The following is a 68,514-nucleotide window of genomic DNA, read 5'->3' on the forward strand; positions in this document are numbered from 1 at the left end:
AGGCCCATAGCAACAACTGGGTTGTTGTGATTTTGCCTGACGGTGAGCAGGCGTAAGTGTTGGTGATGGAATCCTGTCGGCTTCCAGGAATTCCAACAAAATAAAAACAAATTTTTAAATAAATGTTTGCATTCTGGTTTTTCTTTTTATATTATTCCCACCCCTTAGTTTAAATTATAAGAATAGAAAAAACAGAAATAGAAAAAAATATATTTTTAATTTAATATTATTATTATTGAAAAATTGTATTTTAGTTTTAAGTTTTTTTGAATAAAGAATCCTTTAAAATAAATATTCCCTTTTCATTTGCATTATCCCTTCCCTTAGTTTTAACTTTAAGATAGAAATAGAAAAAAAACAAAAAATACAAAAAATATGTTAGATTTAAGATTATTATTTGGAAAATTGTAGTTTAGACTTTAGACTTTATTATTTTAGACGGTCCTAACCAGAGGTGCAATCAGCCTCTCGGCCATTTTACACCCTGCCTTTAGGCAGCCGTCTAGTCGCTGCTCTCGAGTATCTGTGCCCCACGAGCTAACTCATAGAGCCCCTTGATCCCTTCCCTGTCGACACATATATTTTTGCATGCAGACCCAAAGACATCCCACCTAGCTTCATCGAGCCCGCTGCATCTTGTGCATAGGTGAAGAGGATCCTCCTCTGTCAACCCGCATCTTTTGCATAGGGGGTCAGTCCCTTTGCCTATCCTTGATAAATACAGAGCCAGGGGCCAGTGTCCAGTGATGAGCCCCACTATAGCGCGGAGCTTAGTCCTGTTTAGGCCCAACAAAGTCTCTGCAATCTTCCTAGTGGGTTTTTCTAGGAAGGATTTCGTGTGCCTGGCACCCGTCTCCGAGTCCCATCTCTCCACAATCCTCCTATTCCCACGCTCCTTGACCAGGTCCTTCACAAAACCGATGTGCACGCCTACGTGCTCCACTTCCCCCTGAGAGGCCCTACTGCTACCGTTCTTTGCTAGCTCATCGGATTTGTCATTGCCTCTGATGCCAGCGTGGCACGGAATCCAAGCCAAGGTTGACAGAGAACTTTCTGCGAAAGTGCCATCTGGGTCTGCAGGTGTCAGCACCGCGCGACAGTAGCCCTTCCAGCTCTCTGTCTGCACGGAGGACACTAGCATGCCCATTCCTGGCTCCCTTCCACGTTCCCTGCAGCCGCAATCTTGCAGCCGCTTTAGAGGCCTCCGCCCTTATAATCAGGTGTGGCGGTTGCATGAGGAGCAGGGCCTCCAATGCTGAGCTCGGGGTCATTCGAAGGGCCCCTGTTATACCTGCCTGCCTACTCTGTCCACCGCTTTCCTGTGGCAGGCCTTATTCAAGGCTGACCACCACACTACGGCTGCATATGTAAGCTGTGGGGTCATTATGGCCGTGTAGATCCATTTGACCATCCTCGGTCTTAGACCCCATGTGCTTCCGAACATTCGCCTGCATTCCCAGTATGTCATAGTGACCTTGTTGGTCTGCATGGCGATATGCTTTTTCCAGCTGAGCTTCTTGTCGAGCCAAATACCTAGGTAGTTGACTTCCCCAGAGAATTTCAGCACTCAGTTATAAATGGAGGGAGGTTTGACGGCACCCCTCCTTCTGCTTGTAAAGTGCATCATCTCCGTCTTGTCTGGGTTTACCCTCAGGCCCTTCGATGTGCACCAGTGCTGAACATAGTCCAGCGCCTTCTGCATCTTGCGATGTAGCATGCTCGCGTCCCTGCTAGTTACCAGCAGTGCCACATCATCCGCATATGCCACTGTCCTTACCCCCAGCTCCCCGAGTCCAGTGAGGAGGCCATCGACAACGAGGAGCCACAGCAGAGGGGAGATACCCCCCGCCCAGCGGGCAGCCCCTCCCCGCCGCAGCCCTTTCCGCACTGTCCCCGCGGGTGGAGTGGAAAACTCTAGTTCGGAGCATGGCGGCTATCCATTTGGTGACCGACTCCTCGATCCCAAAAGATGCCGCCGCTTTCTCCATCGTATCAAAGGAAGTGTTATCGAAGGCCCCTTCGATGTCTATAAAGACACCCAGGGTATCCTCCCTCCTTTCTTTTGCGTTTTCTATTATGCCTACCAAGTGGTGCAGCGCAGTCTCAGTTGATCTGCCAGCTTGGTATGTATGTTGTGAGGAGCATATTTGGTTGGACCTCAGTGCCCCCTCCTTAATGTGCCTGTCGGCCAGCCTTTCCAGCGTCTTCAACAAGAAGGAGCTTAGACTGATTGGTCTGTAGGCTTTCGCATTGTCATAGCTGCATTTACCCGGTTTGGGGATAAAGAAAACGCTGACTTCCCGCCACCTGCTGGGCACATAGCCCAATGCTAGGCAGGCCCTAAGTGCGGGTAACAGTCTGCGCAGGAGCAATGGACCCCCTCTTCGCAAGAGGGCCGGATGTATCCCATCCGGACCCGGACTCTTGTACATTTCGAAGGAGTCCACCGCCCATCGCAGCCTGTCCAGCGTTAGTACTCTTGCGGCTAGCTCCCAGTCAGGTTCGCCGCTTCCTGTTCGCGTCCAGTCCTCCTCAGGGCACTCTCCCGGGTGCTCTATAGTAGAGTCCGGAAAGTGCGCGCGAACCAGATGCTCAAGGACCTCTCCCGGTTCTGTGATGGTCTCTCCGCTTATCAGCGTGATTCCCCCCACCCCTTGTGCAGGGCCCCCCGAGAAAACCCGGCGAAGCCTGGAGATGCTTGAAAGCGCCTCCAGTTCCTCACAGTATGCCTCTTGTACTCCCTCTGCACATTTCTCTACAGAGTCCAGTCTTCGGCTGTCTTGGATTTGTGCGCTCGGTTCCCGAGTCTCCTGGACTGGCTTCTCAGCCTGTCCAGTTCACGACTCCACCAAGGCACTTTGTTTCCTTGCCTGCATCGCCCTCCAACCTGTCCTCCCTGCAGGGCCTTACGGCTCCTCCCCTGAGCCTTCCCTCCAGGTTCCTCTCAAAGGAGTCCCAGTCGGTGGCCTTTGGGCTTCTGCGCAGGCGGTCCTGCTGTAGTTTGGCACAGCCCTTAATGCTAAATCTAATGCGTCGATGGTCGGAGAGTACGTCCGCCCGGTTCCCTCTGCAGTCCCTGCATCGCCCGGCCAGCCGCCGGGTGCACATGGTTACGTCAATGATACACTGACAGCGCGAGGTGACAAACGTAGGCCTCGAGCCCCTGTTTAGAATCTCCAGGTCCACGTCTGCCATAAATTCCAGGAGAGCAGTGCCCCTGTCATTACATCTCTCGCTGCCCACACCACGTTCTGCGCGTTTGCGTCGCACCCTATGATGAGTGGCAGCTTTTTGGCTCCGCAGTGATTCACCAAATCACGCAGTTCCTTGGTAGGTGGTGGTGTCGGTGAGTCATGCGGGAATTAAGCCGAGCAGAACGCAATGTCCTCCGCTTCAACCTCCCCCCGAAATCTCACGACGACCGCCACCAACTCTCTGTGGCAGAAGTTAGCCATTCCCCTGGCTCCGCACGCTTTTTTGACAGCAATGCAGGCCCTGGGGCCCAGGTCGCCCGGGCATAGAATAGCTCCACCTCGCCTCCAGATAAGCCTTTAACTGAGCCTCCGTGATGCCAGGGCTGTTGTATAAGGCATATGTCTGTGTGCTCTACCGCAAGGCAGCGAATCAGCAGGGCAGTCGCAGCCTTGCAGTGCTGCAAGTTAATCTGGGAGCAGTGGACTAGCAGTGAGACTAAGCCGTCTCCCCGCATCTTGTCTCCTGCTCCTTCTCACCTCGCCAACCTGGCCATTGGTGGGCCTTTAGGTAGGGTCGTCTGTTGGCCCCCTTACCTGCCGCGGGTGAGATGAGCCCGGCAGGGCCCAGTTGAGGGTCCCTTGAGACCCCCTTCCAGTTCCCGCCGAGCCCCCCCTCGCCAGAGGCGGCCTTCCTCTACGGCCCTTTGGACGTCCGCTCAGCGGAGGTCGTGCAACAGCAATGGGGTCCCTCTGTAAGAGGGAGCCCTCTTCGCTGTCCCGCGCCCCACCCTCGCGGCCGCCTTTCTCGGCAGTTACAGGCGCACCCTCCGGACCATCTGGTCCGGGCCAGATGGTCCGGAGGACCAGACTCAACAACCAGATCAGGCACTACAATCGATGCAATTTTCTCAAGGTATTTAAATAATTTACAATCACGAGTTTTCATTTTATATTTATCATATCACAAACCAATTGTATCTTTTCTTGAACATGAAAGTATGGAAGTGAATGAATAGATTTTTTATAAATGGCGGCGAAAACGTCACCTTTCTTTTTTTTCATTGACCTAACACTCTTAGAAATTCCCGAATAATGAATAGTGTCTTCGGTTATCGGGGAAATTTTTCTATCTCATAAAACTTGCTGGCTAAGGTGTGTATTTTAATGAAAAGTGCCCACCGAGATCCATGAAGTTTCACTTCTATCGCCTAGCTTTCTAGGCTGATAATTTTTTTTAAATGTGTACTTCTTTTATTTTTAAATTATTATTAAATAGGAATTGGCTGGGAAAAAATTTAAAGGGAAACTTTTTTAATTTTTATTATTTATTTATTTATTTTTCCTTACATAAATTACGTGTTTCTTACAGCTAAATTTCATTTTCGTGGGCCGCGGGTTTTTGAAACTTCGTTTTTCAATTCGAAATACGAACGGCTAAAAACCCGCCAGTCACAGTTGACGGTGGCGCCCTCGAGAATCGGTATCTCCTCCCAGAACCCCCCAGAAGCGTACATTCCCAGAATTCCACAGTATCGGTAAAAACGTAGGGGCGCCTCCTGCCACCAGGAGGCTCTGTGCAAATGGAGACACTGTAAGGCCCATTTTTTAAAAAATTAATATCTACTGAACAAATAAACTTAAAATTATCGAATTCGGTTATTAATCATCTACAAACGATTCCCTATCCATTAGTGAAAACTATTCGACTCTACAAATAAATATTAATCGAGTGTCGGGATAACCGCTACTCATTATATTGCTTAATTAATTATTAAGTAAAAAAGATCCACAAACGTTGTTCGTGCATAACAATATTATACAAAACTACTACAATCAATCTAAATGTAAAAAATACTTAATTTTCAAATATATAGTGCGCGCCAACTAGTAGCGGTTAAATCGCGGTTTTTTTAAACCATAGGGCACAGTCGCAAAACCATCAAGCCGGTGTTTTGGGGCTGTCACACGTATGATCTTGCTCTTAGGTTTCGTGATGACGTTATGATACACTGTCCGACGAATACCCTGATAGTCGATCTGGTAGGGATCTGCTTTATTGACAACGAGCGCGCGAATCGAGTCGTAATGAATTTGTTTACGCGATTCATAATTCAGTCTAACCCCTTTTATTTTACTAAATTCGCGATAAGTGTAAAATTTCGGGCCCCCAGAGACAAAAGAAGTAATGAAACTTCCTTCTCCGTAGCCCTCTACCTCGTCGGTCAAATCCCCTAGAAAATTCCCTAGCGGTACTTAATTTGTTCCATCGCTGACGTGAATTACCGAATCTGTATCATAATATACACGTTCTTGTTGTTTTTCTAGAGAGGAATATAACTTTAGACGCGCGTGAGCGGTTGTATAAGCCGCAATAACGACATTAGCCTTAGTGGACATTTCCGCGGCTTCGTTTAAATGTTTTCAGGACATGAAGAGAGTGTCTTTACCGACAGGAACAAGTCCTGTTTCTTCAATTTCAGGATTAAACATTATATTTGCAAGTTCCTCATGTGTTCGAATAATAGCTTTTTTTGTCAAGTTTTCCCTCTCCTCAAATTGACCACAGCGACAGTTTAAACAAAGTTTTGCTACTGCTCTTAATCCGGCATTCTTTTGAATTTTATCCTTGTCAAGTTTTATACCTTCTCGCCCCTCATATTCAGCAATACATATATCCTTTGACTCATCATCTACACACTCAGCAGGTCAATCTGCAGCCCCATGTTTTATTTTCAAAAAAGTGTTAATGTATGAGGGAAATAATCCACCTGTTCGCGTCACAGGATTATAACGCGTAGTTCTCTTATACTCCCAAAATTCGCTGATTTCTAATACTTTATACCCCATTTGTACGGCTTTACGAAGTTCTGGAGCAACCCAAGTTCCCATTGCCCCATGAGGGCAATTGTCTTGTACAAGATCATCGCAGCATGATCGACAGAGAGGGAACAGTAACTTTCCATGGGCTTTTACTGGTAAAACAGGGTGAAATAATTGACGAGGGGGTAAAACGCGACATTTCACAAGACCTTCTATCCGCGAAATATTATTATTAGGGCATATAAGCTGACAATCACGCCCCACATGGACAGTGGGATGTCCAATCGGGAAAATCCCTGTCTTGAAAACGTATGGGTATAACGAATAAACATCAACATAGCGAATTTTTTCATTATCTTTTACGTCACAATGTCTTACGGTATTTCCTGTTCGCCCCCCGAAAAAAGCATCGCATGGATCCAGGGGTATAAACATCTGCTGATCAACGTTTTCTACAAAATTTGCCAACCCACGATCTGTCTTTTATTGACGAATAAAATCGCATTCCCACATTTCAACGACTTCATAACCCGAGTTTCGCAATTCCCGTGTAATCGCGCCTGTTCTCTCATATCGACTGTCTAGTGTATCCTTGTGACTTAACTCTTTATCTCTATTGAATTTGAAACACAGTGGGCATCCGTGCCTATAACATCCGTGGAACTGATATGCATATTTCTTATTATTATTCGCGGTATCCTCCCAAAAACCATCTAGACGCAGGCCTGATGTTGTTCTGTGCTCACGAGTTCGTCCGGCATGTATTATTCGATGATTCTTGCAATGTTCGCGTCACAAGAGCCATTCAATTGCGATTTTTGACTGCGCTTTCCCTAACCGATATCCTCCCTGAGGTATAATGCCTATCTGCTTGTCTTTTAAGAAATTTGTTTGAAAAATACGCATGCATGTAGAAGCAATCGTTACACACTCTGTAAAAGGACAGACATTTCCAGCATTCATAATCAGTTTTCGAAATTCAACACAGGCTCGTCTCAAAATTGTAACATCAAGTCTGCAATAATAAAGAATTTCTTTACGAAAATCAAATCCATAATTTTCTTTGACGCGGTCATTATACCACGATAAGAATTTTTCACGATCTTGTACACCCTTAGTGTCAGCACCGTAATATTTTCTATCAGGTATAGGCCCTAGGTAGTTTTGATTGTCTTTTGTATTGAAAAAATGTGGAAAATAACCTTTCGCTATATTCCCCAATCCAAAAGCTTTAGGCAAACTTGCAAGAGCCATGTGAAAATAATTTAAACTATCTATAAATTTATTATCCCCAAAATCCATCAAGATAATGTTTGTTCCGTTAATTATTGCTTTAATTTGGCTGTTAATGCGTTTCATGACGTCACTCAAAACGAATTGTGAATCATAGCCTTTCGCGTTATGTGCAATACAAACTACTTTTTTGTACGTCTTACCCATCGACGTGATGTAATCAACAAATCCTCGCACAGGATCCTCACCATCGAAAACATTTTCCCGATGTTTACAAACGCCACATGGATTTCCGTGATTATCGTTGGCGTTCACAATGTCATCGTCGTTCATATCTGCACAACGATCACACACAGTTTGTGCAACACAAGGATTAGGAACGTGTACGTTGACGTCAGTAGTTCCTTGCAGAAGCTCATCCTGTCTGGTTTCAAAGTCGTAGAAAACAAACGCCACGCGTTTCAAAGTCAATTTTTTCTTGCTCTTTAAGGTGGGCATATAGCAGAGATGAGAAATATCTTCGTCCTTTTGACATACGTTGCAATAATATTTATGACATACATGATTCTGAGTTTTGCGATGATCAATTTTCGTATTACATTGTGCACACAATTTTATGTAGCCACAGTCGGTGGGGTTATTTCCGCTGAAAGATCCTGGCTTCTTACGTTGATCGAAGCACAATTGACCGTGAAATTCTCGATTATAATCCTCACACACTATTTTATCAACAATCGTAGAGTCGCACGGAGGATTCTTCAAACACCTATCACAAGTCTTATCACAAACATGTCCTTGCGTAGTGTAAGGTTTGTTACAATGCTCGCAATAATACTTCACGCCAAAAAATGAAGGTAAATTTTGGATTGGCTCATAGAGGTTCTCTTCTGGATAATACACAATCGGTAAGGTATATCGGACGGCCATCTTTCTGCTAATCAATTCAGGTGTACCATGGTAGAGTACAGGGCGATCTTTTCCGTTTCTCATGAGGGAATAAACCTTGATAAGGCATCCTTCTTCAGCCAAGTATCGCTGATATTGAGCAACTTCCTGTAGACCACAGCCCTCGTCAGGAGCAATGACTCCTGCCCTTTGAGTTAGTCTTTTGGCCTCCTCACGTTGCATTCTTCCCTTGCATTGCCGGATGGCCTGCCATACCTCGTGGATCTTGCCCTTATCCGCTCTGGTTTTCAATTTTTCTGCATGTGCTTTGGCCACAACAAGTGATCGGGCTAGGCACAAGCCATCTTCATTCGAAATATGAAGGATACATTTTCTACTAAGCCCTCTTTTCATGTCGTTTTCAAGAAAACCTTGACCTACCGGGGCTTCAGCCACGTGAAGTTTGATCCAAAACGTATAGGCACATCCGAAACCGTTTGCGCTCTGCGCGATAGAGCTGACAAGATTCCATAGATCTTGAAACTCATATCCTTTGATCGCACGTGGACTTATCCAGGCATTGTCTCTTTGCATATTTCCAAAATTGAATGTAAGGCACATTCGATTCATACCACGTCCTCCAGCCTCAATAATTTTATTATAGACATCACGAAAAGCTTCTTCAACCCAGTCGGCAGGGTCACGACTTTCAGGTAAAGGGTTGATTGCAAACTCCATCACATGTGTGTCGAGTTTGAAACGTGGAAGTCTCTGACGTGATCGTCGTATTGTCCTTAAGGCCGGCAATAGATTTTCAATCTCTTCTTCGCTGCCATTTTGCTGATCTGAAATCGAGTTTAGTATTTTTCAATAAAAAAATATGCCTAAAATCTTTTCTCTGTATTATAAACGGTATGAAGCCAGATACTTACCATTCTGTTGATCTAGTAAATCTAGATTAAACTCTTCAATAGCTTCCAAAGCCTTAGGGTCACTCACCACATTTTCACCACCACCACATTGAATATCAAAGAGCTCAGAATTGAAATTTTCGAATAAATCTCCATCAAAATTATTTTCAATGGCAAAATCACCGAATAACTCAAGATCAAAATTATTTATCCAATCAAAATCTCCCTGTGGAGGTGCAGTATTTTCTTCGGAAGGATCACTGGGCCCCGCTAAATCGTTTGGGTCCGACATTGTGAATGTCCATTAGACGACTGCAGCTAGTGCGAGAAAATTCGGTCTATATTAGGAAAAGTCAGGGATTTTACTATTGGCGCCACAGGGGGGCTACTGCACTTCTTCACCTTTTTTACCTGCCCTCGCCTACGCGCCTTGTCCTTGCCCTAGCCATAGGCAAGCCCACTTGACCCCAATACAGGTGCATTACGTCACGCCCCCTCTAGCTTTTTCAAATCCCTATTTTCAGATATCGTAAAATTGTATAAAATGATGAGATTTTACGCATAATTAATCAGAAGGCAATATGGACACGCGGTGGAAACATCCCTTTACTGCTATGATTTGTGATCCCACGGGTTGTGGAAAAACATTTTTTGTTAAAAGGTTTTTGAAGGAAATTAAACAAATGTGCGATACACAAATTGAAAAAGTGATCTTTTATTACGCTGAGTGGCAGAACGGATATTCGGATTATGATAATACTTTTGTCGAATTTCGTGAAGGCCTACCAAGATCTGGAGATTTTGATGATAATAAGCCAAAATTGGTTGTCGTGGACGATTTGATGAGGGAATCCTCGAATGGTGCAATAGTTGATTTATTTACAAAAGGAAGCCAACATAAAAATCTCAGTGTAATGTTTCTGTCTCAAAATTTATTCCACCAAGGAAAAGGACAGGGAGATATTTCATTGAATACAAATTACATCGTCGTATTTAAAAATCCCAGAGATCGTGCACAAATTGCCCATTTGGCTCGCCAAATATATCCAGAAGATCCAAAATTTCTGCAAGAAGCTTATTTTGATGCAACTTCGGCAGCTCATGGCTACTTGTTGCTAGATTTGAAACAATCGACTCCTGAAAACTGTAGGTTCGTACAAATGTATTCCCCAGCGATCCACATCATTATGTTTATATTCTGCGGAAGGATCGTAATATAAAAGGAGGAGGTGCATCACGGAGTGTACCAGTCGTTCATGTGTGATGGCAACGAGAAGTCGTTCTGAAAGCGGCTTTGTTCGCAAGTCGCTGGGAGAAAAGAATACAGCCTTATTACACGCTCTCATCTACGCACCACCCAGGCTACGACGAGTAATAATACAACACGCTAATAAAGATTTAATTCGCTGCATTTGCGAGTGTGCTTCAAATTTATTACACGGAAATATTCCTTTGAAAAATTGCGAGAAATCAACTCTGTGCAAACATAAAAAACTACTGAGAAAACTCGCCGATAAAAAACAAAGTTTAAGTAGCAAGAAAAGAATCATTAATCCGAAAGGTGGTTCAATTTTGCCGATGCTATTGGGCCCTCTGATAAGCGCACTTATCTCAGCTATTGTATAAGGATGGAACATGCACGTAAAATGATTCTTGTACCAGAGGACAGTGTGGAACGTCTAAAAAAAAATTCTTCACATGTTGATGCTCACCATGTTTTAACTGAATTGGCTAAAGAAATTCAGCCATCAGCTCAAACTCCAGGCACTGTTACAAGTAGATTAGATACTCAACTATTGGAAATTTTAAATTCGAAAAGTCCTAGAGACGATCATGAAAAATGGAACTTGTATAACAACGTTCTGAGGCGATATTTGTTTTATACCGAACAAAATAAAACGCCGGCGATAGAAACGGAGGCCCCCGTCGAAACTGAAACCACTGAACGATACGACCCAAAAGCTATTGTTGCTACTGTACCTGAAGTATATCAGCGCAAAGCCGCTGGTATACTAGAATACATTGACGCCATTGATACTGCTAACAGACACAAATGGAATTCACAAGGACAAGTGACTTTGGATGGACAGACATTTCCTGGTGTTAATATTGTGGATCTCATACAAGATGTTGTCAGAGCACGGAAAACATATTCAGCTAAAGGATGGGAACATTTTGCCGTTTATCTCCAAAGCCTGAACACGCCTCGGAAGTTTCTGGGTAATCCCAAGTTTCATCAGCCTCCACCAGCATTGCCAGACATTAGGAATCGAAGAGAACCTGAAATTTCAGAGGACGAGAGTTCAGTAGACGAAGGTAGAAGAAGGAAAAGCTATAGATCACGCACTCCTCCTGTACATGGCCCCCGTAAAAACTCGAAAAAACCACGGCTTAGTTCTCCCTACACTGCGAAAACCGACAAAGTTACATCATGGCTTCCGTTTTGAACAATGAAAAACTCTCGAGGACATATTTTAACCTTCCAGAGCCTGAGGCATACACAGGGGCTCGAAATATTTTGTCAAAACATAAGAAAGAAATACCTGAAAGTGAAATAAAAAATTGGCTTAATGCTCAGAACACTTATACTCTTCATAAACCCATTAAGCGTAAATTTCCACGTCTTCATTGTACAGTAACCAACATTGATGATGTGTGGGAGGCAGACCTAGTTGAATTGAGATCATTAAAAACATATAATGATGAGATTTCATATTTGCTTGTAGTTATGGATGTCTTGAGTAAGTTTGCCTGGGTAGAACCATTGAAAGACAAATCAGCATCACAGGTTCTTGAAGCTTTCAAGCATATAATGGATACGAATGGAGGTCGCGTTCCTGTTTCTATACAAACGGACAAGGGAAAAGAATTTATGGCCAGCTGTGTCCAAAAATTTCTGTCTGATAAGAAAATAAAATTTCGTGTTGCACGTAATCCCGACATAAAAGCTGCAGTTGTGGAGCGCTTCAATCGGACATTGAAGGAACGTATGTGGCGCTACTTTACACATAGTCGAACATATAAGTATACAGATGTTTTGAAACAAATTGTCGAGTCTTACAACAACGCGCGACATTCTTCAATAAAGATGGCGCCTGCGGCTGTGACGATGGATAATGCACCATACGTATGGCGTAATATACAAAGTCGATTCAAGACGGAGAAGCCACGTAAAGAATCCTTTAAATATAAAGTCGGCGACTATGTACGCATCAGTCGAACGAAAGGCATCTTTAAGAAAGGATATGAAACTAATTGGAGTAAAGAAATATTCAAAATAACGAAAGCTGTTTTCAAGCAATCATTGCCGATATACGAGTTGATGGATTTCGCTGACGAACCAATTGAGGGATTTTTCTACGAACTAGAATTGGTGCTTGTCAATAAACCAACGGACAAGGACGAGTTCATAGTCGAACGTGTCATACGCTCTAAGGGAAAAGGAAAAAATAAGCAGATCCTTGTTCATTGGGAGGGATATCCTGATAAGTTTGATTCTTGGATACTTGCTGCAGAACTGCATACAATGGGGAAAAAATGAAGAGAAACGAATTTTATATGGTGCTCCCCAGCAACAGCAGCATGAGCTATCATCCTGATAATACAGCCTCGAAATTCACAACCTTGCTTCCAAAACAAGTTGAACTGGAAGGAGAATGGGTAGTGGGGCTGAGTGAAATACAATTTCCTTGCGATTTTTTACATATACGTGATCGAAAAGATGCTTCAATCAATTTCGTTAGTAATGCAATCTCCAATAAGAGTAAGGTAAACGCACTACAAACATTTTTTCTACCTACTGCAGTTTTCAAAGATATAACAGATTTAGTGGGGTTCATGAATACTTTTCCGCCTTTGAGTGCTCATATCCGATTTGAATATTTAACTCAACAAGGTTTTGTGAAAATTGTAAAACACTGCAACACCAGAAACTGCACTAGCACAGTTCATGCAATAGACTTTTCCGATAAAGTAGCCGATATGTTGAGGCTTGAGAGACGTGTACACAACCTCACAAGCGCCAGGCCCTATTGTGAAGGATCTTTACCAGCAAGTTTGGCCAGAGGCTTGCCTGCGAATTTGTTCATCTACAGCGATATTTGTGTACCCTCCGTAACAGGTGACGTGCAGTCATCTCTGTTACGAGTGGTACCATTCAGCGTTTCTACGTATACCTATGGGTCCATACACTGTACTACGTTTTCCACTCCTCATTATATTCCATTGATGAGGTATTCATTTCGCACAATTGAAATAGATATAAGATGCAATCAGGGTGATATGATTCCATTCGAGTATGGTCCTTTGAACGTGACACTTCATTTCCAGAGCATTGATTAACTAAAAAATGAGCCCCTACATTGCATATTACGCAAACCAAGCTGGTGGAGGAACAGTGGATCGATATAGTGATTTTGGAAGGGTATTCGTTGGAAGTCCTTATCAACGAGGCCATGGAATTGGTGCTGTCCTTGGAGGTCTTTTTCGGCGCATTCTGCCCTATCTGGGAAGCGCAGCCAGAGCTCTCGGTAAAGAAGCTCTCAATGCGGGTATTAACGTTGTTGGGGATGTAGTGACAAATGGCAAGCCTTTAAAGGTGGCGCTGGAAGACCGATTAGCCGAGTCTGGATTGAAATTGAAAAGAAGGGCCCAGGACAAAATTGGGACCATGATGCGTGGTTCAGGATATAAAAGGAAGCGTAAACGCCTCGCCTCTCATAAGCTCACTGGCCGCGGATCTGCCAAGACATCCAAAACTCGGAAGAATAAAATGAAGAGACCCGTTGCAAACAAAAAAAGCAAGAATGTGAAAAAAGTAACGAGACATTAATCAAAGCGGAAGACTCGTGATTTGTACGATATTTTCAACTAATTATCATGTCGTTTCTACATTCGCACTCTTCTGAGTGTGTGAAGTCGGAGCTGGACCTATTTACGATACCACCTACCCAAACAAGTATTGAAAATTCTCAATTTGTTTATTACAATCCTGTATCTACGCTGTCGGACGATGCCCCAATTGAATTCATCGTACCAGGCCATGGAGAAGAATATATTGATTTGGCACACACCATGATCAAAGTTCGCGCCAGAATCCTGAAACCCGATGGCTCTGCTGTACTCGAGGACTCTGTTGGTCCTGTGAATAATTTTTTACATTCAATGTTTAACCAAGTGGATGTATATTTCAACCAAAAAGTTGTTACGCCTCCAAATAATCTGTACGCCTATAGAGCATACATTGAAACATTGCTAAACTATGGAACAGATGCCAAGTCCTCCCATCTTGGAATGTCTCTTTGGGCTACGGATAGTTATGGTGCAATGGATTGTACTGCTGTAGCGGCGGGTGATGCGAGAAACAACAATGGGTTAGCCGCACGTCAGGCCTTTACTAAAGGTGGAAACGCCTTTGATCTACTGGGACATTTACATTGTGACGTGTTCAATCAAGATAAGTTTTTGATGAATGGCGTAGAGCTACGCGTTCGTCTTATCCGTGCAAAGGACGACTTTTGCCTTATGGACGATAGTGCCCTGAATTATAAACTGCGTATAGTAGAAGCCTCCTTGATTGTTCGTCGTGTCAAACTCAGCCCTGGAATTTTGATAGCTCATGCTAAAACGCTTGCAAAGACAACTGCGAAATATCCTTTGACACGGGTTGAGGTAAAATCTTTTGTTCTCCATATTGGGATTATGGGAGAGACAATAGACAATGCGATTTTGGGACAGCTGCCTAAAAGAATCATACTGGGATTTGTTGAAAATGCCAGTTTCAACGGCTCGAGGAAGAAGAATCCCTTCAACTTTGAAAATTTTGGGATAAACGTTTTATGTCCGAATGTCGATGGACGTCAAGTACCTACAAAACCTCTGCAGCCAAGTTTCACCTCTGGCGTCTGCCTAGATGTGGAAGCATTCAACACCCTATTTGCTGATACTGGAACACATTTCAGTGACCATGGAAATAGCATATCTCGTGCGGGCTATTCCGATGGATTTTGCTTGTTCGCGTTCGATCTGACCCCTGATTTATCTGCAAGTTCCGCTTGCCATTGGAATCTGGTGAAAAGTGGAAGTATTCGCAGTGAAGTTCGCTTCAATAGAGCAACAGAGCAGAATGGAAATTGTTTGTTGTACGCCGAATATGACAATTTGCTAGAAATTGATTCCACAAGGCAGGTTATTGTCGACTACAGCGGATGAAAATGGAAGACTACTTAATGGATGCGCAGCATAAGATTACATTAGTTGCATTCAACCTGCTGAACGAGACCAACGCTCATTTCCCGGATTACCGTCGTTCTATGAATACACTTGAGGTCCTGGAGTTATTACCGCATACAGATGCATGCATTGGAGGTGTCTACCCTGCCGACCGTGTCCCCTGGACATGGCCCCGGCCCTGTGCTATCATCATCAACACCGACAACCACAATCAGGCAGGAAGTCACTGGGTTGCCGTTTACCTCCGTTCAAATAGGCGAGGAAGGTATTTCGACAGCTTCGGAATGCCACCCTTCGATACAAGAATCTCTCAGCGCCTTAAGCGAAATTGCAATATTTATGAATGGAGCCAGAAGAGACTCGAAGATATATCGTCTGATGTTTGTGGGCAGTACTGCATTGTTGTGCTTCACTGGTTGTTCAATGATCGGTCTTTACAGTCCTTTCATAAACTATTTACTTCAGACACAAAACGTAACGATCGCATTGTTATGAAAATGTTAAACAAAATTATTCAAAAACGCAATTGTAATCGTAGAAATTTAAGTAAGCCTTTTCAGAACTTGTCTGGTAAAGGTAGTTTGCATTGTAACCAACGGTCTTTAAAAAATATATTCCGTTTGCATTAATTTAATAATAATAATAATAATAATAATTTTGATTACTACTATTTTTTAAATACCTAATATTATGTACCACCCCTCATACAAGTATAATTTCTGAATAAATGATTTATATACTCAATAAATTATGTATTATATATTTATTTCATTTCCACATATATACCTACATTTACCACGCCCCCCCCTTGAACCACGTGACCCTTACCGCCCCCCCCCTTAAATCACGTGACCCTTACCACCCACTTTCCACCCATTCGAACCACGTGACCCTTACCACCCACCACCCACTTCCTGTCGAACAATGACATTTTTTGGGGACCCTAACCCCAGGGGGCCCGAGAGCGGCGACGTCCTTCTCAAAGGACAATGGGGAAAACGTGTTCGGACACGTCTTGAAAAAGGGGGGAAGGGGGGCGATTCCTGGAATAAATTCGCCATTCGTGCCCACTTACTACTACCCTCACTTCACCATTTGATCATCCCATTCAATAAGGTCATTCATCCCCGACGGTCTAGCGCCAGGACCACATAAAATCTCTGACACGACAGAAGCAGGTGCGTCCCAATTCTCCCTCTCTTCCACTCTGAAAAAGTCCCCAAAACACACCAATCCGAGCCTGTAGCGTCCACAGCAATCTCTACTCTTTCTATTCTATCCAATCCTAAGTGGTCAAGGTTGTCCTTTCGAGTCCATCAGCCAATGAGAAAGATCCACCAAATTTCCCTCGCACATCGTAGCTGCCAATTTCCTAATTTTTTAGTCAGTACATAGTAGTGGATAGTTGTCATCCGGTTAGTGCCTTATCTTTCTTCTTTTTGGCATTTCATGTACAACCCACTCCATTTCATCAATATACACATTTTAAAATACATCGTTTTCTTTTCTTCTTCTTGAAACATTGTGTTTAATTCACCTATTTAAATCCTCATCATCCAGACAAGAGGGATCGCGGTGTTTGGAAGTATCTCGTGCGATACAGATATGTCACCAAAATTAACGTATGAATATAATCATCGAAAACATCGGACTATTGGTGTGAGACCTGCTGATAAAACAACGAAAAATTCCAAAAAATTACAGCTCATCTACGCAGACGTTCAAGTGAACCATAAAGGAGCACAGTTCCCAATGGGGGATACAGTCTACATCCGTAAAACGAACCACGTACTTGAGAAAGGCTGCACACCAAATTGGTCTACCAAAATTTTTACGATTCGAGAACTTAATAAGACTAATCCAGTTACATATAAATTGAAAGAATATAAAAATGAGATCACTAATGGCATTTTTTATGAGGAAGAATTACTGAAGAACAAACATCCCGATGTATATTTCATCAGAAAGTATTGAAAAAACAGAGAAATGGAGGCTGTATTCAGTGGCTGGGCTTTGATAAGACATATAATAGTTGGATCACTGCTGGCGAATAGGAGAGAATAATTTTTTTGAGAAAAAAGTGGTAGGAGGTTTCAGTTACATCAACCTCATCAGTATAGTTGATACATTCTGTCGACCACCATGATGGCGGGAATCATTGTGCTCCCAATCCTTGTGACGTGTTTTGTGCCATGCTAAGGATTTCCTCAGTCCAGTGATTTCCAGTTGAAGTGCGTTGCATTACGAATGCATCGGCGATATTCCCTTCACTACAGTCCATTAGGGGTCAACTAGTTATTTTAATTTGGAAAAATTCTATATCAACGGCCCTTGATTAGTCACAAACTTGCGGACAATATGACTAAAAAGCGTAAATGTTATGCTAAACCTGAACAATATTTGCTGTCTATCCATAATGACAAATTAGTAACAAAAATTAGAAATGTGCAAAAATATTTTAATGAGCTTAATTTTTGATATGAGTGAATCTATTTTGATATGAGTCAATCTATGAGACCAGCAAACGGCCCAACATATTAAAGGAGCTAAACAAGTTGAGCTCCGATAAGATGTTGGGGCGTTTTCTGCTCCCCTTTTGCAGCGAGAGGTCATGACAGATCCCCTGACATTGAGTTGCGGTGACGTAATTCTTCCTCTGAGTTTGCTCCACCATAAATGTCATTAACCCGAATGGAAATTATCTCAGACGCGCCTGAGGTTAGATCAGAACTTGATCTGATGGTGATGAGGTTCAACTGATCAGACGAGGCTTGATGAAGAACTGATCAGTTTTTGATTTGTTCCATTTGATCGCAATTACTCTGATCAGGTTCTGATATGGTGAGCTTGATCTGAACCTGAGGTCCGATCAGCCGTAATCGCTCTGATTAAGTTCGAATCAGATGGGCCTGATTTTACACGGAGGTCCGTCCTCCTGCAATAATTCGGATTAGCTTGTGGTCAGGTCAGGCTGGTCTCACATTTAGTTGTCCACCTGCACCCCCTTTGACCAAGTTCCGATCGGGGCGGGTTAATATTGGACTAAGGTGTGCCTGCGTACATTTTGTAACATCCGTTGAAAATACACATTTTAAACATTTGTCCCGTTATCAACATTTAGAAATCATGTTTCCCACGTTAGATTATTTGTCTTAAGATTTGTAATAGTCAGCTGCATACGAGTGTACTATCTACACGAAATCACTTTTTGGATTTACCTCGTTATCAAAACCTAGGAATCATGCTCTCCAGGTTGCATTGTTTACTTTGGGACACATAAGGACCTACTGCATATGAGCAAACTAACTAATCATTTTTCCGTTGAAATATCAGAGGAAATTCGTTGGCAGACTGTGGACTCGACTAGGGTCCTTATCGAGATACGCGGGAGCGTATCGGCCAAGTATATATTTCGAAACCTCGAATAAATAGGCCGAGTGCTCCCAAGTATCTATACACGACACAACTACCCCTTCCACTACCTCCAAAACTAATTTCCGTAACTGAGTGAAAACGCGGCAATTTGCAGCAAAAATACACTTAGTTACATTACCTAAACCGCCTATGCTATATTCATTTATGTCAAGTTTTTCCGAATTAAACGCCCAATTAGAAAGATCCGCGCATAGCAACAGATTTTTTTACATATTTTCCACGGTGCGATTATCTCAGAATGAAACGGTCAGATTTTTGTTCAAAAGTTGACAGCATTTGTTTCCTATGGGCGCTGTGTGGTAGGTTCGCAATCAGCGACGCGCGCGAGAAATGAGAGGTTGGCAAGAGTGTCGTGGACCTAGAGATCGTCGAAAATGAACTCTTCAATAATTCAAATTTATCAGTCCACAACTTAATTGTTACCCTCAAATTATGCAAATTATCAATAACTTTAATTTTTTTCTTCTGGTAATTCAGTACAAGAAGTAACGATTTTAGTTTCCATCGTACGTGAGCATGAAAACAAGAACGAAAGGAAGAGAGAGTGAGAGATGCGACCAATCGAATTCTTTCCAGGTTTATTTTTGTACGATAACAGTTATTAGGATTAAATAAGACTTGCTTATATTTGTATTTAAATGTGCTTGAGCAATTTATTTAGCTTGACGATATAATCAATTTTTTTCACGTTAAGACGAGCTAGGACACGAATTTATTATTATTCTTCCACAATTTTTCAACTTGATTTTTCTAATTTTAAATTAATTGGCGAACATAACATATAGACATTTACTAAAATCATCCAGTGATCAGCAGAAGCTAGCACACTGGATGAATCCTGAAACGCGACCAGTTGAAGCAACCGTTTGATTTTAGATTAGAGAGAATCAGATCTGGTAACATATAGACATTTACTAAAATCATCCAGTGATCACCAGAAGCTATCACACTGGATGAATCCTGAAACGCGCCCAGTTGAAACAACCGTTTGATTTTAGATTAGAGAGAATCAGATCTGGTTTGGTTAATGGAACTATTGGAGTTGTAGCAGCGGTTACTAAATCCGTTAATAAGGCAGTAGAATATATAAATTCTGTAACCGTTCGCCTAGAATCGGGGAAAGAATTCGAAATTGAACGTATCGACGTAAAATTCGAAATCATGAGTGGAGCTTACATATCGAGACGACAGTTTCCCATCTGTTTGAGCTATGGAATTACAATACATAAGAGTCAAGCCTTGAGTTTACACAATGCTGTTATGGATGTGGGACAAACCATATTTTCTTCTGGCCAAACGTACGTCGCTCTTTCAAGAGTAACTACATTGGGAGGCGTCCATTTGATCAATTTCGATCCATCTCCGGCAAAAGCTTCCATTACGGCCATTGAAGAATACAACAGACTCAGGGCAAAATACAGACCTGATATGAAACAAATACCTCTGCCCGATAAATATTGGCCGAAGGTATGGGACACTCAGTGGGCTTTTGAAATTGGTTCAAATGATGAGACGAATGTAGAAAATAAACAAGTCGATATAAGTTCGTCTATCTGTGGGCTATGCAATTCTGCCGCTGGTTCCAGTTATGCTAATGAAGTAATTCAATGCATATTTCGGTCCCTCGTAATACGCCAAGTACTGTTGCTCACACCTGAAGATGAGCACACAGTAATAAATGAATTATTGAAAAAATACATAGAAGGCTCTGAAGTTTTGAATGCAAGTGCACTCATACAATTCGTCGATGATAAATTTTCTCTTGATAACGAGCAGGATCCCGTAAAGTTTCTGGAGCGGTTATGTGAGAAAGTGCGTGATTTACAACAAAATTTAAAACATGAATTTACTCATCTTGATCGATGTAAAGTATGTAATTATATGAAAACTTCAAAAGAGAATAATATTGTTTTGAGTTTATTATTTAATAACATCAAAGAACCAGTGTCCTTAGATGATTTGATCAAAGGATCACTGTCATGTTGGTACGACGTTTCACAACATTGTGATAATTTTGGACATGTCACTGATGCTTCACGAAAAACATGCTTAAGTAGTAGCTGCGGGGTACTTATTGTAAAATTGAACATTTTTTCGTTCAATAAAAAGGATGTTAAACAAAAAATCAGCAGTTGGAAACTTAAAGCAGTTCCAACAACTGTAGTTAATATCTGTTGTGATTCATATTCCGTCCATAGTGCCGTGTTACATGGCAAAATCGGAAAAAATGACCACTATATTAGTATGCTTAGGGATAAGAAAACCGAATCGATAAAAACAGACGATACAAACATTGCCAAAATGCGATGGCCGAGAAATTCTAAGGATGTATATCTTTTATTTTTAAAACGGAGCAAATCTAAGTAATAGTAAGACTCTCATTTGATAGTAGCTTGGGAAGTGGAGGTATAAAATCTCTTGCCCATTTTGAAAAAATGCTTGAAATCCGCCAAAAAACAAAAACAAAACATGTTTTTGTAAAAAAATACGCCAAGCATATATTTCGATGTTGTTCATTTGAACAACAAAATTGGAAAAAAACTTAAAACAACAATTACTTAAAAAGTGAAGCCACAATTATGAAAATTTGAAAAAACTACACAAATAACAAAAGACGCCAAGCTCATTGATTGAATTTACCAGTGGAGAAAGCTGGTGATAATAGGAGTCCATAAACCGTTGTGAGTTCTCTATGAATATTTTGACTAAGACGAGTCCCATAATATCCTACAAAGGACATCGCAGTCAAATCAAATACTCGACTCGAATCGAAAGGGGTAACAAGTCCTTTGTGAATCAAAAAATTATTCAGCCATATGGTCAGGATCAATGTACTTGGCGCGGTTTTTTCGAAACTCACCACTTTCTCTTTAGAAGTAGCGACAACAGAGTACTTTCCTCTATTACACGAACTGTCGTTTAGTCTGGGAATTCTAGGGGAATCAACAAAGCGAAAAATTGAACCGAAAGTTCCATCTGGTTATCGTGAAAAGGTCTATGCGTTTGATAATCTTGACGAGCAGACCATCGGACTAGGGAATTTTCTACAATTCAACTATGTTCGAGACACTAACTAGCATCGGTCGACGGTTGATGCACAGGGATGAGAATCTTGACGAGCAGACCATCGGACTAGTGAATTTTCTACCATTCAACTATGTTCGAGACACAAACTATCGTAGTTCCTCAGTTGATGCATAGGGATGAAAGATTCTTACGACAAACTTCTCAGTCAGCAGTGCTATACGGGTCAGCACTGCTCAGGTCAAGTCTCACGGGCGGTTTTTAACGAAAAAAGGAAAGATCGCATATCCAAATGGGCTAGGTCATCAGGAAAAACCGCGCCAAGTACGTTGATCCTGACCATATGGCGGAATAATTTTTTGATTCACAAAGGACTTTTTACCCCTTTCGATTTGAGTCGAGTATTTGATTTGACTGCGATGTCCTTTGTAGGATATTTTGGGACTCGTCTTAGTCAAAATATTCCTAGAGAACTCAAAACGGTTTATGAACTCCTATTATCATCAGCTTTCTCCACTGGTAAATTCAATCAATGAGCTTGGCGTCTTTTGTTATTTATGTAGTTTTTTCAAATTTTCATAATTGTGGCTTCACTTTTTAAGTAATTGTTGTTTCAAGTTTTTTTTCAATTTTGTTTTTCAAATGAACAACATCGAAATATATGCTTGGCGCATTTTTTTACGAAAACATGTTTTGTTTTTGTTTTTTGGCGGATCACGTTATATATACATCCATCCACACTCGATATTTTCTTTTGGTTCCTTGATAATAAGTTTCGCCTAAAATAAGTGGGAAGATTCAGTTTCTTTTTTTCCCAAACTCTTGATAGAATTTACCTTGTAACAGGAAGCGATAACAACCTTCTTGATAAAATTCCTTTATTTTAGTTTCTTTTTCAATGTTCTATTTAGTATTTACAATTGTGGAAGGAGAAAATGGGACCTCCCGAAACAATTCTCATTGGTACTATGGGGTAGGAAAAGTCCGCCCACATTTTCAATGTCTGATGTGGAGGGATTGGAGTTAACCCTGAAGCATCGAGATTAGAGTAGGAAATAATACAAAACGGGTTCCAAGGTTGGTAACGATTGGGCCCGTAATTTTCTTCATATCTAAGGACACACCCTCAGAGCGAGATTATAAAACCACATCCCCGTGTTTTCCCTCCGCAGTTAAGTAAGAGCAATTAAGCATAGTTGTACCTAATCGAGGTCAGTTTCGTATTCCGTGGCAAGTCCACATTTTATCCTTTAACTCCTCAAGAAATAATCGGTACTTGAGTAATAAACAATTATCAGTGTGGTAAATTCTTGTGTGTGTGTGTGAAAATTCTTTTGTACACTGTCTTCAAGTGACAGTTCTATACCTCAACATCCAGCGTTAAATCCGAACAACTGTAACGGATTTCAACCAAATCTGTAAGTGGAAAATCTCTGTTTTCTTAAATATAGACTCTCTAGAGTCATTTTATTAACGAGATTTTGTTTTGCGTTTTTATTATATTTTCCACATTTCTCCTACGGTTCTTACCAAGAACCTCCATAAAAATTTCCTTTCTTTAACCTCTTTTTGGGATTTAAATTCTTGTTTTAAATATATTCATTTGTTCCCTCTCTACTAACTTGAAGTGACTCTTCAAGCACTTACAAGTTATTAGGAGGAAGAGTTAGGTCATTGATTCGAGTCATTGTTTCCCTGTTATTTTTGACGTAACAATTTATTGGGATCAGATTCTGGTCAGGTAAATCTGGCATCAAATTGAATTGTTCACCTGCAAGCATTCTGATCAAGTTCTGATGGCGTTGGTCTGATCGTTCACTGAGGTCCGTCTGTTTGAAATAATGCTGATCAGATTCTGATGAGGTCATTCTGACCTCAAATTTTAGCGCCTAGTCAATAAGAGTAGAAACTCGACTTATCCCCACTCCAATGTTTCCATCATTGTTATATCTGACGAAGACGAGATGTGATTGATGGAACAATTGTGGAAGGAGTCAGTCGGCTATACTAAAGTCAGCATAAGTTTTAACATCGGGTATAACCCGAAGTCTCCCCTCCATTTTCCGGACATGCGCAATGAAGCTACTCTTCCGCCAAGGGACTACTTTCATATTGTGTGCGCGTTTTTTGAATTCAAAAAATCCCACGGGAAATTATAAATATTTTTTCATTCTGAACTGTAAAATTTTTATTCTTCAATGGAGAGAACTGTATTAGTAAATAGCATGATTATACGTTTTTAGACTTGAGGTTATATTAAAATATAAAAGTTTCAATAAAATTAAAATTAAGATAATTATTGCATTTCGTTATTTCTGCCTTGTTTCATTAATATGTAAGGATATAATATAATATATGTATATATAAACAAATATTCAATTTAATTCGTCATAAAGATCCATTCGACATCGCCACAAAAACAATATAAATTAAGGTCCGCGTGGACTATCTAACGAACGTCAACTTTTGGAAAAATTTTATCTTTTTAACTTAAAATACATTAACGGTTGGGACTAATTTTGCGTTGTGGGAACCACTTGAATGGACATGAAAGTAATGAAAAAAAAAGAGAAAACATTATGGAAGGGCGCTAAACAGCGATATTATTTTAAACGGATCTACCAAGTTTACTAAACAATTATTAAAAATATGTAGCTTACTACTGCATCCAGTTAGCACTCAATCTCCTGGAGAGCATTTCAACCCTGAATCTTCATTATTTTAAAAGGAACACGGCGGGAAACATGCCGACAAGGGTGAAAATCATGGAGATTTCACTCTCCAATCGCCGACTCGCCACTTACAAATTCATAACTTCTCCCCTAATTAATATTAAGGGATGAAACCAAAGGTATTCGTTGCGGAATTACATTCCCCGTCGATTGATACCCATTTCATCCCCTAATCATCAATTTTTCAATTGTTTTCTAAATATATTTTATTTCTGGAAGTAACTAGTTCCCGCGTAGGAAACTAATGCACATGTGGGTAACGCGGTAATATCCTGAAATTACGCATGCGCGAGGAAGGGAGGGGAGACTTCGGGTTATACCCGATGTTAAAACTTATGCTGACTTTAGTATACACTGTCTCCTTAAAATATCCTCAACGTCCAGCCTTTAGTCATCATTGATATTGTGTCATTTTAATTACAATAAATTGATCTGTGAAAATGAGCCAAGGTCTCCAAAACGGCGTTCGCATTCGGGAACTTACGAGATTACGAGTGGAAAGATATCGACGCCGGAAAGAAGAGGAAAAAAACAATGGATATCAATCTCACAATACTGAAGTACACGAAGAAGAATCAGTAAATATAAAGTGTTAGTGAAGTTGATACCTATTCACTATCTGGACAATTAGCCGATAGGAATTATAATTTAAATATTTCTGAGGAATTCTATGAATTAGAAGAATCGAATAAGCAATAGAATAGGAATAGGAATAGGAATAGGAATAGGTTGGGATGACCCCAACTTCCATGCGTGCGATGTTAACCGTAATAATACTGATTCTGATGCAACGACGTTGAGTGAAGAAGAAGAAAGCTCTTGTGCTAATGACCATGATGAAGAACTAACCGATACCGAGTTAGTGATTGAAGAAAACAAGATGGATATTATTGAAGAGCTTAGACAATGGGCACTGCAGTCACAACTATTCCACATCCACGTTGATAGTCTTTTAAAAATTTTGCGGGAAAAGTTACCAAATTTGCCAAAAAGTTCTAAAATGTTTTTACGAACATGCTCATTAAAATAGACTACTATAAAAATTGATGATAATGATGAAAATGAGTACGTGTATTTTGGAAGCAGCGAACATTTAAAAAGAATAGTGAACGTGCAGCTTCATCCTAACAACGACATCGCATTACTGATTCATATTGATGGATCATCTCCATATAAATCTAGTAATAAACAATTCTGGCCTATATTGGGAAAAGTCTTCTATAGCCCTGATTTATATAACGTTTTTCCCATCGCGTTGTACTTTGGTATCGGACAGCCTAACAATATTCATACTTTTGTAGCGCCATATGTAAGAGAAATCAATATCTTGCAAATGAATGGTATTGTAATCGACGACCACCAGCTCAAAGTTGACATTAAAGCATTGATTTGTGACAGGCCAGGTCGCTCTGTAATCAAATGTGTGAAAAATCATTGTGCGAAACGTGCATGTGAACGGTGTGCTGTTGATAGAATGAGGGTGGAACATCAAACAGTATATCTGACAATAGAAGCTCCAGCAAGAACCGATGAAAGCTTTCGGAATCAACAAGATCGTCTCCACCACGATGACTTTGCACCTATCACTGCAATCCAGCCACCAGTTGACATCGTCAAAGATTTTGTCCTCGATGCAATGCATCTCCGTTGCCTAGGAGTTATGAAAAAATTTTTAGTTGACATTTGGCTCAAAGGAGGAATGACACCCAGGTTCAGTTATACTTAGAAAGATATCTTGTCCTCCTATTTGATAATGAGGAAAAGTCAAATAGCGCACGATTTTCAACGATCGACTGTGCCATTGACAGAAGTTGGGAAGTGAACGCCCACGCAATTTCGTTTTTTTGCGTTATATGCTGGACATCTACTTTTAAAGAAATGTGTGAGTGAACAATTAAACAACCATTTTTGATTATTTCATGTGGCCTGTCGAATTTTAAATTGCGAGAAATTGGCGGTTCTCCTTAACTCAAAGGCCAAGATTATTTTGAAAATTTTTGTACAGCTTGTAAGGAATCCTGAGGATAATTCCCCCAGATATCCCGGATACAAATTAATTATCGAGAGTGGGTGAGTACGCAGAGAGAGGGAGAGAGCGAGAGAAGCTCGATTCTAGGTTACGGTAAAGAAATAGGGAAAATAGGGTAATAGGGGGAACAACTCCTCAGGTCATGCGGGTAAAAATCCGAGAAATAAATAGAAGGGGAGAATAGGAATTTAGTAGGATCGGGGACGTTAGGAATGCAGGGACCAAGGGGAATTCACGGTTATGAGCCCAAGTTACCGAAGTACGTGGAATTCCCTGAGCATCACTCTTCCCGCTTCCATTTTTTAGGATTGTAACGAAATTTTTCCTCGGGGTTGGGAAAAATCCGTTAACTGCCCTTTCCCCTGGATTCGCAAGCAACATTTGTTGGGCGCCAGCCGTCCTTTTTACCGGGGAACGACAAACCGGGGTCTCAATAAACTAATTCCCAAAAACAAAACATACAGAAACGAAAACGTATAGGTTTGATTAACGAATCCAAGGCAAGACCTTGAATACCCGCGCTGTTCAGGGGGTAGGTTGAGGAGAGAGGGCGTAGTCCGGATGGAGGTGGTTCGTCGGGCTGTAATCCACAAAAGAAAATAACAACCATAAGAATTATGAATAAATATATATTTATTTATTGCCTTTAGTATTATTCAATTAATTCTAATACATTATTTTGATAAATAATGACGAAAAAAAACTTGTTGCACTCCGGGAGTGCAGGCAGAAGTGAAAACTTGAACTTTTGGCGCGTTGGGCACTTTTTTGGGTGAGCATTTTTAGATGCGCTCGCGACATGAGAAATTGTACATAAAAAAATCAAGTTTATCAAAGCAATGTGGGCACTTTTTGAATGGACATGAAGTATAATAATATAGAAACTATATTCGAAGGAAGTGGTTTTATTTAAATGAGTAAATATTAGTAAATAGTGAATACAAAATTTATCAATTCTCATCCATAATTTCAACAACTCTTACATCATCATTATCAGCATTTTCATTAAATTCTAAAACTGAAACAATAGGTCTATGGCAACTAAAGTGTGAAATGAACAATTTTGATTTAAATCTATCTATATTTCTTTTGAATACTGCATCACTAGTGGTTTAGTATTTTTTTGTGCTAAGATTGCGATCATTGGACATCGTTAAATCACATTCTTCATATAAAACCGCATCCATTTTCAATACAAATCTATAATCAAAAATAAAAATGTAGATTTTTTTAAAGCTATAATCGTAGCATATATATTTTTTCCGACCATCCGAATTTCCGATCGTCGATTCACGTACCTAGTGAAATTCTCTACTAAATTGAGTATATTTTTGATTTTTTGGGTTTTCCTACTTTTCCGGCGTTCCCATAATTTTTAGCGATTTTCCGGCCATCGAATCACGTCCCTAGTAAAATTCTCTAATAAAACGAGTATATTTTCGATTTTTCAGGTTTTCCTACTTTTCCGGCTTTCCCATAATTTTTCATTCTTAGCTGAAATGAGCATACTGATAATTTTCCTAATTCCCCAAAATTTCGAGATTTTCTGTAATTTTGTAGAAATTTATCAACTTCAAACTTTAAATGCAGCGCCTTTTTAAACGCTAGCGCCAAACTTGTATTCTTTTAATGTAACTGTTGCTAAAACAGGAAGTTGTTTGCCTAGCGGAAGAAAGAAACAGCTCATATATACCTATGCGCAGGGTTGGACATGTAAAATACGTCACGTAAAATACATAGTATTTTACACGTATTATACCATGTATTTTACGTCACCTTTTTCAAACGTATAAAACGTAATATACGCTTAGGACAACAACGTAAAATACGTATTATACGTCACGCCGTGTCGCATGGAATTTACATGTTTTTGCACTGATGAGAGTTAAAATATTCGATGAAAAATCAATTTCATATTTTTCGCGACATGCTAGGTATTTCATTTCCCCGTTCCGCACACTGTCAAGCGCCAACCCTGAACCTAGTAACCCGGCGAGACATCATAACCCCCAATTGCTCAGTATCGACATTTAAATGTATCGATAGATTATGTATCTATGTATGAAATATTGATATTATTGAAACTGAAACAAAGCTTTTCACATTTGCTTCAATGCTTTCGTTTTTAACACAAATTTCATGAAAAATTGGTTAACCATCCGGCAATTAATGAGGGTAACAAAGAGAATTCAAATTTCATGAAGGTCACAAGGGTAAGAAGTGCTATCGTAAAGTAATATTGTTGTGATCCTTTTAATACTCGCCTCTAGTAACATGTAATAACTCCCTAGTGAATCTCATGAAACTTAGCCATTTACTTAGCACCCTCATGACATTCGACCTCCACAAACATTTAGATATTTTTTACATTTTATACTTTTTTAACGTATTTTACGTAAAATACGTGCATTTAAAATCCGGTCGAATGTAATAAACCGTAAAATACATTTTATACATTTTTTACATAATTTACGTGTATTATACGTATAAAGTAAAAAACCCTAGATAGTATACTAATAGCAGTGATGCCAGACGGGGGCAAAATCCCACGCGTGGGGGTTTCATGCGCAACTCCCTCGCGCAACTACTGCTGCGGAGTGGGGCAGTGGGAGACGTGTGGGTCCCGCATCTGGCATCACTGTAAAATCTCATCTGTCGTGAGTTCACGAGAAAATGCTCACCCACAAAAGTGTCCAACGCGCCATAAGAAGTTTTCACTTCATAAACAGAATAAGTCTCGGAGGACTGAATAAAAACACTCACTTGAAAATTAGTTAAACGAACGACGGAGGAACACACACTGAGGAACAAAACGACGCGCAAAATGGTTTTGTTCATTGCCTGAGGGTGTGTCCTCAGAGGCATGGAAGGAGAAATTAGGGGATCAATGGTTGATGACCTATGGCCCGAATTTTCCCTTCCCTACTCTATAGTCTCAATGTTTCAGGGTTAACTCCAACCCCTCTACATTGAGGTGTCGAGGGTGTGGGCGGACTTTCCCTCCCTCGACCGCAAATGAGAATTGTTTCGGGAGGTCCCATTTTCTCCCTCCACAATTCTCTTTAAGATACATAATAATTAGATAATTTAATATTAACAATTTAAATTTAATAATTCAAAATTAAAACTATTTAAGATTAAAGAAAAAATGTTGGATAATTTTTCGCTTCGATTTGTAATAAGATTAGTAATTCAGGTTCTATAAAATTTTCTTTCGAATTATTTTTCAATTCGAAATAAGTTAGGATTGTCCTAACAACGAGTTTTTTATATTGTCATGATTGTAAAAAAATTTGCAATTATTCGACATCAAAATTATTAAGTTACAACAATATTTTTTTAAACATTTAAAATTGTCAAGAGAGATTTATGACTTCTCGTTACGAAGAGAACTCATAGAACCTCCATAGAATTTGTAATGGGACGGAAACTCGAATTCAGTTTTACAAGGGTCTGGGCCTTGACAGCAAACAGACCCCACGCTAAAATAAATAATAAACAGAAAGGGCTTAAGTTCCCTTAATGCATTTGTCCCATTTGACGCAGTAAGTTTATATTTTTAAAGTAAAAGAAATGAGGGGAATAAACTGGGCATGCACTCAAGATGCCTTCAGCATAACAGACCCAAGTTTATTACTTTTACGATGGATTTTTCCAAGAAAAATCCGTCTGGAAAATTTCCACTACAATTTATTATTGGGGCTGGCCTTTGGGTCTTCCCAATAGATCAACCCTGTGTATGGAATTTCTATTCTTAATTACGTGAAAAAAATTAAAACAAATTATTTCGACGGATGTAACAGGACAATCTCTGCAGATCACGAAATCAATATCAAGTATCCGTGCAATTCAAATTCCCCGAATGAATTCTGTGTATCGCGAAAAAGAAGAAGAGATATTATTTGCAGTATGGATGGCATTCTTCATGAAATCACCATCCTAGATAGAAGTACTAAAGAAGGAGAAATTTGTGCCATGGCATTACTTCATTCCTAATTTAATAAATCCAATTCGATCATATTTTTTGAATAATGGATATTTTTTATAGTAGCATAGATATATATTATGTATAGTATGTACAGTGTGTATGTGTTTATGTATTATATACCTTCATTTATAGCCTGTCTTTTTCAGATTAGCCCTATATGACATTGTTCCGCAGTTGAATGTAATTCTATTTAGAAAATCCCCGTCCATAAGCCAATAGTTAATTACAAATGTGTGATGTTTTTCGAATAGAATATTGTTGGAAATCCCACGAAATTCCGGGCCCTCCCTTCCGCCGCGGCCGTACTTCGACCGCTCGACCCCCTGGATCACAACAAATCTCTGTTACCAGGGGGATAATTGGAATATTTCCCAATATGGCGCGCCACGTCCCGAACACATCAACCCCCGAAATGCGTACTGAATCAAAAGGGACTGGTCACGTGGCAACAATTAGGCCAATTGTCGCCCGTGACCCCACTTACTCTTACTCTCACTCTTCGTGTGAATTCTCTCGAGTGAACATTTCCGTCACGTTATCTTCACTAATTATCTGGAATAAATCTCATCAAGTGTATCTCAAATTCATATAGTGACCGCTCACATGATTGTCTAATTTTAACAACTCTGTTTTATAATAAACTGACTGTGGTAATCTCATAAAACTCCCGTGAATTTTGTGCTGTGATTTGTGCCGGCCCCCCTCATTCTCATCACCTTCTCTCACACCTCAACACCTTCTCACGCACCTCACTCTTCATGTTCCAGGCATCATCTCAAACAAATATAGATTTTAAATAATAATAGCAGAGCATAAGAAATAAATAACTTTCAATATCTAATTGAATGCCGCAATCTTTATTCCAATTTAGCTTATGTACAATTTTTAGAAAAGAACTCGTCAAAAGACTAGTGGGTTAAAATCCCATGTGTTTTCCTCGAGAGATTGTTCGAGCACGCCCCTGCCCTCAGCTCGTCCAGGGTGAGAGGTCTGACCCAAGGACAAGGCCCTTTGTCCTTTGGGTTGTCCATGTGTTGGATTGTTTAGGCCATAAACGGCCTAAGGGTTTCCGGGTTCCCCGGTGACGTTTACAATGAGAATGTTTCTATGTGCACGAAGAAAGATGACGCATAGCTGAAATACTTGGATCTCCCCCCTTCCCGCCCCTCCGTGCAGCATAGTGTGAGCCATCATTGTTCGTGGTTCAAGCATCGTGGATGCCGGTTTAAGGGTCATTTCTTGTTGTGACAGTTTGTTAGCGAATTTTTGGCGTAAATCAATTACGGAAAAGCCTAATTTAGTGATCTTGATGCTCACATCGAAAAAGAAAACTGTAAGTTGATTTGCCAATTATGTTCATTCCCTAAATGAAACCATCATAATAAAGAATATTTGCCTGTCGTGGGAGGTAAAGTCGTATTTTGCAGGCTGTACCGTAAATAATAGACCCTTTCATGAAATATTGTGTCGTTATCTTTTTGTGAAATCAGTATTTTTTAATGATAAATCTAAAGCGAAAATACATACCACCGTATCATTATAATTTGGTAAAAGAAACCGAGTTAATTTGTCCGAGACCTCAAGAGTTTTCATTGCCTCCACGCATGAATTGAAATTATTAAATCAAGTTTGTTTTCAATTTTTCCTTATTTTTATCATTTTATTATTGATAAGGTAGATGGCGAATTTTTATGAAAAGAACTATTCGTTCTGTTTTGCCCACTTTAATGAGGACGATCTGGATGGAGTTTTTGACATTTGCTTGGGCCAGTGGCTTTCATTCGTTAATAAAGAAAAAATATATTATTTCCAATTTTATTCTGGTTGTACCCACAATGAGCGAAAGCTCGCGATCGCATTATTGAAACATCGTGACCCGGCTCCTACAACGTAAAAAAATATCCTGTGACAATTAGAGGAGGAGCAACTATGAATAACTTCAGACATGAATCTATATTGTATCTCCCTTCAATCCAACCCTTAATTTCTTGAATTATTTTTTACGGTTTCTATGAAGAAGCTGCGTCTGAAGGAATTGAGACACCATCCCTATGGATTTACCTCGGAAGATGACGTGTACAGAGACACTCAGATTGAAGCGTTGAAGAAAAGATTGACTACAAAGATACTCGTTTCAAATGATGAAGTTGCTGATTTATTTGAAGAGGCCTGCCAGAGTACTGGATCACTGAGTGACAGAAAAGATGAGAGAAGTAAGATCTTCGAATTGAATGAAAATTTAATTAATTATGGTTCAACATTAGGAAGTGCTAGTTTAATGACATTGTTTTGTTTGAAGGTTCACCAGAAATTGAGAAACGAAAACGTCGAGCTCCAAGACGAATTATGTGCAATTCCCGTCGCTCCAGATCTCTCTCGCCTTTTGGTCACAAAAACCGATCGCACAAAAATGCAATGGATATGAAAAAATATAAAAATCACATATGAACCAAAAAAGCTGTACAAGAAGAAAAAATCTTGTGACAACTATGCCAGTAGTTGTATTAAAAATTACAAACGCAAAAACGTGAAAGAAGAAAACGTCTCACGCTACGAAAAGCAACTGCTTGTGAAAACAATTTTAAGCTTGCCTGAAAAGAGAAGACCAATTTATTTAAAACAGGGAAATAAGTTGTTGAAACTGCAAGGGACTTAATTGAATCAATTAATCTAGATTTAGCTAAAGAAAGGAACTTCCTTTCATAAATTCCTTATCATCGTCATTCACATCATTCCAAATTGTCACAGCGAATTGTTTTTCCCCTATATCCGATATTTTCCTCCTACTAATTTTTGACTCATAAATTTCTTGTTGCAAGTAAAGATGTACTCGTCAAAACATTTTTTTCGCCGCGAAGACATTTTATTTATCAATTTTCTCTACTCGCAGACTCGACCAAAGACATTCTAGGCATCAGAGATTCTTCGTCCCTGAAAGTGGTGTCTAAACATGCAAATCCTCCTCAAGTCGTAGATAGTGAATCGGAGTCTCACTCTCCAAGTCGGAAAGGTCATTTTAGTCGAGGAATAAGTGGACAACGTTCATTAAACATGGAAAAACATACTAGAGCCTACTGAGAAAATTCAAAAAAATTTTCGAAGCTCTTCCATGGTGAGCACTACACCAGCGATCCAAAAATTGGGCAGTGAAGATATTCTTTACAATTATGTGAGGAAAGAATTTAGAGATATAAAGTTGGTTATTGGACAAATACAGTCACAAGTGCTTAAACTGCTACAAACTGTCGACATCATTAAAGAGAGGTTGTATCGAGAACCACAAAGTATACTTGCTACAGCAGGTAATACGCCAGTAGATCTTGAGGACCATCACTGCACGACGTTAGTCGGATTTCAAAAATTTGAGAACAAGTTGACGAGGGTCTAGATTTCCGGACATGTATCGTAAATCTAATATGAAAGCTGCAACTATTTTTATCATTTTTTTACATCTGTTTACTAAAGCAAATAATCGTCTTTGTGCATCATAATTTTTTTTATAGTGTAATGGCATAAGCCGTGAAATTGAAAGATCAAACGAGCCCGCCTCCGGATTTCAATTACATTGCAAGTTTCGTTCTCAATGATAATTATTGTAGGGTTTTAAAGGCTGTGATAATTCGAGATAATACATTTTTAGAGAATGACATTATTTATTTTTCAAACCTAAAAATTTTTTACCCAAAATTGCACAAGCAAATTGGTCATTGCGGGGCTGGATGGGTCTATTATAAAACTTGGAAAACATCTCCGACCCGGTGGACCATCCAGCCGTACGCCTAATGACAGTTATGTCAACGCCTCTTTGATGAGCAGCAGACACTGCAGCGTGTTTGGTGCTATAAGCAGAGAATGCTTTAGTGTCAACCCCTGCTTTGCCTAAAAGAGATTTGACCCAATGACCTAAAGTTTGTGCACATACTTCTGTGAATGGCTTTTTAGTTGTCATAAATAACTTTTTCATTTCTGGATCTCGTAATTCTTTTGTAATATTGATATAATCTAAAATAGCAGATGCCACACACAGTCCCGGTTTCTCCCTGAAGAAAGGTAGGATCAAGTCAGGCTGAAAAGATCTTGGACATGACGTTTTGAGAGGGTCTGTAATTTTAATACTTATGCTAGTATCAGAAATTGAAATATTGTCAATATTTATGACACTTAGGGTTTGAAATCTCTGCGCTGTTGTTAGAGCAAGCAATGTTATCACCTTTTCAGCGGCATCTTTCAGTTTTAGGTCCTTCAGAGGATATAATTTATTCAAATACTCCAGGACCGGTGTGACATCCCAAGTTGTAGTGTATCTTGGCGGGGTCGGTTTTTGTTTGAAGACACCTTTCATAAAACGTGAAATTAAACCATCCCTATTACTATCAGAAATCGAAATCAGATAAATTGCCGATCGCGCCGTGTTCAGAGTACTATAACTAGCTCTCATGCGGAGTTTAAATGTCAAAAATGCAATAATTTTTAAAGAATTTGTGTCATGAATGTCCAGATTATTTTTGTATACATAGTCCCACCAGTGCTTGAGACTGCAATTATATTGCTTGAGAGTTGAGTTAGTGACGGAGTTGACCATAACATCTAGGGAGTCTTCCAGTACTCCTTTTCTTAAGAACGCTGACCGGACAATTTCCCTGCCACCAAGGGAAGGCGGGATGCCAATGGGCGTATCTCGTTCCTATAAGGAGATTTTAATAAGCAGTTATCAGGTGAGAAAGTTATAGATAATTCAGTGAGAAGAGATTGGAAAAGAGGATACCATGGCTGCGTTGGCCATAATGGTATTACTAGTACACCTGTGGCTTTGTCATTTAGAATTTTTCTCAATGTGCGGAGAATCATTGACAATGGAGGGAATGCATAAAAGAACTCACTGTTCCAGTCGACAGTGAAGGCGTCAACTGAATGGGCTTCATGATCCGGAAAACGAGAGAAAAATTTTTTACATTTTTTATTAATTCTGGAAGCTAATAAATCTACTGAAAAACAACCAAAACGTTTTTCAATTATCTCAAAATAAGATTGAGAAATTTCCCATTCAGTTTCGACCTTTACAATGCTTGAAGCTTTATCAGCATCACCATTACTCGCTGAACTAATGTGTTGCATACCAATCGTTCATTAATAATATTACCACAACAAAATAATTATATTTATTGATGTCAACGTTGAATGAGAAAAATGGACACTTCGCGATGAAAATATGGGAAATTGTTGGTTGAAACGTTATTTTTAAATCACCACCTCGAGGGAATTCCCCAAGAAAAACATCTGCTGAACACTCAAAACCTTTAAAATCATCTCAGAACCAGTCCCACCAATTATGTCATAAACAGGGTAAAATTCATCTTCAAAAATCCTTCAGGTACTTCTATAAATCACGATAAATCGTTCTCTATCAAAAAAAAGGGTTTCTACCACAATTTCCCTCGTTCCGCTTATTTTACAGCTTGATCCTTTGCAACCGGTCAGCAATCTCCTCACAAGCCTCGGGACCGCAACGGGACCTGGGAATTCCCCTTATTAAAAACCCAAAGGTCGAAGAGCAAAAATTCTTCTCCTTGCATGCAGACCCTCCTACAGAAACCTCCCACCAATCAGAACTACAATTTTCATCCCTTCTTAAAATTTAGGAAACTAGTTACCCCTCTCGGGAAGTAATTGAGGAGGGAGTGTAGGGCAAAAGAAAACAGTACCAAGTAGGCAAACAATCGAACCACATCGCGAGTGTCCAAGTTCTTCCCAAGACTTCATTTTGAGATTAGCTTCGATGATCAGAGTTGGTCCCAGTAGAAAAACCTAGTTCTCTTTATAAACCCATAATAACAGTGCAAATGTGAAAAATTTAAACTTGTGATTAAATGAAAGGTGAAATCAAACCATAAGTGCATTTTTATTCTTTGTTCAAACCCCCGTGACAACTGTCAGTAAGATAAAATCAAAAATAAACAAATAAATACCAAAAACCTCAAACAAAAGGAATTCAGAAAAATAAAAGTTTAGTCATTAATTCTTTCGAGTGAAACTAATTTATTAACTCGAAAGTGTCACAATCATTTTCTCGATTGCTGGCACATAATGTATGAGGCCTTTATCCACAGATTTGTTAATTCGCACCACTCCCAAATACTTCTAGCTAAATTACTTGAATGTGGGAATTGTATACCGCCCGCTCTATTTATATACGAAATTGCGGTTGTATTGTCCAGTCGGAGCAAAATTTCACACTTAGACAAATCGAATGCAAAACATTTTAATGCGTAAAAGGCGGCCAGCAATTCCAGGTAATTTATATGCTTATTCTTTTCTTCCTCATCCCAAAAACCGTGAGCAGATACATTATTGCAATAACACCCCTAACCTGACAATGAAGCATCTGAGAAAATTTCTATGCTGAAATGATTTTTTCTAATTGGATTGCGGCCAATGTGGGCGTTCTGTTCCCACCAATTAACATCGTTAAGCATACAATCCCTTATGCATAAACTTGCATCATAATCCCCACCATTAAATTTCAGGGCTAGAGATTTCTGTCGCTCTAGGATCTTGCAGTGGATGAAACCATAACCTACATCGGGGCAAGGTGGGGTTATCACTCCTAAAAATTTGGCAAAATCACCAATTTTGTAACTTTTTCCTACTTGGAAAGAAGAAGCTAAAAGAGATATTTGTTCCATCTTTTTGTCAATTAAATTTAGTGAATAATCTACTGAGTCAATCACGAAACCTAAGTATTTGCATTTTTGTTTTCCAATCACAGAACTTTTTTCCCAATTTATCAAGAAACCTAAATCTTCCAGAAATTTCGATGCTTTAGATATTTGCAGTTCGCATGTGTCTTTTGCACTGTTCATAACTAATAAAAAACCTTTCGATCTCAATACATTGACTACAGGTTTCATTATTTTGGTGAAAATGTAGGGACTAGTGCAAAGACCGAATGGGAGGTACGTGAACTCAAATGTGTTCCTTAAAATTCAAACCTGAGAAATTTTGTGTGGTGTTTATACATGGGTACTACGAAGTAAGCCTCTTGAAGATCCACCGTTCCCATAAAATCGTTGATTGATAAGAGCTTCATAGCGGCCCTGATATCTTCAAGTTTAAAATGCGGAGCAACAATGAATTTGTTCAAGTTTTTTAAATTGAAAATAAAACGATACGATCCGTCAGGATGTGGGACAAGAAAGTAAGAAGAGATGAATTGATCCTCACACGGAGTACATTCTTCAATGGCCCCTTTTGATAATAATTTATCAATTTCTATTCGAAACTGCTCCATTTCTTCATTAGAAAAGACATGTGCCTTTGGAGAATTCAACTGATAGGGTTTATGAATAAATGGAATTCGATATCCATCCAGATAACTCAAAATATATTTATCCGAGGTGATTTTTCGCCAGTTGTCTATAAAGAAACTCAGGCGTCCAGCTGGTTTCCGTACCTGCGTTACTTCTTTGATGAAGATTGGGTTGTCGTCCGAGGGCTCATCTTGGCTGAGCTGGAGGATGCACCTTGATTCGACCTCTTCTTGAATAGGAACTTCCGAGATTTCTGATGGTACCCCGTCTGACGAGAGTTCGTAGACGGGTACCTCGAGTTTCCCTGGACCTGTGATCTCATGATAGTTTTAGGCTGGGGTTTCTCCTTAATATGTTCGCAAGCTTTGGCGATTTCTTTGACATCCTTCACTTCATCTTTTAAATCATTCCCATAGCGCCATTCGTCAGAAATCATCGCCTCAACCGCCGGTTTTATTGATTTATTGAGTTGAGGGGTGATGAATGACTTCCGAGCTACAGACTGCTGAAAGAATACGTCTGTTAATAGCTGTCCCGCCTGGCTCAAGTAATCGAGAAAGATGTCTTCATCTAGTCCATCATCTGGAGGGTGGATGAGCATGGAAATTGCGCCGCCTAGTGCAATCAACGTTGAACCGATACAATTTTGTGTCTCTGAAAAATGTTGGTCACGCTTTTTTGCCACATCAGAAAGAAGAGGGAGTATCTCCAAATTCACCTTGGGAGCCTCTGTGAACAGATCCCCTTTTCGGTTGTATGACTCCAGCATTTCAGTCTTGTTTTTCTCCGAGAGCCCCTGCTTCACCCATTTGGACCAGATATTTTTCAATTCGGCGTGAAATTTTACTTTTTTGAATTTTGACTCATTCAAGTCTACTCCCAAAACTTTAAGGATGTTATGTCTTATCCGTTGTTATCCTTGTCCGTTGCGTCTAGGGAAAAATCTGTCTCTGGACCCTTGAGGTCATCTCTCATGTTCGTTTCAGAGTTGGTGTTCGCAGTTACTTCCGGGATATTCTCTTTATCCTCTTTGTTGTCTGTAATTTTTAGACAAAAAACGACATGGAGAGGCGAGCAGAGAAAAAGAACCACTATGGGAAGGTATTGGAGCACTTGTAGTGCATGTCAGTCTCGTATGGACACTGACTCCCAAATTTCGTATGGACTAAATGGGCAATACCTTTTACTGAGGAAAAACTCGTATGGAGTTTACTTACCAGCAATCTTAGTATTTAAAACCTCAATATTGGGTAGCTGAGCCCCATTATTTGGTGGCAAAGCTTGAGGTTGGGGGTTTTGGGCTCGGACCAAGCCCTCAACCGCCTTTGTGAGGTTATTCAGTTGTAGCTGCATTTGGTCGACTTTGCGTCTTTTATGTCGACGATCTGATGACCGTGACCTGGACCTCGACCTTTTCTTTTTATGCTCTGGCATATTCCAGTAGCATAAAACGTTGTTTTTTATGTTTAGTTTAATGCACCGATGTGAAGAGTAAACAATGAACGTGGCGATACGTCGCCACAACAAAACAATATGAAGGTGGTGGAGGATGAAATATACAGATAAAATGGCGGATGGCGCCAAAATATAAAATTTTTAGCGTTGAACGTTGTGATATTAAGCATGACAAGCATGACTACAATAATTATCATTGAGGACGAGATTTGCAATATAATTGATTTAAAAGCAAAGCTGTAAATTAGTATTGGCAAAATCCTGAGAGCTCTCATTCACAAAGATATTTTGCAAAAATATACTCCTCTTAAGAGGAGCGGAGCTAAGGACTCATTGTCGGATGGGAATTATGGAAATCTATTAAAGGTAATTTTTATCTTATTGGAAAATGCGCATTTTCGAAAATGTTTTGTTCAATGTACCATGGCTTTAGTTCATAAATTTATTCTTTCATGTCTAGAACAACTAAGAGCAGAGACCACAATCAAACGTTTGCCGGAATTGAAAGAGGGAGAACTGAACGACGCATTAAGCACGGCAGTCAACAATCATCAATCTTCAAAGAAGAGACCAAAGGACGTTAGAGATGAAATTGCAATTCCATTGTAATCGAGTAAATTTCATATGCATATACTTTGTTATGTAAAATTTAAAAACAATTATACCATTCTTTTTGACACGTATACGTCTGAATTTATTGAACTTAGTCTGTTTACCACCTAATCAAATACCGATCTACGAACCCTATAGGGTCTCAATTTAATTATAATTTTCCGAGGTCGAAAAATGCAGTGTCAATAAACACATGAGATCTACCAAAAATCGTGTTGTAACCATCATCATCGGAAGTACGACATTACCATGTTTCATCCGATTATGTGCCCGCGAGCCCATTAATCAAGCAGTCGGTAACGTAGGTAGAGCTCTCGGTATCGAGCAGACAGTGCCTACATCGATGCAGCCTAAGCGCCGCCGTGCGCGATCGAAGTTGATCGGATCAGCTCGGAATATTGCGAATCACGCTCGAGCGAACCTCGGATGGCGATCGCTGTTCGCTGCGTATAGGTGATGTGCACGACTTGGAACGAGCTCGGTGCTCCGAGCCTCACAGCGTCATTGTCTAACGACGTTATGGAGGGGATAGCAGTTGCCGGTGATTAGTTCATTATAATACGAAGGGAAATGACCGGTAAAATTCACGCGATGCAACGAATAAATATGACGAGAATAAATATTTTCCAGGACTTAATAAAACGGGCATTTTTTAATTAATCATTAACAATAGGAATTTCTCAGGTGAGCACAATTTTTTCTTCGAGAAATTGGATTTCGAAATTTATTTTCAGGTGAATTTTTATATTAAAAATATGGGACTAAAAGGACGACTCGGACGAATGCATTGTAGAGTGCATGCGTCATTGTAATGAGAATTTCCAAACATTATATATCGATACTATGCATGCAATAAATAAAAAATGATGCAAAAAAATGGTATTTATTTATTATGAAATTACTTTTGATTGCTTAAATATGTTCCTGCCAAGTTTAAAATAATCTGAAGGTAACTCCATTCGGAAATCACCAAATGTATCAATGAAGCATGTCAGTGCAACCCAAAACACGAAAGCACCCTGTGCCCTGGAAAATCTTCCAAAAATTTTAAAGAATTCCATACAAAGGCCATTCATTAATACCTTACATTATTATGGTTGCAATGTTAAAGGAGTTAAAAAACAGGTTGCTTAGCAGTAGCGTACAGGCGAGTCAAAGCGATAAACTGCAAAATTGAACAACTCTGAGACTTTTCACATTTTCAAAAAGTAATGCTTGATTTTCTTCTTTGAAGTGTAACGAACATTTACTATAAAGAAGAGGCGATATCGGAACAAAGATTCTCGTCCCGACACTCGTCGGGACAGGACGTATTTTGGTTACGCTCCGTTTCAATAATTAAAAATTGTCAGAATAGAGTGTCACAATTTACTTTTGCCCGGTGCGGGACACTACGTATTAGCTAAATTATACGGATAATCCTGTGTAAATTTAAAGTTAGAGTGTAGTTAGATTGCATTTTAGTTTTTGCGAAATGAATAGCAGAAACGACCTACGTACGCTCCCCAACTACGTACGCTCAATCTCTCTCTCAAGAGGTGCCCTTAGAAAATGACCAAGCCATCGTTATCGAGTCAATACAAGGAATTAGGATTGCAGATTATGTAATCTCTGTTGGAAGGAAAATAGGCCCTAGCAACATGAACTCTGCTCACCGAATGCCTGGAAACCGTATTTTCGTATTTCTCAAGAACAAAAAATTCGTCCAAGAACTAACTTCTCCTGAAACCGAGCTGTATGTGGGAGAACATAAACTCAAGATAAAGTCACTCATCACACAGAGCAGTAAAGTAATTCTAACTAGAGTTAGTCCTATTATTCCTCAATCGGTGATTGAGGAAGAATTCAAGACGTTAAAGATCACTACAACCTCCAGCATCACCAGGATGAAAATGGGTATCAGTGAGCCAGGGTATAGCCACATTAAAGATTTTCGCCGACAGGTATACATTAGAACAGAAGACGCGGGAACGCTTTCGGAGATCGGGTGCCTTCAGTTCAAGGGAAACACGTACAACACACCAGCCTTCATCGATAATCCTGCATGCTATAAATGCAAAAACATGGGGCATATAGCTAAAAACTGCCCCCAGGCAATCTCGCAGTCTCAGACCATCATGGAAATAGATGTACCTCTCACACAAGAAATCGAGAACAACCTGGAAATAAGTGAAATATCTAATGAAAAAGGAAAGGAAGATAATGAAGTCGAAAATTCCTGTGACGAGAGACAATTGCTCGGGGGACAAGTATCACCATCGAATCAATACCACATCCATAACAAAGATCCCCGATAATCCAGGTACAGTGGTTAATCCGATGGTCAAGCGACCTCGGCTGGAGAACACTAATTTAGACAATCCAGTATTAGAATCCAAATATCGTACCAGCAGTGACGGTTTTATTACCCCCAAAACAAACATAAGGAGGAATGCACTGACTGAGGATTACATTCGTCAACAATCTCCTCGTTTAAAGGCCCATATGATTGTCTCTCCAGGTTTGCATCCGTTTGATTATGATGGATTTGTCAAGTTTTTTATCGAAGCCCGCAAACACGACGATCTGGAAGCCTTAAAACGACGATCCTACCTTAAAACGTACGCCATCGACACAAAATCCTTAATAAAAAGTTTCCATCAAGCATACAGGGTGGTCCGATTAAGTGTGTCGATTCTGACCAGGTATGTTTTGGGGGTGATTCTGAGCAGAAAAGTCCTTTTCCACTTTTCGCTCAGACGCACCCCTGCAGAGATATGGGGGTGAAAAGAACGGCCAATGGGGCGCGAGCATTGTGCGGCTCTCCGTCCGTGTGCCGCGGGTAAGCAGTGTGCGTGCTTCCCCTTCTCCTCGGGCGGACGTTCCATTCCGCTAGTGAGTGAGAGTGAGAGAGTGAGCGGGGGGGAAAGATATTTCAAGACAATCCTTTCGCGGGAGGGGGGGGGGCTGGGGTGATTAAAAACCGATTATTATTTATATTAGTATTATTTATTAAAATACAAGATTCTGAAAACCACGGGCATCCCCCTTGGCATTCCGCAGCAAATTGTTTAAATATTAATTATCTCATGATGCAGGAGGCCTACAGTATTTTGTTAAGAGATCTTGTTTGAAACGCGAATGTTTAGCGCCAAATTACAAATGAAGGCCCCCGGTCAGGCCAAAAGGTCAGCAGCGACACCTCGGGTCACTAGACCCACGAGCTGACCCCGGAAGCCCAAAAACTCGCCCCAGTCTACCGTGGACAGCCATCGAGTGCAGTAACGCGTAAATCTTTAAGTACATCTCCCAATTCTACCCCAGTACATCACCTAAGTGAATCCCCAAGTGCATCTCCTTCAGAGATAAAAGGTCTATTTCTACCTTACTAAGTTACTCAACAAATCAAAATAAGTGTGAATCGAATATTCAAGAACAACTCAGTACATTATTAATTAATTGTTAAATATATGTGTAAACCCTCGACTTTGGTGGCACGTGGCCCCAATTAAACTTTTATACAAAAGTGAATAACGAACTTAATTTCACCCGGATTTATCCTGTCAGATCCTTCACCTGATTCGTCATCCACATCCACCCTACAGATTAGAACCTCCCCAAACATTGGTCCTTCGAGCCGGATAGTGCGTGTTAAAAATCAAGTGAAGTGCCGCGTGTGAAAAATTGGACGCCTCATGCTTCTGGAAATTTCGAGGTTCTCATAAGTGCCAGCAAGGACTTCAACAGGCAGGAAAATCAACGAGGGATTAGCAGCGAGACACTTTGTTTACATCAAACAAAGCCCAAGGTCAGTGGAAACCCAACGGTGAAATTCCTCAAGTGATCGGGAAGATTCGATAGTGTTCGAGCGCCTTCGGAGAGAGCCAAAACTTGGGCCGAATAGTGAGCAACAGGTGGCGATCGCAGCGTCACGGTCGATAACCGGCCGACAGCAGACATCCAACAGTCGGTAACTGATCGATACTCGTCAACTCGTCGATAACCGAGCACCTCACCATGAGCGATCTCAACGAGCCCAGTGACAGCTCAACCCTCACGCCAAAGGATATCCCACAGGAGTCGTGCTCCTGGGCTGATGCAGCGGAGGAAATTAAATTAACAGTGGTTGATGAGTCCCTCAACATCGAGCCAACCCCGACAAGGCCAATCAAGGTGAGGCATTCAGAAATAGGAGCCTCCGAACAGGACATCAGCGCACCTCAACGCAGCAAGCTTCGGTTGCTAAAATACAAGTCTCAGGTCATCAGAGAGGTGTATCGGGAACTGTCTCGTATATACGAGACACAGATCCCATACACCATAGAAGAATTAGAAAGCCAACGGGATATTGTTGAGCCGGAGTGGGCCGAGCTCAACAAAATTAATGATCTATTAATAGATTCTCTGCCCGAATACCACGACAATCACCAGGGCAAGGATTATGACGAGGTGTCCCGTTACAAACGAGGTTGTTTAACCTTAATGGGACAGATAAGAGGCCAGATCGTCAATGCTAGGGATGCAGCCAGAGCACAGGATTCGACGTACGCTCACCAACTGGGGACCCTCAAGATCAAACCCTTTGATGGCAAAAGAAAGGAGTGGAGAGAGTTTAGTGAGTCGTTACTGACGATGGTAGGGAATGACGACACTATTCCCCCAGTAAAGAAGCTCATGTGGCTGAAGACGTTCCTGAAAGAGCTACCAGCCGAGCTCTTAGCTACATTCAACACGCAGCCAGCGAGTTATGAAAAGGCGTGGCAGAAACTCGTCAGGAGGTACGAGGACCCCAGGTTAGTGGCTCAAACACTATTCAATAAAGTATTAGACTTGCAGCAGATCCACAAGCCCACTGCCGAAATCCTCGGATCAAGAGCCTCAGCAGTGGTCGAGACCCTCGACCAACTGAAGGAAGTACCAGGGCTCGATTCAGAGAACATCACCGAGCAACTCTTCGCCCACATATTGAGAAGATCACTGGATGTGGATACTCCCAAACAGTGGGAGGTCAAGTTGGGAACGTCTAAGGATTTTCCCAGTCTACAGGAGTTCGTAGACTTTCTTGAGGCTTATGGAAGAGCTCTCAACGCAGGAGCCAGTCTCAAGGAGTATCATGAGAGCGGTCCAGCAAATAGGAAGCTCGTCACGAAATTAAAAGATGGATACACAGCCACTCAACAGCAGGACGCCCATTCTACAGAAAGGCTTCTCCCCAAGACGAACTGCGCGTATTGCAAGGGAAGGCATTTCATAGCAGCTTGTCCCTTATTTAAGACACTCATCCCAGTAAAGACGAACGAGTTCGTCGTGAATAAGGAGCTATGCTTCAGGTGTTTGGGTCCCCATCGAAAACCGAAATGTAAATCAACCAAGACGTGTCACGAGTGCAATCGAGACCACCATACGCTAATCCACAACGGGAGCTCGTGGACAACGGCGCCATCGATGGGAGCAGGTTTCCGAGCAACGGAGAAAAATGATGAGCATCCAAAACCAGGCACCTCAACCAGTGAGTCAATGATTTAATATATTAAACAAAATCATTCACTCCCTCATTGGTCCTCTACATTCACAGGATTAAGTACATCATCAGCATCAACGGAGATCATCGACCAGAGGATCAATGAGGAGTCAACAGAAATCCACGCAGTACATCAGCCAGAAGAAGACCAACAAGCGGTATTACTCGCCACCGCAAGACTAAGAGCACATTCACCTAGAGGATTCACGATGAAAGCGAGAGCGCTAATTGATCAAGGATCGGAGCTATCCTTTATTACTGATCAATTAGCAACATCAACTGCAACTCAAGAGAAGGCCATCATCAACAGAACTAATAGGAATTGGCGGACTCAACTCAGGCATCACTCAGGGCGTAGTGAACGTCATTCTTCAGTCAACTCAGGGGCAGAGGCACATCACAATCAGCGCCCACGTACTGAGGAAATTGACAACTACACTGCCATCATTCTCTTGTACATTAGCAGACATCGGCTCACTAGAGAACCTTCACCTAGCCGATCCTCAATATCTCAAACCTGGACCGATCGACATCATCATAGGAGCAGACTATTATGGGCGGATTATCGAGAATCAGATCATCAAGTCTAGACGAACAGCAGTAGTTGGCCAACGCACAGCATTTGGTTGGATACTATCAGGGCCAGTCAAATGCACAAGTTGTTCAACAAGGATTTCTTTATCGGCCGTAAAGGAATCCACCAATGAACAACTACTAGAGCTTCTCCAGAAATTTTGGGTCCAGGAAGAATTGCCAATTCAACATCAACATGCAGAGCTGTCAATAGAGGAACTCGAGTGCGAGAAGCACTTTCAAGAAACCCACCGCAGAGACGAATCCGGACGCTACATAGTGAGACTTCCATTGAGGACGTCATCAGCAGCGCTCGGCAATTCAAAAAACAAGGCCTCACGCCAGTTAAGATCAGTCATCAGCAGGCTCAACAAGGATCAAGCATATTCCCAACTCTACAAGGAATTCATCAAGGAATATGAAGACTTAGGACACATGAGGAGGGCGTTAGAAATTCCAGAACCATCAACAGCCTACTATCTGCCGCATCACGGAGTTTTAAGAGAGGACGCCATCACAACAAAGCTGAGAGTTGTATTCAACGGCTCCAGCGCCAGCTCATCAGGTATGTCTCTTAACGACATTTTATACCCTGGTGTTAAATTACAGATCAACGCAATGAACGTCTTAACCTGGATGAGAAGACATAAGCTCGTCTTTGGGACGGACATCGTCAAGATGTTCAGACAGATTAAGGTACATCAGGACGACTGGGATCTTCAAAGGATATTGTGGATGGACGACGATCAACAGGAAATCACCTTCCAGTTAACCACAGTGACCTACGGTCTCAATTGTTCGCCCTGGTTATCACTCAGAGTGCTCCAACAATTAGCAGACGATGAAGGACATCGTTTCCGAGCAGCAGTCGAAGCGATCACAAGAGGTCGTTACGTCGACGACATATACAGAGGGTCCGACTCAGAAGAAGGCCTCAAGGAAATAGCAGTGCAGCTTCAAGGACTATGCAAAGCAGGCGGTTTTAATCTACAAAAGTGGAGCAGTAACTGCCCAGAAGCTCTTCATCAACTAGGCCTAACAACAGAGAGCAGCCTGATTCGATTTGAGGAATCAGTGACAAAGGTACTTGGTTTGTGTTGGCACCAGTCAACCGACACATTCAGGTACAAATCGAGGAAATTCAACGCAGCTACCATCACCAAAAGAACAGTGTCATCGGAGATAGCTCAGATCTTCGATCCATTGGGATTCATCGCCCCGGTGGTAGTACAAGGGAAAGTTCTCCTGCAGGGGCTATGGAAGCTCAAAGCCAACTGGGATGATCCTCTTCCAGAGGAGTATAAGGAACGTTGGAGGACATTCCGAGGAGATCTCACCAACCTAGACAGAGTTACTGTACCCAGGTGGATACAGTTATCATCGAAGACTACCAACATCCAAATCCACGGATTCGCAGATGCATCAACGGTAGCCATGAGTGCAGTGGTCTACCTTAGAACGAGATCAAGCAACGAGAATCCATCAACAACTTTAGTGTGTGCGAAAACCAAGGTCGCACCAATCAAAAGGATGACCATACCTCGGCTAGAGCTCACAGCAGCTCTACTCTTAACCCAGCTAGTGGACTCAACATACGAGATGCTTCAACTAGACCGGAATCAGACGGAAACTTATCTCTGGTCAGACTCATCAGTCACACTAGCCTGGATCAGAAGCCCAGCCTCAAGATGGAAGGATTTCGTCCATAACAGCGTCATCAAAATACAGGAAACGCTACCAAAGGCCATATGGAGACACGTCAGTGGCAAAGAAAACCCAGCTGACTGTGCCTCAAGAGGAATCTCACCAAATGAGTTAGTAGATCATCCACTCTGGTGGTCAGCACCAAGCTGGATTAATCAGGATCCAGAAAACTGGCCTCAATCAACCATAGACGTATCAAAAATGGATACTCCAGAGGTGGCCAAGGAAGCAAAACCAGTACCAGCACATCCAGCAAGGATGAAAATCAGCAAGGTAGCAGAACTCCTCAACAGATACAGCAAAATGGCCAAACTGTTACCAGTAACAGCGACTATCAACAGAGCGATAGACAGATTCAGCCGGCGCCCAACGCCCCCGGGACCTGTCCTGACAACTAGAGAACTAAATGGAGCAAGAACATTCTGGGTTAAGGTAACACAAGCACAATATTTTGAATCAGCTATTAGACTTTTGCAGAGAGATCATCAGTTACCAAGAAGTCATCAGCTAGCTAAGCTAACACCAACGCTAGATGACCAAGTCATCATGAGACTAGGAGGTCGTCTGAAGAACGCTCAACTCAGTTCAGACGAAATACATCCAATAATCCTACCCAGACAGTCAAGGTTCACCACATTGGTCATTGCCGAAGCTCACCAGAGAACCCAACATGGAGGTACCCAACTGACTCTAGCCTATACGAGACAAAGATATTGGATCGTAGGAGGCAGAGGCACTGTCAGAGCATACATCTTACGCTGCGCCATCTGCACCCGTCATCGAGGAAGACAAGCTCAATAGCAGATGGGTCAACTGCCATCAACAAGGATTTCACCAGCCAGGCCATTTCTCCACACAGGAGTGGATTATGCAGGTCCATTCCCCATCCTGAAGTGGAGGCCAACAAATGCACAACCAGGAACAGTGCATATAGCAGTATTTGTGTGCTTCACCACGTCAGCAGTTCACCTAGAGCTCGTCAACAGGCAGACAACAGAGGCTTTCATCGGCGCCTACAAAAGATTCACAGGAAGACGTGGCATTCCAGCAGTCATGTATAGTGACAATGCCACCACCTTCACAGGAGCAGCAGAGGTCCTAGAGCAACTTTATCACCAGGAGTCAAGAGAAAACCAACAAGTTCATGCTGTCCTCGCAACCCATGGAACTCAGTGGAAGTTCATCCCGCCAAGAGCACCACACTTTGGTGGTAAATGGGAGGCAGCCGTGAAATCCGTGAAGTATCACCTGAAGAGGATACTAGGACCATCTACACTCACATACGAAGAGCTCAACAGCGTGATCATCCAGATAGAAGCCTGTCTCAACTCCAGACCAATCTGCCCCATGTCAGATGATCCAGAAGACCTCTAAGTGCTCACTCCAGGACACTTCCTGGTAGGAGAGCCCCTTCAACTAGTACCAGAACCATCTCTTCTCCAGAAACCTAGCAGCAAGCTACAGAGATGGAACCTCGTCACCCAGATCACCCAACAATTCTGGTCCAGATGGTCTAAGGAGTGCTTGCAGAGATACCAAGCAATCTACAAATGGAAGAATCAACAGGACAACATCAAGGTCGGCGACATGGTCCTGATCATGGATGAATATCCACCCGCAACGTGGCCAATCGCCAGAGTCATCGCAACACGACCAGGAGCAGATGGACTCACCAGGGTCGTCACAGTGAGAACAGCAAGACCCCAAGTGTCAAGACACGTTGACGGATCACCAGACCCTCAAAATATAAGGGTAACCTACGCAGAGTTTGACAGACCAATTGCCAAACTCTGTCTACTACCATCAGATCCACCACCAGCAGAAGAACCTCCAGAGGATCAACAAGGGGACCTCCAGGAATCACAGGACTGAGAGCTAAATATCATTTTGATTAATTATTCAATTACTTGACAAATGATACGTCTCTCACCCTGTCCTTCCCCTTACAGACAACAACCAATCATCAACAAGAGGAAGTCACAGCTCGAGGGAATTTACGCCTCCCTCAGGCAACCAGCAGTCCAACAGCAGATACAACACCCAGCACTACAACTAGAGGACATCCAACACCTTCCAGAGGATCAGCTGACCTCGAAGAATTCAACATTCCTGACGTTGAATTGCCCCCGGGATGTTTGAAACGCGAATGTTTAGCGCCAAATTACAAATGAAGGCCCCCGAGCTGACCCCGGAAGCCCAAAAACTCGCCCCAGTCTACCGTGGACAGCCATCGAGTGCAGTAACGCGTAAATCTTTAAGTACATCTCCCAATTCTACCCCAGTACATCACCTAAGTGAATCCCCAAGTGCATCTCCTTCAGAGATAAAAGGTCTATTTCTACCTTACTAAGTTACTCAACAAATCAAAATAAGTGTGAATCGAATATTCAAGAACAACTCAGTACATTATTAATTAATTGTTAAATATATGTGTAAACCCTCGACTTTGGTGGCACGTGGCCCCAATTAAACTTTTATACAAAAGTGAATAACGAACTTAATTTCACCCGGATTAATCCTGTCAGATCCTTCACCTGATTCGTCACCCACATCCACCCTACAGATTAGAACCTCCCCAAACAGATCTTTTTTATTGCAAATTAAATTTACAACAAGAAAGGTCTCTTGACAAAATCTTGTAAAAGAGCCTCTTATCAGGATAATTAATAATAAACAATGCATCTCTACATTCCCAGGGGATGGGTCGCGATTTTCGCGGAATCCGGCGCAATAAACGCGTTTTCTTGATTATCAACTAACTCTTGATTATCAACTAAACAAGGGGGATGCCCGTGGTTTTCAGAATCTTGTATTTTAATAAATAATACTAATATAAATAATAATCGGTTTTTAATCACCCCAGCCCCCCCCCCCTCCCGCGAAAGGATTGTCTTGAAATATCTTTCCCCCCCTCTCTCTCACACTCTCACTCACTAGCGGAATGGAACGTCCGCCCGAGGAGAAGGGGAAGCACGCACACTGCTTACCCGCGGCACACGGACGGAGAGCCGCACAATGCTCGCGCCCCATTGGCCGTTCTTTTCACCCCCATATCTCTGCAGGGGTGCGTCCGAGCGAAAAGTGGAAAAGGACTTTTCTGCTCAGAATCACCCCCAAAACATGCCTGGTCAGAATCGACACACTTAATCGGACCACCCTGTATATATTTCTGGACAGTAAAGTCATAAAAGGACGGCTAACAACATTAATTAAACGCATTAAAAATCCCAGTGCTGACTGCAATTCCTCATCCAGCAACTATCACTCATCTCAAACATGAACATATCTAATTATCACAATCAGACTCATCCCACTCAATTGCGAAGGTGTCAACTGAGAATTGTTTACTGGAACTGTCGCAGTCTTCGACTTCGTTTACCGGAATTTCAAGCAGTCGCCAACAATCTGAACATCATCGTCTGTGCAGAAACATGGCTAGACCCATCCTATACTTCTCCAATTAACTTGCCTGGCCACAAAGTAATACGTTTTGACAGAGAATATGGGCTCGGTGGAGGACTGTTGGTAGCTATTAGATCGACCATTGCGTACAAGCAAATTGATAATATTAATATTTCAAGTCATTTAGTAGAAGTTGCAGGCTTTGAAATAACTAGTACCACCCCTAAATTCAATCTATTTGCGTTCTACAGGTCTCCCGGCAACTCGTGAAGTCAAAATATATGGGATCAGATAGTGAATCTCACCAATACCAGTGAGTGTTGTTTGTTAATGGGCGATTTCAATGCGCTACATCCTGCGTGGAATTGTAACAAATGCACACTGGATGGGGAGCGACTCTTTGAGAGTATCATGAGAAATGATACAGTAATTCCAAATGCAGACACAATTACACGCAGGGATGAGCACAGTCAATCGAATGTAGATCTTATATTGTCAAATAGCTCATTTTGTGAAAAGATTAGAGTGACCGTGGGTGACGATAGCTGGGGATCTGATAATTTTCCAGTTTTTACTCAGATCTCCATTGAAAAATATATTTATCGTAAGCACTCTTTCAAACTCACATCAGTCATAATTAAGTGGACCGAGCTTTGTGAGGAGCGGGACAGTTCTTATGAAAGGTTCCTGGAATTTGATTATGACTCTCTCAGTCCTTCACAAAAGTACAAATTCTTCATCGACAATCTAACCACTTTAGTTAAAAAACATACCCCTGTTAAAAAGCAAGTGTCTAACCGTGTACATAGAAATCCAGTATTTTGGTGGGATGAAGAATGTGATAGAGCTATAAGACTACGTAAAGCTGCGTATAAAAAATGGCTTTACACAATGAACTGTCAGGATTATTTTGCTTATAAAAGACAAGTGGCAGCTGCAAGAAAATTGTTCAAACTAAAGAAAAGAATGAAATTCAGGACTTTTTGTGAAACAATCGACATCAATAATAATCTCTCCTATGTCTGGCGTACATGTAAAGTTTTGAAAAACAAGTGGATAAACTCGACTATCACGTCGGAAAATTTACAATTTGGCAGCAACATTGAGAACACCCTCAGTTCAATCAGCCCCTCATGGGCCCCGATAGATCCAAGTTATTGTCCTTCGTGCCAGGACAATGATATATTGAGCGCTCCTTTTGATTTCGTTGAGTTCAATGTCGCGTTAAACACACGAAAAAATGAGTCGTCGCCGGGAAAAGACGGCATAGATTATGTTTTACTAAAGAGGATACCCGTCAAACTCAAATTAATTCTTCTTGATTTTTTTAATGAGATGTATTGTTCAATTCCACTGTCGCCCAGTGGGAATGACATAACCTCTTTTCATGAGGGATGTTGCGACGGAAATCGGAACATCCCTCTTTTTCTTTAACTAGGCGGGGATTTGGTCCTCTCCGATTTGGCCGGGTACACCCAATTGTCTTCGGCGCGTGCGCGGCGACTATTTGGAATTCAAATGATTCGTTGCGCATGCGCTTTGGGGTTTCGGGTGTCTTCGGTTTTGGGAGATGGGTTAGATCTCCGTCCGGAAGGAAGCACTCGCTCTCTCTTCAAGTGAAAGTGCTTGGTGAAAGTCACGTTTTATCTTGTCGGGTTCCTTTTTCATACAAAATGGTTATCAAACGATAAAATTGCGATCGATAAATAATAATAAAAAATATAGAAAAATAATCGTAGATAATACGGTCGTCTTCGCGCTTCAATTTATATTTTTATATAAATATAACTATATTCATTAGAATAATAACCTTTAATAACCTCCTGGGTAATCCCCTGGATAACGCCACGTGAGAGAAAAATTCACGTATCAATAGTGATATCACTAACGTTAGTTTTCAAATTAAAAAATATTTGATCTAACAAATCAATCGTAATTAATTTTAAGAACAATTTAAAATTAATCGTGTGTGTAAATCAGTTGTGTGGGCTGCAGCCAAATTAGTATATTGATAAGTGTGTTGACAACTTTCGGTTGACATATAAGTCTAAAATATATCTTGGGTTTTTTATGCCAAAAGGCTTTTTCCCAAAACAAAAATTGTGTGTATTTATTATAATCAATCATTCCCATATCAAACATTTAACTAACAAAAAATTATTGCAACTGCCCTACCATCTAGGGTATGACAGTTTAAAGTCCAATTCTTTTCATGTATGACAGCGCTGAGTACCCATTGGACTGGTATGAGCAATTCATACATTTCATTTCTAAGGGTGACGGAGAAGGTGTTCGTCCCATTACCTTATCGTCGTGTGTAGGAAAGCTGGTTGAAACTATTGTGAAAAATCGTCTTCAATGGTGGGTAGAATATCATAATTTCTTGCCTGATTCACAGAGCGGTTTTCGAAAAGGCCGATCGTGTTATGACAATTTGACAAATCTCTCACTATACACGGAACGAAATCTATTGACAAAGCGTGAGACGATGACGGTATTTCTTGATATTAAATCAGCCTTCGACAATGTTGACGTAAGAATATTATTAGACAAACTAGCGGGCATGGGGTGCCCAGTTAATCTCGTGAGATTCGTCAAATCAATCTCATATGAAAGAAATAATACCTCCTTATTCAATAATCAGACTAGAAAAGTTTACAAAGGAGTTCCTCAAGGAGGGGTACTCTCGCCCCTATTATATATCATTTATGTTAATGACATTGCTAAAAATATTCCCTCGGAAGTGGTAGTCTCCCAATTTGCTGATGACATTAGTATCTATACCAGCTTTTCCTCGCTCGCTCAAGGTACTAATATAATGAAGAGTTCGATTGAAATTCTAAAAAATAATTTGAACTCTATCGGTCTGACATTATCTCCACTAAAGACATCGATGATTCACTTTAATAAAAAAAGACAACCAATCACTAGTACAGCTATCACAATTGAAGGTCACAAAATCCAGTGCAGTCCATCTGCCCGATTTCTTGGTTTGATTTTCGATCCTAAATTATCATTTAAACACCACTTAATTAAAGTACAAAGTTTAGCTCTCAAGGCATTAAGCATTATAAAGTTTATGAGGGGTACGTGGTGGGGGGCTGATCCTGAGACTCTCATCATGATTTATAAATCATTCGTGCGTCCGATAATTAAAAATGGATTGTTTATATACTATCCTGGCCGAAAAGTGAATAACTCAAAATTAGAATGTATACAGTACGCTGCCATTAGATATTGCATGGGATATAGGATATCAACTCCTGTTAATATTTTACTGGCTGAAAGCAAACTCCCCACAATTAGGAATCAAGCTGCGTTGCTCTGTAAAACTAATATAATGAAAGTGCTCTCTAAGGCCAATCTCCAAGTCTCAACAACCATTGGGGAATCAATCGCCCAAATTGATTCCTCTACATCACGACTTGCTATTCTAAAAGCAAGTTTGAAACAAACTGAACATTTGTTAAAATATCTAGATATTAAGAGCTGCTTTAATATTTATAGTTGTCAGTACCGTACTGCTCTCAGCTCTTTAGCTATTGATGTAGGACTTGGAGAAACTATTAGAACTCATGCAGCTCTACATAATAATCCAAACCCCATCATAGATAATCATTTTCCAGGGACCATAGCAATATACACAGATGGCAGTAGGACGATGGGGGGTACCTCTGTTGGTGCAGCTTTTCATTGCCCTCTGCTGAATGTTCAAAAATCTTTTTCAATCAACCCTAGAGCTTCAATATTTACAGCGGAATGCCTAGCAATTAGTGAGGCTGTGAACTTTGTGCATATGCATTCAGACAAAAATTTCGTGTTGATGAGCGACTCTTTAAGTGCTCTACAATCTCTTTCTCAACCATCCACAAGCATTAGATTAAACAAGTTTATAATTGACGTCAAAATAGAATACGAACAAAACGTACAGCATTATGATCAGGCTCTAAAATTGGTCTGGGTTCCCTCACATTTGGGGGTGGAGGGTAATGAAGCAGCTGATCGGGTGGCGAGGCATGCGACCACTCGTGACAGTGATGAAGCTTATCAACTCCCTTTCACTGATTTCCGTGAGGAGTTCAAGCAAGAATCATTCGACAAAACTTGCGACCTGGCTCTCGAACTTGGTCAGACCAACGGAATGATGTATTCTAAACATTACTACAAAAGAAAAAGAACACCCTGGTTTAAGGGGAAAAAGTTGAGTCGTAAGACCATATCATGGGTAAATAGAGCCAGGGCCAACCATCGTAGTCTAACAGAATCCGCCAAAAAACAAAAACAAAACATGTTTTTGTAAAAAAATGCGCCAAGCATATATTTCGATGTTGTTCATTTGAAAAACAAAATTGAAAAAAAACTTAAAACAACAATTACTTAAAAAGTGAAGCCACAATTATGGAAATTTGAAAAAACTACAGAAATAACAAAAGACGCCAAGCTCATTGATTGAATTTACCAGTGGAGAAAGCTGGTGATAATAGGAGTCCTTTAACCCTTTTTGAGTTCTCTATGAATATTTTGACTAAGACGAGTACCATAATATCCTACAAAGGACATCGCAGTCAATTCAAATACTCGACTCAAATCGACAGGGGTAAAAAGTCCTTTGTGAATCAAAAAATTATTCAGCCATATGGTCAGGATCAACGTACTTGGCGCGGTTTTTCCTGATGACCTAGCCTATTTGGATATGCGATCTTTCCTTTTTTCGTTAAAAACCGCCCGTGAGTCTTGACCTGAGCAGTGCTGACCCGTATAGCACTGCTGACTGAGAAGTTCGTCGTAAGAATCTTTCATCCCTATGCATCAACTGAGGAACTACGATAGTTTGTGTCTCGAACATAGTTGAATGGTAGAAAATTCACTAGTCCGATGGTCTGCTCGTCAAGATTCTCATCCCTATGCATCAACCGTCGACCTACGCTAGTTAGTGTCTCGAACATAGTTGAATTGTAAAAAATTCCCTAGTCCGATGGTCTGCTCGTCAAGATTATCAAACTCATAGACCTTTTCACGATAACCAGATGGAACTTTCGGTTCAATTTTTCGCTTTGTTGATTCCCCTAGAATTCCCAGACTAAACGACAGTTCGTGTAATAGAGGAAAGTACTCCGTTGTCGCTAGTTCTAAAGAGAAAGTGGTGAGTTTCGAAAAAACCGCGCCAAGTACGTTGATCCTGACCATATGGCTGAATAATTTTTTGATTCACAAAGGACTTTTTACCCCTGTCGATTTGAGTCGAGTATTTGAATTGACTGCGATGTCCTTTGTAGGATATTATGGTACTCGTCTTAGTCAAAATATTCATAGAGAACTCAAAAAGGGTTAAAGGACTCCTATTATCACCAGCTTTCTCCACTGGTAAATTCAATCAATGAGCTTGGCGTCTTTTGTTATTTCTGTAGTTTTTTCAAAGTTCCATAATTGTGGCTTCACTTTTTAAGTAATTGTTGTTTTAAGTTTTTTTTCAATTTTGTTTTTCAAATGAACAACATCGAAATATATGCTTGGCGCATTTTTTTACAAAAACATGTTTTGTTTTTGTTTTTTGGCGGATTTCAAGCATTTTTTCAAAATGGGCAAGAGATTTCATACCTCCACTACCCAAGCTACTATCGAATGAGAGTCTTACTATTACTTAGATTTGCTCCGTTCTAAAAATAAAAGATAGACATCCTTAGAATTTCTCGACCATCGCATTTTGGCAATGTTTGTATCGTCTGTTTTTATCCATTCGGTTTTCTTATCCCTAAGCAGTCTAATATAGTGGTGTTTTTTCCCGATTTTGCCATGTAACACGGCACTATGGATGGAATATGAATCACCACAGATTTCAACTATAGTTGTTGGAACTGCTTTAAGTTTCCAACTGCTGATTTTTTGTTTAACATCCTTTTTATTGAACGAAAAAATGTTCAATTTTACAATAAGTACCCCGCAGCTACTACTTAAGCATGTTTTTCGTGAAGCATCAGTGACATGTCCACAATTATCACAATGTTGTGAAACGTCGTACCAACATGACAGTGATCTTTTGATCAAATCATCTAAGGACACTGGTTCTTTGATGTTATTAAATGATAAACTCAAAACAATATTATTCTCTTTTGAAGTTTTCATATAATTACATACTTTACATCGATCAAGATGAGTAAATTCATGTTTTAAATTTTGTTGTAAATCACGCACTTGGTCACATAAACGCTCCAGAAAGATTACGGGATCCTGCTCGTTATCAAGAGAAAATTTATCATCGACGAATTGTATGAGTGCACTTGCATTCAAAACTTCAGAGCCTTCTATGTATTTTTTCAATAATTCATTTATTACTGAGTGCTCATCTTCGGGGGTGAGCAACAGTACTTGGCGTATTACGAGGGACCCAAATATGCATTGAATTACTGCATTAGCATAACTGGCACCACCGGCAGAATTGCATAGCCCACAGATAGACGAACTTATATCGACTTGTTTATTTTCTACATTCGTCTCATCATTTGAACCAATTTCAAAAGCCCACTGGGTGTCCCATACCTTCGGTCAATATTTATCGGGCAGAGGTATTTGTTTCATATCAGGTCTGTATTTTGCCCCAAGTCTATTGTATTCTTCAATGGCCGTAATGGAAGCTTTTGCCGAAGATGAATCGAAATTGATCAAATGGCCGCCTCCCAATGTAGTTACTCGTGTAAGAGCGACGTACGTTTGGCCAGAAGAAAATATGGTTTGTCCCACATCCATAACAGCAAGGTGTAAACTCAAGCCTTGACTCTTATGAATTGTAAATCCATAGCTCAAACAGATGAGAAACTGTCGTCTCGATATGTAAGCTCCACTCATGATTTCGAATTTTACGTCGATACGTTCAATTTCGTATTCTTTCCCCGATTCTAGGCGAACGGTTATAGAATTTATATATTCTGCTGCCTTATTAACGGATTTAGTAACTGCTGTTACAACTCCACTAGTTCCATTAACCAAACCAGATCTGATTCTCTCTAATCTAAAATTAAACAGTTGTCTCAACTGGTCGCGTTTCAGGATTCATCCAGTGTGATAGCTCCTGCTGATCACTGGATGATTCTGATAAATGTCTATATGTTACCAGATCTGATTCTCTCTAATCAAAAATTAAACAGTTGTCTCAACTGGTCGCGTTTCAGGATTCATCCAGTGTGATAGCTCCTGCTGATCACTGAATGATTCTGATAAATGTCTATATGTTACCAGATCTGATTCTCTCTAATCTAAAATTAAACAGTTGTCTCAACTGGTCGCGTTTCAGGATTCATCCAGTGTGATAGCTTCTGCTGATCACTGGATGATTCTGATAAATGTCTATATGTTACCAGACCTAATTCTTTCTAATCTAAAATTAAACAGTTGTCTCATCTGGTCGCGTTTCAGGATTCAGCCAGTGTGATAGCTCCTGCTGATCACTGGATGATTCTGATAAATGTCCATATGTTACCAGATCTGATTCTCTCTAATCTAGAATTAAACAGTTGTCTCAACTGGTCGCGTTTCAGGATTCATCCAGTGTGATAGCTCCTGCTGATCACTGGATGATTCTGATAAATGTCTATATGTTACCAGACCTAATTCTTTCTAATCTAAAATTAAACAGTTGTCTCAACTGGTCGCGTTTCAGGATTCATCCAGTGTGATAGCTTCTGCTGATCACTGGATGAATTTAGTAAATGCCTATATGTTATGTTCGCCAATTAATTTAAAATTAGAAAAATCAAGTTGAAAAATTGTGGAAGAATAATAATAAATTCGTGTCCTAGCTCGTCTTAACGTGAAAAAAATTGATTATATCATCAAGCTAAAGAAATTGCTCAAGCACATTTAAATACCAATATAAGCAAGTCTTATTTAATCCTAATAACTGTTATCGTACAAAAATAAACCTGGACAGAATTCGATTGGTCGCATCTCTCACTCTCTCTTCCTTTCATTCTTGTTTTCATGCTCACGTTATATGGAAACTAAAATCGTTACTTCTTGTACTGAATTACCAGAAGAAAAAAATACAAGTTATTGATAATTTGCATAATTTGAGGGTAACTATTAAGTCGTCGACTGATAAATTTGAATTATTTTGAAGAGTTCATTTTCGACGATCTCTAGGTCCACGACACTTTTGCCAACCTCTCATTTCTCGCGCTCGTCGCTGATTGCGAACCGACCACACAGCGCCCGTAGGAAACAAATGCTGTCAACTGTTGAACAAAAATCTGACCGTTTCATTCTGAGATAATCGGACCGTGGAAAATATGTAAAAACATCCGTTGCTATGCGCGGATCTTTTTAATCAGGCGTTTAATTCGGAAAAACTTGACATAAATGAATATAGCATAGGCGGTTTAGGTAATGTAACTAAGTGTATTTTTGCTGCAAATTGCCGCGTTTTCACTCAGTTACGGAAATTAGTTTTGGAGGTAGTGGAAGGGGTAGTTGTGTCGTGTATAGATAATTGGGAGCACTCGGCTTATTTATTCGAGATTTCGAAATATATACTTGGCCGATACGCTCCCGCGTATCTCGATCACTGGCGCGGGTTGGGATCATCAGCTCGCCAAGCTGTAAATGTGGACACGAGGAGGAGAATATCGAACACGTCCTCTGGGAGTGTTCATTGTATAATGGTGCTAGACAAATAATGATTAAAAAATTATGCGGCCCAAAGTTTTTTCCACCGTACTATTCTGGGGAATTTTTGGCCAGACTAGAAAAAAAATCGATTATGATCATTAGTGAATTTCTAGGAAAATGTTCGATAAGAATTTAAGCAATAAGACCTTCTTTTATCCTACCATTTGTATACAAATTAAACCGACCAGGTTTAAAAATGTTTAATGATAAAAAAATTTATCAGCCTAGAAAGCTAGGCGATAGAAGTGAAACTTCATGGATCTCGATGGGCACTTGAAATGAAAATACACACCCTAGCCAGCAAGTTTTATGAGATAGAATTATTTCCCTGATAACCGAAGCCACTATTCATTATTGGGGAATTTCTAAGGGTGTTAGGTTAATGAAAAAAAAGTTAGTTGACGTTTTCGCCGCCATTTATAAAAAATCTATTCATTCACTTCCATACTTTCATGTTCAAGAAAAGATACAATTGGTTTGTGATCTGACAAATATAAAATGAAAACTCGGGATTGTAAATTATTTAAATATCTTGAGAAAATTGCATCGATTGTAGTGCCTGATCTGGTTGTTGAGTCTTTGGGATTATTATTCATTTTTACATTAAATTTACTTTCTAAAAATTGTACAAGTGGTTGAGCTTCTTTCAAGGCAAAATTTACATTAAAATCATCACTTAAAATCATGGGCATAGTGTTCAAATCTTCTTCTAATTCTGCTGCGCCAGAGGGAATATATGCCAATAATGCACAATGTATAAATTTTATGATATCGTTAATTCTTTGGTTCGATACTCCAGCCAAGCCTTAATTGTTCTCTTGTTGATGAGACCACTCAAATGACTGGACTTGTGAATTTTCTTTTTCTTAATGTGTACATTGATGCAATGATCGTCATCAAGATGTCGTGGACGATGTTTCACCATTATATCCACTTCAACTGGAACATTGATGATCTGTCCATATATTCCATATTGTCCATGTCCATGCCGGGATCGCCGTATTTGCATGAATGGAATTCTCGGTGATATGAGTCTTTCTCATACCGAATCGAGGGGTGGAAGATGGTCAGGTATTTGTACACATGAGAAGCCATTATATACTGACAATATTGGGATAGAATTAGCGTTGAGTGTTCGAAGGCAGGTGTAGCAAATTTTCATTTCATCTCTATTCATTGTTGGTGCAATTGTGTCTGAAATCTCACTATGTTGATTGGCTGGAGCTCTCGAATCTTCTTGGAACCACAATCGATCACAGATAGAGCAAGGAAAGGCGAAAGAATTATTCTTGAATTTTTTATCAAATTCTTTATGTATATTCTTAAATTGAGTGAAGTCTTTGTAAGGGAGGTTAGGGTTTATGGTTATGCTTCTTACGTCATCCTCTCTTGCTGATGGCCCTGGGATGTCTGCATCAACCCGTGGAACAAACATACCGTGGAAAATTCTATTTGCAGCATTTAACGTTGCGGAAGGCTCATTACCATCGCCCAAATTATTGGTCTGTTCGATTTCGTCTACCAGTGAAAGGTTCGGAGGTGGTTGTAAATTTATAGCCCTCTTCCTTGCTCGGTATTCCCGGACACGTTCAACACTGGTTTTCGGGATTTTCTTCACTTTATTTAGTTTATTGTTTGAACGCAGTCGATCTCTGTATTCCTTCCACAACTGAGCATCAGATTTAGGTATGATGTACAGCTCTGATTAATATTTTTTAGACTATTTAATAACACTTCTCACTTCTCTATATAACCTTGAACACGTAGAAACACTATATAACCTCGATAAACAACAAATGCTGCACGACTCTTGAAATATATGTATATCTTAATAAAACAAGGAGTCTCCAACAATATTCGCTATACGTGTAGTATAGGCGGAAATTACCATTTGTAATCTCTCGCTATACTCCCGCGCTCAGCTCACGCTCTACGCATGCGCTTCGCTTGCGCATCAGTCCCATTCCTTTGCGTCGGCGCATTCGAATGCCTGCCAGTCAGTGAGCTATGCGCGGTCTGCGCAGGCGCCTCGGAGCACGTGGAGATGGCAGCCGCTACAGTGCGTACACGTACGTACATTGTGGTGTTACCTACCGCGCTCTCCCCTCCCTTCCCATGATACTCATGGCTCATTTCGTCGGAGCCAATCCCCCCCCCCTACACAAGCTACCACGCTCTCGTCTTTTCATACTCCAAATCTATCGCTTTCTCTCTCAGGTCTCCTTCAGTTCGACTGCCCCACCACGCGCGCTATCCCCTCCCTTTTCCTATCGCTTTTTCGTTACATACGATATTCGATTTACACCCGAACGAGCGTAAAGAAGTTTCCCTTAAAAAAAAAAAAAAAAATATCCGATCAAAATTGTGCTCCACAGAGAATTTGTAGGTTAAAAAAGCGTAAAGTGAAGTTTTTCGAATCAATACGAAGCAATCAATTCATAGCCGAGCTGTAAATTATGTAATTATTATGTATTATCTAATTATTATTAATTTTTAGTATTATCAGTTATTATTAATTATTTAATCATTATGTATAAGAGAGGGAGTGAGACTGATCCAGGTGGAAATTGATGATTGGACCAGGCTTAATCGAAGCTTACACCAAGACCAAGGCCTTGCTTAATGTAAGTTTGGAATCCAAGAATGGATGGGTCTCAGCTGAGCATTGGAATGTAACAATTGGGCGAGGGCAGAGGTCGAGCGCCGCCCAAGCTTGGTGGTAAAGCTATATCTCCAGCTTCAGGCAAATTAGGTAAATAGCTAATTACTCCCGAATTCAATACTTATAAGCTCATTTTTCATGAGAAATTGATTTTTTAGCCTCAAAATATACTTTGACTTTGACTTTTGTCGCCGTTAGACGGTCCTCATTAGTCCAGAGGCGTAATCAGCCTTCCAGCCATTTTAAACCCTGCCTTTTTAGGCAGCCATCCCAACCATGGTCTGTCCCCCTGAGGCTGGCTCCGCCTCTACTTCCGTCTGCGCTTGTTCCCCTTCTAGGGCCCCAGCGTCGACCATCTTCTCTCCTACCTTCAATGCCTCTGCCGTTCCCTCAGGGAGGGCAGCATCATCGGCGTTAAAATTTTTATTAAAATTGGGTTCCATAGATGTCCCACTCGTCTCCTAGGAAATGAAGTCCACCCCCGCAGAGCCTGAATATGGGGATAAGGCATAAGTACAATGGGGTGCGGGCTGGTTGCCCAAGAGTATCGTTTGAGACACTGTTCCACAGTGCCATTTAGCCCTCAGCACAATAACTTCCACCATGGCTTGCTGAGTCTGGTCCGCGGCGATGCCTTCGGTCTTCCTGACGGGTCTTTACTCCCGTAGGTCGACGTTATAGCTATCGCTAGCCGGGTTCCGAAGTGGGCCCCAGGGTTCTGGATCCAGGTGCTGTTACCCAGCCTCCTGTCTCCGTCCCCGAGGAACCACTCATTCTCAGGCCTTTCCCCTATGTGCCACCTGGGGACGCGCTCAGTCGGTGACTCACCCGTACCCCTCGTCTCGTCTATGGAGCGTGTCGCGGGTGAGCTCAAATTATAATCAAAATTTTAAATAATCATCCGCAGAACCTTTCTCTTCTCCCTTGGTATTTATCCTCAGTTTTCCCCTCGCTTACCCATCCTGTTACCTACCCGGCGCATTTCTGAGCTTCGGTGATCGTCAGATAGTTCGGAGTCCTCTGATGCCGGACCGGCATTGCTGTTTAACACGTTGGCTGCCGCGCAAATTTTACATGACTTGGCCGAGGCGCCAACATGTATTTTTTATTATGCGATGCATATTAAGTTGAAATTTTATATACAATGGATAAAGTGAGTTGTACTCACATGTTTTATGTTCTTTTCGTGATGGGGGTTACCGGTGACCCCCAAGGCGCTGAAGACCGTTTGTCCGATTATCAATTTGTTTTGGCACAAATTGATAATAAAAATTGATTCCAGCCAAGTTGTAAATTTGGTTGGTTTACTGATGCAAAATCAATTCATTAGGAAACGTGATATGCCGATTCGGTTCTTTGTATCACTTGAGTTAACGAGGATAGGAAGGAATGTTAGACGATTGATAAGAAATGCTTTATATTAAATACCGGATACACTTGGGGTTTTAATTACAATGTTGTTTCACTCACTGTTCATTCTCAACTGTCTGAATATTTCGTGTAAAATTTGTTAGTGGAAAATTGCAAGGTGGAAGGGGAAGAGGGAGTAGGCAGAAGGGATCAGTGAATTTTAGGATTAGGACAATTTTAAGAGAGACATTTTGAGGATTAGTCCAATTGCTGTCAATAATCATTAAGAGAGTAGACCGACGGTCGGGCGAAAAAATAATCCCTTGTTGTAAGGAGAAAACATTGTCGGGAGTATGGAAGATTTTAGTTAATGAAGAATTTATGGCTAAATAGCTCTATGAAATTAGAAGACTTTTTCTTGGTTTTTATTTCCCAAGACGCGCCGAGACATAAATAAATGGGAAATACTAATTTCGGGTATTGGCACGTGTAATGGACCCGAGCGGTTGGGTTCGGGTTCCGGGGTTCACACTCGCGAATAGAGGATAGGAGCAGATATCTTCAATTGATTAACTATCTTTATTGGTTATTTCCCAAATTTATTAACAATTAAAGACTCGCTCTGAGATACAGAGTATCAGGCGAGTATAAGTACAAAAGAAGTAACTCCTTATGAATGGTATTCGGATAACTGGCCCAGAGAATACGAGTCCTCGAGTATTTATTGTCTCGTGGATTCGTATTACATCGCACGGTGACGCGCTAGAGGCCAGTTCGAGGCGTAAAGCGCCGACGCAGCGCCCCAGTTATCTACATAAGTCGAATATACGTGGATTTATCCACATATATTCATTACCTTTTATTTTCCTTTCTTCATATGTTTTGCATTCCGAATAATACGTGCCACTTTCGTGTCCTCGTATTCTCCGGATTACGAAACTGAAATGTTATGGCATTTTGGGGCGTAACACACGCAAAACAATTGTTCCAAACTGTTACATTTCTGTTGCTAAGCAGTTACTGTCATTTGTTAGTCTCGTCCAGTGCTTCCGACAAATAGGTAAGTAAATACATTTATTATGCTCTGTCACTTTATATAAGTTTTTAAATTCATTAGATTTTTTAATTAGCCCTTATAAATATTGTATCAACTGAAGCTTATGAGTCAAGCTCACCATCCGACAATGCAGTTTTACGAAGATCGTGCAAACGAAAGTGATTACTATCAGGTAGTGTGGAAAGTTCATCAAGTAGTTTATCAGTTATGATAAGAGCTTTCACACTACGCGGGTGCGGAATTGAGTCGGGCAGTGACTCTGAAATTGAAGAAGACAATCACAATGAAGATGGCATACAAGAGGAGTTTGATACGAATTGGTGTGTTTCTGTGGGTAATCAAGCCATAATCACATTTTCAAATTCGACCGGAATAAATATGTGCCAAACGGAGATTTGTGATTGTACAGAACCACATAGGTTTTATTCTCTTTTTGTCGCGGATGAAATATTCGAAATGATCGCAAATGAAACGAACATCTATGCATCGCAAAGGAAATACGAACAGCAATCTTATCGTTTACATCAATGGTATGAACGAACCTCTAACGAAATAAAACATTTCTTTGGACTCATCATGTGGATGGGATTGGTGCGATTACCAAAAATTGATCTCTATTGGAACAAATATGACAGATTTAATCTGCCATTCGCACGTAAAGTCATGTCGAGAAATAGATTTGAAATACTCTTGCGATTTATTCATTTTAATAATAATGAAGACTGTAATTCTACTGATAGATTAAATAAAATTGTTCCTATTATTAATTATCTAAAGATTAATTTTTAAAAATATTATAATCAGGACGAAATACTGTGCGTGGATGAATCATTAGTGCCGTTTCGGGGCCGTATAATATTTCGTCAATACATAAAACAAAAGCGGCATAGATATGGCGTAAAAATTTTTAAATTATGTACTGGGCCGGGTTACACTCATTCATTCCAAATCTATGAGGGCAAAGATAAAAGTGCTAAGCAAACATTTAGGAATAAATCATCTGAGGTTGTGCTATCTCTTTGTAAAGAGGTTTTGGGCAAAGGCCATACGATTTGCACAGACAATTATTACACAGGTGCAGAATTGGCAGAAAAATTAACTTCAATGGAAACGCATTTAGTGGGTACGCTGTGCAAAAGTCGACGAGGCAATCCAAAGGAAGTTGTGTCCCAAAAATTGAAACGTGGACAAGTCATCGCGCGAGAAAATGAAAAAGGTATAACTGTCTTAAAGTGGAAAGATAAGAGAGATGTACTAATGCTATCTATGAAACATTCTGCTGAAATGATAAGTGTACCAAAAAGATCTTGCTCATATGAGAAACCAAAAATGGTAGTAGACTATAATTTAGGGAAATCCTCGGTTGATTTGTCTGACCAAATGTCTGCTTATAGTTCGCCACTTCGAAAAACTATAAAGTGGTATCGAAAATGGGCCATAGAGCTTCTACTCAATGCTTGCGTGGTAAATTCACTGGTGTTATACAAACAAGTAACTCAGAAAAATATTTTAATCACCGATATTAGAATGAAGTTAGTTATGTATTTAGTAAAATGTTCTTATGATGAATATTGCACTTCACCAAGCAATTATGTAGAGAAAACACCTCGTCATGAACTTAAAAGGAAATCGGGAAGTATGCGAAGTATAAGGCGGTTCTGCAAATTATGTTAAGAAAAAAATTCAAAACTAGGAAGAACAAGAGCCAAAAATACCACTAAAAAAGTGGCGACATATTGTGCCGATTGTTCTGATTCACCATTCCTTTGCCTACCGTGTGTTAATGTAACTAATCGTTATGGGAACAAATAATATGTATATTTTCTTTTCATTAATAAAATTATTTTTACACGTTCTGTACGGCATTAATTTCTTCGAAGCATTACAGAAACAATGGTATTTTTTAGAAATTTGTAAGTATCAATGTTTACCCCAATTCCGTATTTTAACTATTGGGCGCGCCGCCGGTCAATGGTGGCCCCCACGGCCCTGTAGCCAAGTCGAGTGTCGGTCATCGGTGGCCCCACGGCAGCCAACGTGTTAAGGTTACCGTTGTTGGGATTATGTAGGCAAATGATATTCACAGAGGTCAAACGGGATAGAAAAGCAAATTTAATTATGAAATGAATAAAATTGAATAAAATAATTATCACATTTTACCCCGCAGTCAAAATCATCCCATTATCACTTTTTACTCCACTGTGTTGTCCAGGTGGGACACGTTGGGTTAAGATCGCTTAAACTCCGGGAGTCCGAGCTTGGAATACCAAGCTGGGGCCAGGTTTGGGCCAGGCATGGATCTCAAGCTTGCAGATATATAGCTTGGGTTCACCTTGATAGCCTGTACCCGGCCAAGTTGAATTGAACATCCTGAGTTCAAGCTTGAAATACCAAGCTCGGACCGTACTCAGGGCAGCCTTGGATTCCCGGCTTGGACTCGTGCGGTACCATCAACCTGGGATACACCTTGGTAATCTATGTCCGGCCAAGCTTCATCAAATATTTTGAGTTGAAGGTTAGAATACGAAGCTCGATCCATGCTTGGCACAACCTTGCATCCTAAGCTTCGACGTATATGCTATCGCCAAGCTTGGATTTACCTTGGCCATCTATGCCTGAATAAGCTTGATTAAACGCCTGGAGTTCATACTTGCAATATCAAGCTTGGCACAGACTCAGAGTTAAAGCTTAGATCCGTATGGTATCACGAAGCTTGGATTTACCTGAGCATATCCATATCATCAAGATTATGCGGAGCTAGGTATGCCAAGGCTAAACAATCTTAGCTTCTACCAATCTTGACCCTATCGTCGAAACTTGAAATTTCGCTCCTGGGATGAGTGAGAGGCAAGATACAGCGAGAGAGATAGTTTTCATATTTCTCCTTTTCCTATCAAGCGGGTTGATTCAATGGAAATTAACTACTGTTCGATCATTGCTTGAGTGCTGATACAACTGTCATGCAACTGTATAAACGCGCTTAAACATTAAATGGGGGCGTATAAAGCGTTTGTCAATTTTACAGATAACTAACAATGAAACTATCTATTAAAATACCAAACACATTGTAGTTATAGAAAAATATAAAAATATTTAATTCTCTCTGGATGCCTCATTGTGAATAAACCTTAAGCTAAATGGTTCATTGATTAACAAGATAACTACCTTTATTTGGAAAAATATGGAATTTGATTCTAGCACTGAGGTATATTTGACCATGTTATAAACGCAATGATTTCTTTTGACACTACTTATTGATTATCTCTGCACGAACCACCAGACAAGCAATTTTTAGTTTCTATGCTAATCATCCGTGCTTGATCGTATAATTGATCTAAATGGTCGCTAGAGTACACAACAAGGTGGTAATTATTATTGTAGTATTCTTTATATCTCTAGGATTATAAGAAAAAATCACAAAAAAACTTTTGTGAAAAAATTTCGCCAAGTTGACGTTTTATTGGCTGATCCTATTTTCCAAAAAAAATATGGTTACTTTTGTTTACAAAAAAAACTTGAAATAAAAAATACGCCAAGCACATCGTTCACAATTCATATTAGTTAGAGGAACTTGATATCTCAAGTGAATGAATCCAGGAACATTTATGAATAGCAAATCGCCATTCTAAACGCTAAATAACAAAACGCTCTCTGCAAATTGTCGGCTCAAGTCTGATCAATGAGTCTGAAACACATAAATGATACATACGCTCATATGTCCATGTGTGAGCAGACTTTAATATATCTGT

The 68,514-nt window shown here is 40.5% G+C and overlaps 6 protein-coding genes across 6 annotated transcripts; 4 read left to right on the forward strand and 2 right to left on the reverse strand.

Annotated features, from left to right (window-relative positions):
* Positions 1-32,470: 32,470 nt before the first annotated feature.
* On the forward strand, positions 32,471-32,930 carry LOC135169152 (uncharacterized). The gene is made up of 2 exons (XM_064133888.1): positions 32,471-32,695; positions 32,782-32,930. The coding sequence occupies exons 1-2, from the start codon at positions 32,494-32,496 to the stop codon at positions 32,928-32,930; spliced, it is 351 nt and encodes a 116-aa protein (XP_063989958.1). The 5' UTR covers positions 32,471-32,493.
* A 1,312-nt stretch (positions 32,931-34,242) lies between these two features.
* LOC135169320 (uncharacterized) lies at positions 34,243-35,079 on the reverse strand. The gene is made up of 2 exons (XM_064134212.1): positions 34,405-35,079; positions 34,243-34,321 (listed from the first exon to the last, which is right to left on the reverse strand). Exons 1-2 carry the CDS (start codon positions 35,062-35,064, stop codon positions 34,277-34,279), a joined length of 705 nt encoding a protein of 234 aa, XP_063990282.1. The 5' UTR covers positions 35,065-35,079; the 3' UTR covers positions 34,243-34,276.
* Positions 35,080-35,897: 818 nt separating this feature from the next.
* LOC135169010 (uncharacterized) lies at positions 35,898-39,287 on the reverse strand. The gene is made up of 2 exons (XM_064133676.1): positions 39,007-39,287; positions 35,898-38,826 (listed from the first exon to the last, which is right to left on the reverse strand). The coding sequence occupies exon 2, from the start codon at positions 38,556-38,558 to the stop codon at positions 37,938-37,940; it is 621 nt and encodes a 206-aa protein (XP_063989746.1). The 5' UTR covers positions 38,559-38,826; positions 39,007-39,287; the 3' UTR covers positions 35,898-37,937.
* A 3,638-nt stretch (positions 39,288-42,925) lies between these two features.
* Positions 42,926-45,946, forward strand: LOC135169115 (uncharacterized). Its single transcript, XM_064133851.1, has 2 exons — positions 42,926-45,344; positions 45,411-45,946. The coding sequence occupies exons 1-2, from the start codon at positions 43,853-43,855 to the stop codon at positions 45,944-45,946; spliced, it is 2,028 nt and encodes a 675-aa protein (XP_063989921.1). The 5' UTR covers positions 42,926-43,852.
* A 60-nt stretch (positions 45,947-46,006) lies between these two features.
* LOC135169153 (uncharacterized) lies at positions 46,007-48,434 on the forward strand. The gene is made up of 2 exons (XM_064133889.1): positions 46,007-46,043; positions 46,132-48,434. The coding sequence occupies exons 1-2, from the start codon at positions 46,007-46,009 to the stop codon at positions 48,432-48,434; spliced, it is 2,340 nt and encodes a 779-aa protein (XP_063989959.1).
* A 3-nt stretch (positions 48,435-48,437) lies between these two features.
* Positions 48,438-49,505, forward strand: LOC135169155 (uncharacterized). Its single transcript, XM_064133890.1, has 2 exons — positions 48,438-48,954; positions 49,009-49,505. Exons 1-2 carry the CDS (start codon positions 48,438-48,440, stop codon positions 49,503-49,505), a joined length of 1,014 nt encoding a protein of 337 aa, XP_063989960.1.
* The last annotated feature ends 19,009 nt before the right edge of the window (positions 49,506-68,514 follow it).

Source organism: Diachasmimorpha longicaudata, chromosome 14, assembly GCF_034640455.1.
Source record: "Diachasmimorpha longicaudata isolate KC_UGA_2023 chromosome 14, iyDiaLong2, whole genome shotgun sequence".
Lineage (NCBI taxonomy): Eukaryota > Metazoa > Arthropoda > Insecta > Hymenoptera > Braconidae > Diachasmimorpha > Diachasmimorpha longicaudata.

Coding starts and splice junctions, on each gene's coding strand:
- LOC135169152 (XM_064133888.1), top strand. CDS start 32,494: ATGAAGAAGCTGCGTCTGAAGGAATTGAGACACCATCCCTATGGATTT. Junction 32,696..32,781: donor TGACAGAAAAGATGAGAGAA/GTAAGATCTTCG, acceptor TTTTGTTTGAAG/GTTCACCAGAAATTGAGAAA.
- LOC135169155 (XM_064133890.1), top strand. CDS start 48,438: ATGGGTCAACTGCCATCAACAAGGATTTCACCAGCCAGGCCATTTCTC. Junction 48,955..49,008: donor GATCATCCAGATAGAAGCCT/GTCTCAACTCCA, acceptor AAGACCTCTAAG/TGCTCACTCCAGGACACTTC.
- LOC135169010 (XM_064133676.1), bottom strand. CDS start 38,558: ATGCTGGAGTCATACAACCGAAAAGGGGATCTGTTCACAGAGGCTCCC.
- LOC135169115 (XM_064133851.1), top strand. CDS start 43,853: ATGAGCGATCTCAACGAGCCCAGTGACAGCTCAACCCTCACGCCAAAG. Junction 45,345..45,410: donor AAAACCAGGCACCTCAACCA/GTGAGTCAATGA, acceptor CTACATTCACAG/GATTAAGTACATCATCAGCA.
- LOC135169153 (XM_064133889.1), top strand. CDS start 46,007: ATGCACAAGTTGTTCAACAAGGATTTCTTTATCGGCC. Junction 46,044..46,131: donor CAAGGATTTCTTTATCGGCC/GTAAAGGAATCC, acceptor ATCAACATGCAG/AGCTGTCAATAGAGGAACTC.
- LOC135169320 (XM_064134212.1), bottom strand. CDS start 35,064: ATGGTCAACTCCGTCACTAACTCAACTCTCAAGCAATATAATTGCAGT. Junction 34,322..34,404: donor CTAAAAAGCCATTCACAGAA/GTATGTGCACAA, acceptor CTCTGCTTATAG/CACCAAACACGCTGCAGTGT.